A 63,474-nucleotide genomic window follows, 5' to 3' on the forward strand; every position below is an offset into this window, starting at 1 on the left:
GCGTTTGACTATAACTTGAGTAGGCCTAGAGTGGAAGAAAGACAGAGTAGGAGAAAGGGAAAGAAAACCTAACGTAAGAGATATAGATAGAAGAAAAAAGACACAGAGAGGGAAAATGAGAAAGAAGTAAAAAAAAATGATGTGAGCAAAAGTAAATTGAGATAGAAGGACTGAGAACGAAGGAAAATAAGAAAGAAAGAAATGAAAGAAAAGAAAGGTTTAATGACAAGGAGCCCTGGCGAGAAATAAATAAATAAATGGTGGGAAAGGGTAGGAATGAAAGAAAGTGAGGACGGAAGGATGTGTCGAAAAGAGATCAAAGAAAACAAAGAACGAACGAGCGAAAGAAAGAAAGAAAGGGGAAGTGACAATTGGAAAGAAAGAACTTTAAAAAAGGTATGGCCTACCAAAAATACGCAAAATGGATTTGTGTTTTGGTCAAATTCTAATAGGCAAACACGCGTTATTGGGCTGGTAAAAGCGATATACCACTTGCCATAATTACCAGTCGGCATTTCCCCACCCCACCACCTGAAGTTATACGCCTATGTAACTCAACCTTCGTGAAACCCAATGTTGCCATTATAGTATAGGCCTACATGATGAAACAGAAACAAATTTAAAAGAACGAACGAACGAACGAAAGAAAGAAACGGCCACATACATGCGTGCAAAAGTGGAACAAATTCGCACAAAGACCGCAAAAATGGGCACTTTTTAGTATGGCCAAATATGAGGTTAATCAGAAACCCACATGTACTTATGTATACAGGAAAGAAAGAAAGACAGACAGACAGACAGACAGAAAGAAAGAAAGAAATACAACGAAAGAAAGACAGACAGAAAGAAAGAAAGAAAGAAAGACAAAGAAAGAAAGACAGACAGAAAGAAAGAAAGAAAGATAAAGAAAGAAAGACAGAAAGGCAGACAGACAGAAAGAAAGAAAGAAAGACAGACAGAAAGAAAGAAAGAAAGACAACGACAGAAAGACAGACAGAAAGACAGACAGAAAGAAAGAAAGACAGACAGACAGACAGAAAGAAAGAAAGAAGAAAAAAAGAAAGAATGAAAGAAAGCAAGAAAGAGAAAGGGTGAGAGAAACGAAAAGAAAGAATGGGAAAGACAAAAAAAGACAGACAGACAGACAGAAAGAAAGAAAGAGCTAGAGAGAGAGAGAAAGAAAGAAAGGGAACAAGCAAGAAAATAAAAAGGAGAGAAATGGAACGAAATAACGGGGAAGTAGTGGTGTGCGCAAAGGGGGGGCGCAGGCAGGGCACATCCCTCCCCCCGCACTTTTGTTGGTCATTCGGGGGATTCGTGGGAAAAATTTGCCCCTTCACACTAATAATAGAAACTCCATGCGGGAGAACTGAACAACCTCCCCCCCTTTTCAATGTGCTGCGCACGCCACTACGGGAAGGCAAGAAATGGAAAGAGATAGAGAGAGAAACTGAAATAAAAAAAAAGAAAAAGACAAAGAAAAAATAAGTCAAAAGGGTGTTTGGTACACAAATTACGCAAAAGATTATGCTAAAGGAAATCGTTTGCAAAATGGAGGCAACAAATTGTACCACATCACTGACCGAGTATAGGCCTAGGCCCTAATAATTGAGCTGTTAAATCGATACCAATTGTCATGATTACCATTTTCCATCGTTTATGCTAACCGCTCCCGTTTACTAACCGCTCCCGTTTACTCATCTAGCGGGGGCCCGCGCGAAGCGCGGGTACCCGCTAGTAACTAATTAACAACAATTAAATTAAGCAAGTTTGCAAAGTATACGATTTGTAGAATGAACTTTTGCAAAACATCAAGGTGTTAATTTTCAATAATATATTGATCTAGATAATGAAAATCGATTTTAGGTTGCTTCGACCAACAGTACCTCGTCTACCCTTAAACTTCTGGTAATCTTCTGGGCTTTTGGCAATCAGTGTGAGGTCATCTGCGGAGGCTTTAGCAGAGGATTTGGTGGTTACCCTGCTCGTGATGGCTGTGTTTAGCTGTGTTTATCAAGGAAATCAAGACATAAGTTGAAAATAGAATGCAGGATAGTGGGCACCATTGGAACACACCAATACTACAGGGTATCCAGACAATTGGCCAATTCTCTGTCTTTTACACGAATGTAACAGTTCTCTCATCATAAAATTTAAAGATCATTCTTCGGATGTTATATCTGGGACATGGAATGCGAACTGGAACAAGTTGTGTGATACAGTACCATACGCATAGTTTTTATTATTATTTTGTAGATCAAGCCATGGATTTGCATTTCTTTAATAAGCATCTTGGAGCATTTCTTGTCTATTCAGCAGTTGGTCATGGTGTGATTTGTTGATGGGTATTCAAGATGGCGGAAATCAAATAAATTATTTGCTACCAAAAGCTCTAAATTGGCCTAGATTGACAACGGGTGGGGGGATGGGGGGATGGGGTGTTGAAAAAATTCATGAAATGTAGGAATCCGGTACGAACTCCCAAAGACTTGGCCAAAAAAAAAAAAAAAAAAAAGAGTTAGCTCACAATTTTAATATTTTGTGTTATTTTTGTTAATTGGATTTGAAAAAGTAGAAAATGTTTTTTCCAAAAATTAGAACCAGGCCCGTAGGCAGGGGGTGCGGTGGGGCGACGCGAAATTGTGCCAAAAATATCAAAATTTTCAGTGATAAATATTCCCCAAATCATGAACTTGTTTAAAAAATATATCTAAACATCAATTGGAGATGGGATAAAGGTTTACTTTGGGCCAGCTTATTTCTCTTGAAAAGGTCTGCATTTAAATCTGCACCCCGGCCCCATCATTAAACAAAATCTGGGGCAAAATATATGGGGGCGGGTCGTAAATTTTTGGAAAGAAAAATAGTGGGTCATAAAATTGTTGATCACCAAAATGTAGGGAGCCACAAGATGACTTCAAAAAGATTGATTTCAATACAATTTTAGCCCATAGGGGTAAAGTGTATCGGTGGTGGTGGTGGTGGTGGTGGGGGGTGGTCATAACATTTTTGTTGCCGAAATATAGAGGGGATCGCAATTTTATTGACGCCGACGTTTTGTAAATTTGGGTTCCCCAAATGATAGCCCCCTTAATTGAAATATAATACTAGTCTAGTCTGTTGGCTTGATTGTCACAGCATAGGGCCTAGGCCTATAGGAAAAACGAAACACGAATGTAGGGCCTATCAAAAATTTATAGGCCTATTAAAATCATTTGAATTTCATTAAAAACTTGCTACTAGGATTTAACTGTAGGCCTATTTCATTTGGCAAAATAGGATACAATCAAGTAGTAATTTTTGTTTGGCAAAACCATTAAGTTTTTACTTACTAATATTTCGTCCATCTCGTCGGAGGACTTCATCAGATGTGAGCATCTGATCCACTTTCCCGGGAAACTGGCAAGGGTATGGTAGTGCTCCCTTATGTCAATGGAATTTCCGAGCGTGTTCAAAGAATTTTCAAGAAGCATAAAGTCGACACCGCTATGAAACCTCATCAAACCCTCAAACAAAATCCTGGTCCACCCCAAAGACAAAAGAGACAAGCTAAAAACAGGCAATTGTAGGCCTATTTATGAGATTGGTTGCCAAAATTGCGATCTCACTTATGTTGGCGAAACCTCGCGTCTGTTTGGGATAAGACTTGCGGAGCACAAAGCGGAAGTAAAGAAAGCCAACGAGAAAAAGTTTACTCGGTCAGAACGTAGGGCATCCGAGCACGAACAAACAAAGTCAGCCATATCGGATCATGTCGCAAGGGCAAATCATGTAGTCAATTGGGATGACTCCAAGATACTGGGCAAGGAGCATGTCAGAAAGTCAAGAGAAGTACGAGTTGAAGCGATGGAGATCAGAAAGAGGGGGACCAAGACCCGGGACCAAGACCATGAATAGAGAGGAAGGCACTTATTTCCTAAGTCACGTATTTGACCCACTTTTGAAGACTGGAAGTAAGACTACTCAAAACCGGAAGCCAGTTTCCCGGGAAAGTGGATCAGATGCTCACATCTGATGAAGTCCTCCGACGAGATGGACGAAATATTAGTAAGTAAAAACTTACTGGTTTTGCCAAACAAAAATTACTACTTGATTTGATTTACAAACCTGATGAATCTATTCACACAAAATAGGATACTATTTTTTGATCCAAAAGAATTAGTGCTGTATTTTTCTGGAATAGGGAGTCACATAGCCTAACATCATTTTAGTAGTGCAAGAACTCGATAAGGGACTGTTCATAAAGTATAGGTCTACTCTGGTGTGTGTTGGTAAAAACAGTGGGATAAAAACAAATTAGTCCTATAACAGGGGGAAACATTTCGGTGAAAAGTCCGGTGTAATATTTATGACGAGGATGAATCATGTTAAGTAGGCCTATTCAATTTTCAACCCACCAAAGGAGCTCAAAGGAATATGAATATTCCCTATATAAATGTCGATTTCTTAATTTTGCCGTTGATCGCATCTCATAATAATCGTGGCTTTGCCGATAAGTAATGTTAGCCCGGTGTATATCTGCCCTGCGCGTTGAAAGGTCATAATAAGGTCATCTATTACACATAAAATGGCGGATAAGTACCCGTGGTCTTCTCGAAAAGATGGAATTTCACCGGGCTCGATGAAGGTATTGAATCATTGTATAGATAATATTAGAATCACAAGCAATAAACAACTATTTTGTTTATATTTTGCCCCTATATAAATGTATTTAGATGTGCTTAGCACCGTCTAATTCTGCCCTACAATACGCGGTTCTATATTTATCACACACAAGCATGACAAGCAATGCAATGCACTCGTCTCGACATGCATGCACACAGCTCTTCGATTTTTTTAGACCACCCGAGCTAATGGAGCTATTAAAATTAAAATTGCGAATTTATCAAATTAAAATTTCGCATCAAGTTTAAACATGTTTTTAGCTATACAAACTAGACTCGCTGAGTCTCATGGACGCCGTTCCTATGTCCATCAGACTCGTATTTCCCATTTTGGATGTCAATGGGAAATACACACTGAACGATTTGCGCTGGTTAGAAACTTGAAAAAAAATCTTTAAAATTTTATCAATGTGTATAAAAGTGGTACCAACCTTATTGTGCTTGCTAATTTAAGACTCGGTTGAAACAAAATTAAGGATCGAATTCATTTTAGTGTCCAAAAGGCAAAATTATCGTCAAAGTTCTGTCGAAATCGGCACCCTTGCGAAGGGTTCAGAATTCGAATCGAACGAAAATATCCGATCTTTAGATCAAAAACACAAAATTACAACTTTAAACATACTATTGGCAAAAGACATTATTACCAAACAATATAGAATAGAAAATTTGACATCATTTTCTCAAAATATTGAAGAAATTTGCTCACTAGACATTGAAAAAGTACGCAATCCAATTCCCGTTCAAACGCGTGAGAAACTGAAAGTGCATAATCCCGACTAATACAAACATACCTTTTATTTCATCAAACAAGTTTTTAATTTTGTTCCAAAATGAAAATCCATCAAATCATTCATGTCCATAAATTTTGTAATGTCTTTATTGCAATTTTTGACGAACATGAGTGACATGCATGCGTACGAGCTGATGCATGCAAACTCCAAAGCACAAGCGCTTGATTCCACTATTTGATCATCTTTTCATGTGATGGAAGTTATGTTGATTTTGTGCTGTATTTTGTAGGTACAAAAATGGGTATGCCAGGCAAACACATTTGCTAGTCAGCCAAATTCGCCGACAATGTCAATGCATTTTTACATAGAAATTTAAAACAACTGGCCAAAGAAAGAAACCTACATAAATATGTTTTCTATACTTCACTTGACCCAAATATATGATTTTTATGTTGATAAGTCACTCGCACGCGCGCACATGGAATTTTAGAGGGATTTTGATAGTAGTTCCATTAAAAAAGCTGCTATCATCATGAGAAGATCTAGAAACACCCCCGAAATGCCGTTTTGGGGAATTTTGCTAGCTGAATCTTTTTGACATTGTTTGATGAAAACCAATCTTTGACAAGATGTAACTTTGCTACGGAAAGTGCTATGAAAAAAAGGTTTTCAGTTTTGGCTTTGTTTACTCAAGGGCTTTAATTTGATATATAAAATGATGCAGTTTGATGGCAAATTTGAATTCACCTAGCATAGCTATATTTTGCTATGCCTGGTCGAGCACCCTCACAGACCCGAACGTAGTGAGGGTGCTTGGTATATCCGCCATGTTTCAAATACATGGATGGCCAGCATAATGGCCCGCAAATTTAAGCTTTATGAGAAGCCTGTTTTAGTTGCAAAATGAGAACACAGAGTGGCTTATCTTTAACCCACATTCTCAATCTCTCATGCCAGAGGTTTAAATAAAACGATCCTAAAACTAATTATCAAAAGATCGTAAATGTAATTTCTTGAAACGTGCCGGCGAAACGATTTTACAAGTAACAATCCTTGTTCCGACACCGATACCGTTCATTCGGCTTCATTCGGCAAACCACATGATCACTCAGGTGAACTAGGATTGGACGATCGATTGCGTGAAATTTTGTGTTACCGGGCCATGCTTAAGGCCAATGGAACTCGATTATTAGTTTCTGATTGGATGTTTGAAAAAAAAGGACGAGGTCGCTATTTCATTATTCATTATTCGGTTTCTTTTCATTATCCATTATGTCAACAAAATCAATGATTTCATGAACAGCTTTCTCCAAATTTAGGTACCCCACCAGTACCAAAGTATATTGTTGATGAAAGACTATCTCAAAACCAGTATTAATGCTTAGATCATCTTTACAGACATTTTGCAACAGATTGAGAAAAGATTTGAATTTGTTTTCATTAAAATGAAAAGAAATTTGCAATTTTGTAATCACTAGAAATATGATGAGGTAATCCTTAAATTTCCATTATTTGCTACGGTACATATATCCTCTACCCCTACAACTAAGAAAAACTGTTGATTATGATCAGCAGGGGATGTCAGACATTTTGAGAGTTTCAAATTTTGATTATTTGAATTTCAATTTTCAGATAATTGACTTTTTTATGAAAATAATGAAAGTTTTTGTCAAATTGAAAAAGTGATGCGGGCGGTCAATAGGAAACTAACAATCGAGTTCCATTAGCCTAATGGCGATACTCGCGTCTTGGAAATATTTTTCAACCACGTTGCAAAGTGATCGGAAATACACCATCAAGGCGACTCGATCGGTAAGCATCATTTAAACTAAGCAATATTTAGTATTTCTTCTTTTGATTTTTCCGATAAAATTGTAGTTTACAGTTTTGATTAGTTTGATGAGAGTGATTTAAACACCAGTCCACTAGTAGACGTTGTAATTGACAGTTTGACAGTTCCGCCGGAGGATAATGTGAATCCATAAGATGTGGCGATCAATTTCACGATTAAAATCTTTCCTTTGGGGCGATTTCCATTTCTTGCTATCATTTAAAGCCTGAAAGCATCAATACTAAAGTCACTTGTGCAGATATATGTTAACATTTGATTCCATTTCTTGTTTATTTTTCACTGATGGAAACGCCTGTTCTGTTGTATCTTGTATTGGTTGTATTTCCCACATATAGTATTTTGCTTTTCGAGTTTTGGATTATTTTAACTTGTTTTCGAGGCCAAAACCTCCAAGCAAACAGTTTTTTTAACCTTGGTTTTTACCCTATAATTTCCCTCATTTATTGAAACACTGTCGCCCTCCTTCAAATACTACATGTAGATATAGATGTCGTTAAACAAAGACAAGAAGTATAAACACACGCTTCTGCTTGATCATTAATCAACGTGATACATGTAGTAAAGAGTTTTGCCCACCGCTATACATGTACGATCTCACGACATCTACAGTAGTAGTACGGTACATTAAACCTTAACTTCACAAAGTGTTTGGCTTTGGCAACTCGCTGAACTGTTTAACCTTAAATGATGCAAAAGTAAACCTTTCTTGCTGTTGCAAAAGTAATTATTTAGTCCCTATTATAGTGGGTGGTCTTTTAAAAGGAAAAGATTGCCCACAGCTTGGCTCACAGAACAGTACCGGTACCAGGCACATTTCATTCTTAAGTTAATTTTTTTATTTCTTCCGTGGTCTAGCTTGGTACGTGCTGATGATTGGCAATCACATAAAATTAGTGAGGTCTCCTACAATGTATGCGCTGATGACCAATAAATGGGTCACCTGTCTTGTTGTCAAGACTGTCGCACAGTGACTGTTGATCAGCCAATCATCATCATCTGTTTACATTAGTACATGTTCATTGTTCACGCTCGTGTACGTGACTGATATGCACAGTCATCTTCCTTATTAGTGCTGGCCTGATATGTATTTCATGATTATGAGTATTAGCGCACTGCGTACAGACAAGCTGTACTTATTTTTACTCTTGAACCTAGAGTAGATGAGTGTTAGGTTCATTTGTGGAGAATTTCATCGAAAGACAAGTGTAACACCTCTTCTGGATCAGCTGAAATTAGACCAGTTAGCCACTAGAAGAGTGATGTCTCAATGTACAATGTTTTATAAAATCCATCATGGTCTAGTTAACATCAGCTTTCCACCAAACATCAGGCTTCACCCAACCTCTGGAAGATCACACAATTTACGCTACCTTCCAGTCTTGGCTACTCGCAACACCTACAAATACTCTTTCTTTGTGAAGACAATTCCAACTTGGAACAGGCTACCTCATGGAAGCAGTTGCAGCACCATCTGTCAACGCTTTCCAGGCCATAGCTCTGCCAGCAGTGAGGGGCTTGCAGCCTACTGCTACTCACCAAGTCATCTAAATCAGCTCTCCAGTTCTTTTTACTTGCACCGCTTGTTGTTCTGCACTCTGCACATTTCTGCACATTTATGAGCATCATCACCTTACTCCTTGGATAAGCTTCGCTTTGTTAGGAGAACAGCACTTGAAGACTTGAAGACTTGAAGTGTATTTTAGAAGTACAGTCAACAGTACCAGGATGATCCCCTGCTCTTTTCGAATAGCCTGTGACGTTCTTTAACGTGCACACTGCATTAATGTCAGAAATACATGTACATGTAACCAACAATTTGACGCACAATCGGCCAATCAGATTATCAGTCTGTTGCTATAATTGTCAGACGATTAATTCAGCCAATCAGAACACCACTTCTGTCTTTACGCTCTGCACGCTCTCAAAATGTAAACAAGTGCCGTTCTTCTCTGATAAAAACTGTAAATACCGGTATGTTATTTAAAATGACTTAGGTAATAACATGCTATTTTTCTTTGATGCATACTCTTTCAGTCAATATCACAAACAAAGTTGCAGGCCTTCAGCGTTGGCCAGATGAACGTTGGTAAGAAGTTGTCAAAGAGAGCAGAAGAAGAACAAAAGAAAAAGGTTTGTAATTGGTATACAATGAATACAATTATTTGGGATCAATGAAACCTTGTTGTAAATGGGTTAAACCCGTAAAATTATAAGATGATCATGTGTAAAATGAAACTGGCAACCCCCATTTATCTCAAATCAGATCAATTTAAGTAGGTCCCAACCATTTTGTTCTAATTTAAAAAGATACTGAAGGAAAGCAAATTTAGAACAATGTACACTGTAGATGACAAGTGTTTTGTAATTTTGATCAATTACAGCTACAAAAATGTACAATCAAAGAAAAAAATACTGGCAGGCCGATTGATCTCTGTTTACATTTCAGAGATTATTATTAGAGATCACATTTGTACAATGTTTGGCAACTGTAGCATGAGACCTAGACAAACATGTAAGACCTGGACATTTCATCAAATATTTATAAATATAGTTTCAAAAGAGGTTATATTGTAACTATGAGAAATTACAGGATCTGCCATGTGTATATGACGCTAGTGTACGTCAAAATAGTTAAACCTCAAGTACCTCTAGATTGCTTCAAATGCTGTGGTGATCACGCAGCAATGCCCAAACCTTTGTTGTCAGGCTTCCAGATAAGCGGGCGCAAACCAGGAGCTACTTTAAAAAAAAAGTAGCTCCTGGTCATTCAATTTTACCAAGGAACTAGGAGCTACTTTGACACAACCAGGAGCTACTCTTAAAATCCAATATTAAACAGTTTTATTACTTGTTAAGTGTTAACTACACTGTAATATGTTACATGTAGGCCTAAGTACTACTACAACCCCCCCCCTAAATCCCACCCAGAGTCCCTTACTGCTACTTCAGTACTAGACTACAAAAGTACAAACTTGATACAATGATACTGATATCATTTATGGTAATCACTCAGTGTTTTTCCATTCTTTTTTCTTTCTTTTCTTTTTTCTTTCTTTTCCTACTTTCTTTTCTTTTCTTTTTTATTTAATTTTTTTTTCAATCAAATTAGTATAATTACCTAATATTTACGGCCCACCCCTGCTGGCCAATAATAATTTTAAATACTGCCCTCTTTTGTATGGAAGTTGCCAACCATATAAACACAGGGTTGCCAAACCCGCGATTTCGGCGCCCAATTGGGCGATTTTCAACTTCCGTCCCGCGACAAAGAAAGTGCTCCCGCGATTTCGCGACATTTGGGCTACTTTGAAAATCTCACCCGCGAAATGTATTAAATGTTGGGCGATTTGTGACAAAGCCGACTTCAAAACTAATTTTTTGATCATAATTGCCAATTCTTTCAATGGTCATTCAACAAATGAGCACCAAACAACTAATTCAATAAGCAAAAGTTACAAAACACTCTGTGGTCAGTTGTGCTTCCCATGACAATGGCACGCACAGGGAGGGGGCTGGTTAATCGCATCACATGTTGTTGCTAAAGACCACTTGAGCTGGAGGATTATCCTAAGAATATCCCATCTAAATACTCACAAGTGGTTAAAGACGACTTAAGTAGCTTCTTAGTGTCAGCGGGGTGCCAAGTTTAAGTTTCTACTTCAACATAAGTTTTTTTTTCGTTGGCGGTTCTTTTGAAATAAAAATGTGTAAACACCTACCGCACATTTTCTTTTGAAACGGCATGATGATCAAAAGTACTGGCCGTTTTGAATTTGATTAAAAATATTAGCCCTACATGCACATGTTATTACTCAGCTGAAGGCAATTTTTTGTAGGCCTACCCCCCCCCCCACCCCCTATAGGCCTATTGCAATGAATGGCATGTCTATTAATAAATGTGATTGTTTTCCTGGCATTTTTTAAAAATAATTTTAATTTGTTTCAGCATTTCCCAAAATTAAAAAAGATAGTGCAGAACCCGTCAAAAGTCAACATTTTATTTTCCTTGCAGTTTATTTTTTTCTTAATTTTTTGAAAATGTTTGTTAGTTTTCCATTATTTCAATTTGCAGTTTAAACGTTTCTGTTTCAATTTTGTTAGTTATAATTTATTTCAATATTTCCACAAAAAAGGCCTATACAAAAAAAATCAGTTTTTGTTAGTTTTTTTATAATTTATTTCAGCATAAAAAAATAGAAAGAAAGGGGTGTAGAACCCAACGAGCCGTTTTTTAATTTGTCCTTTTGTTTTTAACTTTTTAAATTTTTTGTTAGTTTTTTATAATTTATTTCAGCTTTTCCCAAAAATTCCAAAATAAAGAGGGGTATAGAACCCCCTCAAATCGACTTTAAATTTTTCTTCCGCTTTTTTTTTAAATTTTATTTTATTTGTTCAGTTTTTGTTGTTTTTTTAGAATTTATTTCAGCATTTTCCAAAAATTTCAAAATAAAACGTGGGTGTAGAACCCCCCTAAGTGGACTTTAAAATTTTGGGCGATTTTTTGGCTATTTGGGCGACATTTCACGGCTAATACCCGCGACTTGGGCTAAAAAGTTTTGGCAACCCTGTATAAACAATATGGCAGCCAGAGAGATCTTGCCGAATTTTCTCGATATCACGGCTGTTTTGCTGTCAAAAATATCACTCTGAAAGCAATATTACTGTGCACTATATTAATTATTGAAGTGAATTAAGCCATAACTTGGTAATTCAGGGTTCAGATGGTTCGAAAATGATGTGCATAATGCAAGTTTTGAGCCTGATTTAGAAAACAACATCATGAACATGTAGGAATGTTTGTGGCGTTTTCCACTCACAGTCACACCAGGCGCTCAATACTGAATTTCTTCAGCGCCTGGGGGTTTGTTTTTATAGCTCAACCAGGCGCTATAACATCAGAACCATGGGGTAAAAAGCGCCCGAGCGCCCGCTTATCTGGATGCCTGTTTGTTGTACTCAAGCATTAAGATACCAACTACCAAGCCTTTGCCAATAAATGCCCAAGATACACACTATTTTGGTTCAAATGCTTTACATTCCAAAGAATGTGGCATTAATTCATGAGCAGTCACTAAACAAATTGTATTATTTAGTTCATTACGATTTAGACTGAATACTGTAGCTCATTATGTACCAATTATCATCTTATTATTCCTGATACAGAATCAAGAAAAAGAAACAGCCAAAGTCTTTGAAGAATTTGTAGCTTCATTTGAAGATGTCGGCGCCACACAGAAGACGTTTGTTAGAGGGTCAACTATTAACCCAGAAACAAGAGGTAAATGACATATTCTGGGAGTGATTTAAAATACTTCTAATGTATTGCAAATTGTGGACATATACTCTGATTATTTGATGAATTAATTACAGATGTAATCACCTCTTATCTGGTAAATATACTGATGCATGATTATCTGCTGACAAATTACTGTAAAGCATGATGTTTTCGCGACATAAAAATTTTGCATTTTGGAGACTAAGAGAACCGATGTTTATGCAACATGAAATATTCATGAATTTTTACATTTCCTTAAAATATATTTGTGTGCATGGAAATTCCAATACTCAATTGCACTTGTGAAAGTTCCGTGCACGCAAGCAGTTCATGCTTTACAGTTGCTAATATCAGCAAATTGAGAAATTTTTACCGATTCTGATTGGGATCAAAGTTGGGCAAATTTGCAAAAGAGATTCTTGTAGATTTTTGGAGTCTACCCACCAAGTAATAGGGAATCACACAAAATGTTGGGTTTTTTGCTACATTGGATCTAATTATAATAATTTTTTGATATTTTCCCCATCAGAGGAGAGAACAGACAGAAAATCAGGCTCCTTATATCGACCCTCTAGTAAAATATCCGAGTCTATACAGGCCAAGAGAGCTGAAAGAGAGAGAGCCGAGAGAGAAAGGGAAGCCAGAAGAGAGCGGGAACGCTATGAGAAGCCAGACAGACCGGTAGGTAGTCAGCCCTGAGGATAAATCAAGGTTTGCCAGATAGAGCCATATAAACCAGTTGATACTATAATGGTAGAGGGTTTGCTGTGAGGGCAAGCGCAAGATGGACTAAAATTAGGCTTGGAGAAAAAACGCAATTTTTTGACCAAAAATGCGAGATGGCAACTTCAAAATGCGAGAAAAAAGCGAGATTTATGCCCCAAAATTGGCGAAAATCAGAAAAAGGTAAAAAAATTGAGTGAGGGCAGTATTTCATTGACTCCATACCCCTGAGTGATACCAAAACAAAGCATGGAAATTGCCGACCGGACGAAATTTTGTCCTCATAAATCAGCTTAAAAGGTCAATATACTGCAAGGTTTGAGTAGTAAATAAAGAATATTACTTGTGTTGTTGCTTGAATGTGCCAGAAAATGGACCGCTTTTGTACATTCAGGCTGGAAAATCAGGTCAAACTTAAGCTTTTTTAGTTGCAATGGTTGTCGAATTCTGCAACCTTTCGCCACAGAAATAGATTTTCGTGGTAGAAATGAATATTTTAAAAGCGAGAAAAGCACTAAAAAGCGAGATTCACGGCGAGAAAAGCGAGATTGCATTTTCTCTCTAAGCCTAACTAAAATGCTGAAATCTGCTTTGCATCAATATATCAATGAGAAAGGGACAATCACTTGCAGTATTTAAGCAATGAGTTCTTGATAAACCCAGAAATCGGTGATAGGAAGTGAATTAAATGATACTTTCATATTTACATCGCTGCCCTCAGCATTTCCTGAGTTGGAAGTCTGAATGAATTCTGTTAGGCAATTGAAGGGTGTCGTCAACTTTTAATTTAAATTTTTGTCAGTCAAGGTCTGCGACCCCCTGCACAGGTCTGCACAGCTGATTTTGTGATATATGTGATACCAACTTGAAATGTCAATAAATGTATATCTTATTTCCTTGAATAGTTGCCCCCGGGGTGTTGCATTTTCCAAAAGGGGGGCTTTTATTAGAGATCATTTCTAGAACAATAATTCCCGTTAAAATCTGAAACGCTGAACTATGAACTTAAGGAATGATGATCACTTCCAGGTTAACGACCAGATTTTTTCCAATTACTGACCCCATTTCCTGGTAACATTATTGTCAACCGGTAACACACCAATGGAATTTAACGGTGAACTGATATAATTAATAGGTGATTAAAATACAGGGTAATGAAAACATGGTATTGGGCTATTCCATTTAAAATGCACACTACCCCTGTGCAAGATTTTGCTGAAGTCTTCCACAGAGGGAGTATGAGTTTCGATTAGAATAGACAAATTGGGTAACTTCCATTTGAAATACTCGCTCCAGTTGTGGAATATATAGGTAGCCATAATACACAGGGAGTATGGGTTTCAACTTGATTAACCTTGACCAATGACATTTGAAAAACATACTCCCTCTGTGGAAGATATTTCCAACATCTGTCACAGGGGTAGTGTGGATTTGAACCAGAATAACCCATTGTGCATGCCTGTTGCTCAGAGGAAACAGTGCACCTTGCACCTGTTTCGGCATCCCTTTCTTTGTATTGCAAGATGTTATTAGCCATTTGTATGTAAATCAATATTTTGCCATTTTATTTTGTTGTAGGATATTGCCAAGAAGAAGAAGGAACAAAGTAAAGCGAAAAGCAACCTAGAAATCTTCAAAGAAGAGCTTAAAGTGTAAGATAATTTCTGATATAATAAATTTTGGCTTAAAAATTTTGGCTTTTATATAGCGCCTTTTCCCAGATCTCGGAGGGTTTAAAGCGCTGTAATTTTGCTGCCATGGTGAATTACCACAATAAGATCACATCAACTAGGCATTGTGCAGCCGGACTGGTGCAAACCTATCCGCACTTAGATTGTAACATCCACCAATTATCTGTGCAGCTTCCCAAATTCTATTGGGTAAAGGGAGTTTTTGATAACCAAACAACTTATCACCGATTTTTGAAAGCAGGAGGAAACCTGTAGAAATCCTGGGAGAGCGACATGGAAATCGGGATAAACCAAATGCTTGTGAGTCCTTGGGCCACGCCGGGCTTGAACCCGGTGGTGCAAGGCCAGGGAACAACCACTGCGCCAACTTGCTCTCCCAGATACAGTAGTATTAACTTCAGAAAAGGGGTAACCAGAGAGTGGCGGTGGACAGACTGCTCATAACGAAAAAATATTTCAGGTGAAATGGGGACAAGAAGTAGGAAAATATTATGTTAAATAAGCCCTTTTGTTTAGAACTTTATATTTACGCTTTTAGGGAATCTGGTTCCAACAGCATTTTTTAGTGGTGAGGGATTTGATCCTTCAGAACGACTGTCATGGTTACATGCCTGACTTTTTAGATAATTAGTATGTTGCAAATTTGGAGAATTATTTCATTTGTCATTGATCAAAAGAGCAATTCATGACCTGTAGAGAGAGGGAGAGAACTCTAAATTTTGCATTAAGCATTTATATGTAAACAAAACAACGCTCAAATACTCTGGTTTGCTTCCAAAGTGGAAACCTGAACCTTAATTTTGCAACTTATTTTTCCCCCAGACTTCAAGCAGAAAGAGAAGAACGACACAGACTTAAACGTCAAATGCGCGGAGAACCATTTGAAGGGCCTAGTGAACCATTGGCACCTTCACCTACACCGGCAGATGTACGGGTACCACGTAAGTAACATTTTAGTATTATTTATTGTGCTTTCAGTAATTTAGTAAATCTTTTTCTTTAGTACCATAATTGGTCAAAGATTGCACTGATTTTGCTTCTTCATTGTAGAGGTGTTTTCAAAACTTTAGTTTTCCCGACCGGTTTTGGCTCCACGTTGGTAACGGTTGGCTGTGCTTTCTACAAGCACATACCAAAAAGTCAAACATGAGCATAGAGCTTATCATAGAAGTAGTAGTAGTTTTGTTAGGGGAAAATTAGAAGGTAATTAGCTACAATCAAAATTAAAACTGGAATTATACTGCATTGATATAGAGATACCCATTTTCAGGAAATTTTCATATTTCCATATATTTTGCTAGTTGTCTTTGACAAAAGTGATAGGAAAACATGCATTTTTATCAAATATATAGCCACTGCAGGATTTTATTGGCAATGTTAACTGGCATCTATTGGTATTTCATTTAGATAAGTATATAATTAGTCTGCATTAAGCAGAATTGGATGCTGAAATCATTGGGTTATTCCAGTTGAAATTCAAATATGGAAGACAGTAGAAGACATGTTTCAAGTAATCCAATTTGAAACTGGTACTCTGAAGATTAAGGTCATGTATTCCATAGGGGGTGTAATGATTTCAACTGGACTAGCCCATGAAATGAGTCAAAATATCTTTCAATATAATAATGACTGAATTGAGAAAAATTCTGAAGTAAATTACTTTTTTAATCTGGTAAATACATCAAAGTTCATGATGTGTTCAATATATTGACTCGTTCGTGTATTAACAGATGCCATGTCACGCTACAGACTAGGTGATTTCATACCCGGTAAATAAGCACATTACAGTGATATGTAGCTCCTACTCAGAATTTCATCACAACACTGCACCGTATTTGATCTAATTAATGCCTCTCCCCTGAGTAGCGCCCCCTGTCAAACTTTTCTAAGTTGTAATCACAGACTACTACAGACCATTCGCAACCAGTCAAAGTCTCAGCAACACCCGATAATGAGGGCCGATTGTTCCATGAAATGCCACAGGCAAAACTGCTACACAACTACCGCATATTTTTACAGCCTTTCGCGCGCAAAGCTTTATCGCATATATATGCGAAGGCACGCAACGGTGGCGTGATTGTCAAACACGGCATGATGGAACAATCGGCCCTCATGAATATACGTAAATTCACAGCATACGAAACATGGAATTTAACTGGTTGAGAATGTTCTGTAGTAGTCTGGTTGCAATTATGTTGAACCTGAAAAAAGGGTAAACAATGCTAGTTCAATCACATTAAACAGCAAAATCATTATGGTATTAGTGACATTTATTTTATTGATATTAATTACTCATATTTTCTTGAACTGCAAGATTGTTTTGCATGAAAAAAATGTCCATAGACCTTTTCAAATCAACATTGGATATTTTTGGAAAACAAGGCCATGTGCACGAGCGTCTTTACTTGAGTATATAATCACTTAGTTCTCGCCAGATACATGCCTTGGGCGAAGTGCAACTGTGTGTAAGTGCTACTCCCAGCAGCTGTGTGATGACCCAGAATATCATTATAAACTGGATCATCATAACAAGCAGCAGGTGTCTTTGTAAAACTTCAATTTGAAAATGTCCATTGGCCTAGGCCCATAATTCGGTCGAATCACGGTACACGTGTTTACATTTAAATTACACATAATGGTTGTGGCAGATCTACATGTAGGCAATTTTACTGCTTGACACAGCTCTTTTTGTCTAAGTTCTAACGTTTTAGTTTTAACACATACAGGCTGTATCAAAATGATTGGTACCCATCAGTTTTCAGTGATTAATTATGGACATGACTGCAATATCAAAATGCAACATAGGATCTGCATAATTTGTTGATAAATATCATAAACAGTTATATAACAATAAATTATGATCATTTCAAGAGGATCCAATGTTGCAGTTGGAAGAAGCAGACTTTTCAATAAGCATCAAAACTGATGGGTACCAATCATTTTGATACAGCCTGTATCTGCAAGCATACACAAACAGACTCAAGTTACCGTAACAGCGGTCAACAGCTATTACTTGCAGCATGCTCAAAGCACACCACTCTGTAAAATACACATGTTTGCACCACAGAATTAAAACCAGAGAACCAGGACTCGACCGCCATCTTGATACAGGCATGGAGTAAAAATTGGGGGTATTCGGTTTCCCTCGGAATACGCTTGAGGCATTCGTTTTCATGCAAGCGCGCCATGCATGATGGGCGCATTTGAGAGACGCACTTTATGCGACCTGTACACGAGTACCAAGGCGCTTCAGATGAGACGCAGAATTGTTTTCGTTAGTCTCCGCAGCACCATCGGCAAGGACCTGAATACCCCAATTTTCTCCCCATAGTTGACGTAGCGATTATGCGTGGCGGTGTAGGGAGTCCCGGTTCTCCTTCTCTAATTCTGTGGTTTGCACACACACACACCCCACATACGAACCAGGGCTCTCCTACTGAACTTTTAGACCAATCTTTGCCTGGTAACACATATTAGACTAGCTGGTGTAGATATTTTCAAAATATTTTTTCCAGGTGTGTATCAGAGCTCTAACTGAAACTTCTTGCATGTTGCAAATTTGTACACTGCCATCAGGGTGCTGGAGACCGTCGAGTTGACGGTCGTCAGCATGTGGCGTACAATATACATGCTCCTGGCTGTCAATCGCGACATATGTGATCCAGATTTGTGTTCCAAGTAAGCGACAGCAACGTGATGATATGGCTTTACCAACTGCCTACTCCCATATGTATTTAATATTCCCAGGGTGTATTAGCATTAACAAATCCCAACAGAAAAGTGCTAAATTCAAGCCCTGGTACAATGTACATACATGTTCACATATGTGTACATCCATATCAAAATGATGCACTTGTCGGCTGCTATATGTGTCTCATTTCACATAATAGCTAGGAATAAATACCAGACTCATCTCATTAATCGTCCCAAGTCACATGGTTTAGGAACACAGAGAACATTCCTTAACCCTATGACTTGGTGATGATTTGAAGTGACCTACACTTGAAATGAGTCTGTTATTTAATCCTAGCTATTACGTGAAATGAGACACATGTAGCAACCGACAGGTGCATCGTTTTGATATGGATGCACATATATAATACATCCATATCAAAGAATGCACTTGTCGGCTGCTACACGTGTCTCATTTCACATAATAACTGGGAATAAACACCAGACTCATTTCAAGTGGGGGGTCACTTCATACCATCCCCAAGTCACATGGCTTATTAATACAGAGAACATTCCATAACCATGTCACTTGGGGATGATTTGAAGTGCCCTCCACTTGAGATGAGTCTGGTATTTATCCCTAGCTAGCTATTATGTGAAATGAAGCACATGTAGCAGCCGACAAGTACATCGTTTTGATATGGATGTACACATATTTCCACACCAGCTTTTGTTCTCACTATCGGAAGTACAAATTGAATAGCATATTATATGCAGATCAGATATCAATTAAAGCATTTACTGTATCTTTAAAAAAAAGGATCTAATGCACTCTGGCCAAAAGATGACAATTATTAAAGTTATTATTATAATAAAAGTGCTCGTAATATTTTATTTTGTAATGTTAAGAACTATATTTGTAGTGCACACATTCGTAAGTTGCAACATTTCAGAATGCCCTTTACAAATTCACAATGTATCAACTGTTTTGAGCACAAAATGACAACTGCATTTTTATTTATTTATTTATTTTTTTTGATGGTAAAATGGCATGCAAACTAACTGCTTAACTGACATTGAACAAATTGTTTAGAGCACAAACATGTTAAAAGCTTCTAATACACACATTAATGTGAACAGAACTGTGTCGAAAGTTACAATATAATATAGCGTTTGGTGCACTAAAGTGCTAAGTACATTTTAAAGTGCATTTTAGGCAAAAATAATGTTTGTCAAATTATTGACGTAAGATTTTATCCAATTGAAACACCATCAAAATTCATAGTTACATGTGAAAAATCCAATACAATTGACGTAATCCTGATTTTTATACAATATAATCAAAACTTTTCATTGTGTTTTTTCAAAACCAAAAAAAATGCTGTAGACCTTTTTGTGCTCTAAGCAGTTGATATCTAGTTGTAAGAAGTAATATATAATGGAAGACAAAGATAAAAAGACTAGTTTGCGTCTGACGTCATCTGTCAATCAAACTCGAGCAGGCGTTTGTTTACAAGTGTCGTGATGATATGAGTTCCTGAACATGGCGGTAAAACCGGGCGCCTTATTGTTAATTTCGCACCTTCAAACATACAAACCAATTCAAAAGTTAGGTCTTAATAGTAGGAAACTTTCTTTCGCAAAGGCACCATGTAATCAATGCCTAGAAAAGTTACTTTTTGCCTTGTAAAAGTGCGTAATTTTTCATCATTTTCTGCTATTCCTTTTCTCCGATCGGCACCAGATAAATTTTACGCCTTTTAAACCAATCAAGGATCGTGGGAATTTGATTGACAGTGACGTTAGATGCAAACTAGTCTTTTTAATTATCTCTGTCTTCAATTATAGTTGATATTTTGCAAGCAACTTTGCTGTTGCAACAAATTCACCAGCCCCATGCCCCCCCTGGTGCTGCCACTGTCAGCAGCAAGTTTGCTGTAGTGTTTTCCCGTTGCAGCAGAACCTTGAGAAGAAGAACAAAGCTGATAATATTTAGTCATTTTGTTTTAACCAAAAATTATAATCCGCACAATCTTTTTTTGTTTTGTTTTTTGTTTTCTGTATCCTTGAGACCTGCTGATTCGGAATGCATTCATAGGCACACTTCAGCATTTTGAAATAAGTGATCCCAAAACTACTCCATGCTTTAAGGAGGCCACAGTGGCATCCCATAGATTCTGAAATAGTAGGTCTCAAGAGATATAGCATCACCAAAACATTGTGTTGATTGTACTTAAAGGTTTTCACTGAGCTTTTGAACCAGACTATTTTAGCAGAATATAGTAGGGGAGAAGAAAAACCTAGGCAAAGAATGGAAAATACGGTATTTGTTGCAATAATGTAAAATTGCATGTAAAAGTTACGATATGTGCGAGAAATTTCGTAAAATTTACATCATCTGTGTTATGATGTTGACTTTCTTTTCACATGCGATTTGTTTTGTAGTTGGGATGGAGGATTATGCAGTAGGATCTCATGATTTTGGTGATCCATCAACTACCAACATCTTTCTGGGTAGTATAAATCCAAAGGTATGTCAACATCTTGTAAATTTCAGTTCAGCGGAAGCAATTGCTTCGGCTCTCCTTTTCTTTCTTTTTTTGATTAGGCTAACAAAAAAAAAAAACAAGTTTGTTTCCTGTGGGTCACATGCATTTTGATTTAGGAAGCCATTTGACCATTTTTCACATTTTCTTATTTGAGAATTAAAAAATTACATTATCAAGGAAAAATTGAAAGAAATTTTGGTGAAAAACACAAGTCAGTCAGGAATGTGACACTACCTAGCTCAAAACTTTGGGTTACATGCATTTTGTTTTTAGGAAACCATTTTACTGCTTTTCATATTTTCTTATTTGGGAATTTAAAAAAATTACATTATCAAGGAAAAAATTGAATGAAATTTTGATGAAAAACACAAGTCAGTCAGGAATGTGACACTACCTAGCTCAAAACTTTGGGTTACATGCATTTTGTATTTAGGAAACCATTTTACCGCTTTTCATATTTTCTTATTTGAGAATTTAAAAAAATTACATTATCAAGGAAAAATTGAATGAAATTTTGGTGAAAAACATTAAGTCAATCAGGAATGTGACACTACCTAGCTCAAAACTTGATATTGAAACTCTGCCTTTGCGATTCATGGCTTTTTAAATGTTTCAAGTTGATCATCTTGAATTAAGCATGAAACAAAGCTGATCTCGCAACATAACATCTTGTTTCAGATGAACGAAGAAATGTTATCGAGGAATTTGGTAAATCGGGCCCCTGGCGAGTGTTAAAATCATGTGGCCAAGAACGGACGAGGAGAGGGCGCGAAACAGAAATTGTGGCTTTGTGGCATTCATGAACAGAAAGGATGCAGAAAGGGCACTGAAAGCCCTCAATGGTAAGTTCATATAGCTTGTAATTTTAAGACTCAAACATAGAGGGATTGGTTTAATGAGATGATCGTCACACATGGAAACTGCCAGAAAAGCAATGTGTTTGTTAATGAGTATATTCTCAAGCATATGGCATGTTTCGTGCTGATCAAAAACATTTGATTAATGACATGAGGTTGAAGCACAACTATAGTTATTAGAACGGATCCCTAATTAGAAGCAGAATAGAACAAGCAAGCCGTACAAAAAGACAAAAATACATATGAATGTGTTTATGCCAATGCCATACTATGTAGTGATTTGATAAACCATGTAACAAGCATATATTATTCATTATTTATTAAGTTATTGTATACAAACATTTTGTGAACCGAGTAAGCAGTATTTTGCAAAGGCTTACCACTATGGTATTAAGTTCACAATTTGTGCTATATGGCAGATATATTCAAATTAGAATAATTTCTGGATACAAAACTCATAAAAGAAAGTTAGTGTCAGTGGCATTTTATAGCAACACAAATTACACAATTATGAAGCTTTGCATGTTTTGCTAGTAATTAGTCCATGGATAGCGTGTATGTAGTGACCGAGGGATGAATGCGTATGTAATTATAAGGTTTCCAAACAGGCCATATCAATGTCAATATGTTTGTTCAAGTGATGCAAATGATCAGCCAGGTTCAAGTAGGAGTCAAACAGAGAAAAAGGGGGTAATTTTGTGAGATTGGTACAACAAAACAGTCAGTGAGAATCTCACTTATTGTAAAAAAAGGGTAATTTTGTTTCTCGGAAATTGGGCATTCGGTGATTTTATTCAGTGACAATTTATTAAAAATTGGGGTCATTAGGTGAGAGTAAAATAAACAAGGGGGTCATGCAGTGACTGCGCATGCAAAAAAAAAGGGTCATTTGGGGGGGTATGTTGTGTAAATTCTTTATGTATGTGTATGTGATTGTAACCTTGATGTTCATTTCAGATTGCTAATCCTGTTTGTTTTCTTATTTCATCTTGATATATTGTTGTGGATAATTCCCCCCACTTGTCTACCACTAGGCAGGGAAATAATGAACTTTGAAATGAAATTAGGGTGGGGGAAAGCTGTTCCTCTGCCCCCTCACCCAGTCTACATTCCACCTGCCATGCTGGAGCTAACCATGCCCCCTCCGCCGTCGGGTCTGCCGTTTAACGCACAGCCGAGAGACAAGAACAGCATCCCAAGAGGCCGCCGCCGGAATGTTCTTGGACGAGCTGGATGACGAGACTAAGAAGGTACTACGATTTTTCACACTGGTTTGTTAATTCAGAATTAATAAAAGCTTATGAGTGAAGATAAAAACCTAGAAGCACTTTGTGTTATGCCATTCAAAATATTATTGAAATTACTGTGAGAATTAAACGTCTATATCAAAGATTTTGTATAACAAATTTCTCAATCGGCATCCTGTCGCAATTGACAGTTCAGGATCTGGATATAATGCACATTGCATCTAGGTTTCAATGTAGTGCACAAATTATATAAAAAATAGACACTTTGTAGCGCCAGGGTGTTGACCTGAATATTGAGCATATGCATAATCAAAGTTGTTGTCAAGCAGGCCAGAGTGATGCCGCGGTATGCAGCAATGGGCTATTCAAGTTGCAATCCATACAACCCCTATCATTGGAAGTAGGAAGACCTTATTCCTCCACAGGTTGTGGGAATTCAAATGGGGATACCTGAATGGGTGACTCCATTTGAAATTTTACACCGCCTGTGTGGGAGATTAGGCTCATGTCTTCTACAGGGGGTGTATGGATTTCAACCGGAGTAGTCCAATAAGTTCCAACTTTGAGAAACATTGATCAGGTGCTTACTCGAATGTAAGGTGCTTGCTTTAATGCGTTTAAAAGAATATGAGAGCAAAATGACTTTTCTCACGACTTACAAACTATCTATTTTTTCCTTTATGGTGAGTAAAAAGCACTACACCCAAATATTAGTTGTATGATATTATAAGTTTATTAATTTTAATACCCTAGATGCGTTTTTTAAGTTGATATGGAAAATATTATCTTTCCTACCATTTCCTGTAAATGCTGTCAAGGTTTGGTCAAGGTCACTGAAGAAGAAAAGTACACTTAATGCATGCTTGTTTGCCTTGTTCTGTAATTGTTTGAGCTTTTGAAACTTTCTGTCATCTGGCTTATGAAAGCTTTCGTGACTTTCTGTCATCTGGCTTATGAAAGCTTTTGTGACTTTCTGTCATCTGGCTTTTGAAAGCTTTTTAATTGAAAAACAAATATTCTAATTTAACGATTAATTCTGTTACAAAAAGGTTCATAATTTTAAGAAGTTGCCAGTGAAAAGGCAATAAATCAGTGACTCTAAAATTGTGCACATTTGTGCCAAAGTGACTCCAATGTCTGCCGTTTCATTACTATGAGTACCACAATGTAGGTTGTCACATAATGAAAAAATTCCTACTTCCAAACTTGCACAAGTATTTGAAAAGGCATTATATAGGCCTGTATTTATTCTTTTGTTTGCTTTATTCATTATATTGAAACAATGCATAGGTAACCTTATAGTAAGTTGAATGTCTGAACGTTGTATGCAATTGATAACAAAAACATTTTAAATGTTTTTAAAATTTCACCTCTGCTAACTTGATATTTTTAAGATGTTTGTGAACTCGTATTCATTTTCGCTAAATTAATATCAACAAATTTGATCTTGTGTAAATAACTACACTCGTAAAAATTAGATTTGTTAAGATTTCATTTTGCATATTACATACACTTCCTCATCCTTTTCTAAATAATATTTATGATAATCATGATGCTGCCGTTGAATTGCGTACGATACTGACACTTTTTGTGTTCTATTTCTGGCTTATTCGTCACCCCTTCTCCATCTCTCCATCAACCAGACCCTAAAAGATGCAGTTGTTAAAGTGGTTATCCCGACAGAAAGGTATCCGCTTGTCGTTGTCGCTCGTCTCGTTGTAGCGAGGCCAACGCTAGTCTTATTGCAAGTCATGCCCAGACACTTGCCAGATAATGCCGATTTGTATATTTTTAGAAACTGTGCAGAGGTCTTGATTGTGTGTTTAAGTGGCATACAACGCAAGTCATCATTATTGTTTGTAGCTTCTTTTGTTTATCATAACATTATAATTATAATAACATTTTCTCAGTTGTTTTTTGTTGAACTTTTAATTCACACTTCAAAAGATGAACCAAATTATCAAGTAGTGAAAACAATATCAATGCACTTGCTGATTTTAAGTGCATTAAAAAAAAGTGAGCCAAGTTTTTATTTCAAATTGGCCATAGAAAAACAGCCAATTGTTTCATGTATCCTTTTCAGGAAAATATTTTTTGCAACCGGTTCAATTTGTATCACTTTTACAAACACAGTTATGTTTGAAATTAAATTGTATGCTACATTATAGCAACTCTAACAAAAGCACAGATTTTAGGACAACATACAACTAAATTACTGGCATTATCACTTTGAGCTGGCCATGGCTTGCAAACAAACTACTAAAACCTAAGGTTCTACCAATGCTATGACCTACTCTGATCTATCTACTAAGGATATCAACAGGTATGTATTGAACACAATGTATAGGCAAGTTATCAAGTCAGTCAGTCAGTCAGTTAGTCATTCAGTCAATCAATCAATCATCGCTACTCAAATACAACTATTGAATTGTTAATATTTGATTGCAGATAGCTTCAAACTGTCTTCATGCTGATTGTTGTTATTATTATTATTATTATTTTGGGTCTTATTTTATTGTTATTTGACTATTTTTATTATTACTTTTTAAACATTGGGCAAATGCAGAGATATTGGCTGTAGCTCATATCGTTTTGGATTCAGCATAGAGACAACTTGTTTTGATTTTAACATTTGGTCCTTTTTGTAGAATTTAAATGAGTCTGTTTTGGGCCTTTTGACAAAATTTTATTAATTTTTCCTTACCCCCCCCCAAACAAATTTGGCATCAGAATTCAATTTTAGTGGGATTGAGAGACATGAATCGCTTGTTCAAACCCTTGCAACTATGTAAAACTTTCGAGAAGGATGTAGACCCGGTTTCTGTCCCTAACATGACGCTCAAATGGCTAAGTGGTTAGCGGGTACAGGTCTTGCAAACCCAAGGTCCTGGTTTCTCACTTTTCATGTTCCTCTTTTAGTAAATGTTACAATGGCAAAACTGTTGTAACATTATGAAATTTGGACTGAGAGATGGGAACTGGCAATTCAAGTAAATCAGTTATTAGGCACAATTCTTCCCCAACCAAAAAACATCTTTAGTTTTTCACATACTCATATTTAGCATTCTAGTCTCCCTTTAGATCAATGATTCATTGCCAATTTATCTTATTTCAAATGTTTCCAGACAAGTCAATTGTCTCTATGCATAATCCATGCCAATATTATTTATGATAATGTCTAATTATGAGAAAGAAAACTAAATACTTAAAAAGTATGTGAAGTGGTTTTGTATGTTGGCAAATATGCTGAATGTCAAACTCGAATTTTTGTTTTTCACTTTCAGAAATTAACATTTTTTTTCATGCCAAAGATTTAAAATACATGATATTATAGTTTTCACCCAGATTTTAATTGATAATTCACACTGCATAATTCATGTTTTTGTAATTTAAATTGGGAGTGAATTATTAAAGTCACTAGAAAACTTACCTTTTTTTATTAGATTGAATCACTGATGTTGCGACCAAAACAAACGGCAACAAATCCTGTGGCTACACTAATCGTCGAAATCAGAAATTTGCATTTTTGTACTAAAGAGATTGGGATTTGCTAATATACCCTCTGTAGGGAGAGCGAGTTAGCACAGCGGTTGTTCGCACGTGGTTGTATAACTGATGTCCAGGGTTCAAACCGAAGGACTGTATCTGCACTTGGTTTTATCATTTCAGAAATACCTAATGACAATTTTAATGACTTATCCTTCACTTTTTAAGGATTTGTTCACATTGCACAATTTTTTAATACTTGGGATCATGCACTGAATGGGACTTTTTGACATTGAACACATTGTCATTTTGACTGCGAATGCTGTTAGTTTGAGCTTGGGTCAAAGAAACTTTTTGGTTGAGAGCAGAACAACCATCTTTTATTGGGAGAGGGGTATCGGATTTAAACCGTCACATGGTTGAGACCAGGTCAACAACAGCATCCTTGCTGGCTGACCATAGTGGACGACCGTAGGTCTTCCACTCAGCTGAAAATGTAGAATGTTTTGGCGGTAACACTAACATCTGTGATTCCATCTAATAAGAATGCAAGTTTTCTGGTCTACTAGAATGATTTAACCGCAATTTGAAAATCCTCAGATGAATGAGAGTAGACACTGTAGTTTTTGTAATTTTATTTTTTATTATTTTATTCTCCCCCAGTAGTTTTTGTTGTATTATTATAAGTAGTTATTAAGGTGGTATTGGATGCATTTTCTAGAAATAAGGAAATGCTTTGAGCATGTTTTAAACAGATTAATTGAGTAGGGTAAAGTACACTGATCAATATGCCTTTTGTTTGAAGCAAATCGGACATACGGTTTCTATACTACATCAAATTATATTTTCTTTGTATCTTATTGTTTTTATCAATAATCAATATAGTTAATGAGCTAAAAGGACTGTAAAGGCTCATTAATATGTAATTTTGCCAATATTTAAGCTAAAATCAATGCATAAATGTTCATGGTACTTTTATTTTGCATACTTTTGCCCTGAAACTTGGTCAAAGTGTTTCTAATATGTTCTAATGTATTATATAGTGAAGCCGCCCCTCATTTGCATATTTGCATAATTAATGAGCTAATTTGCATAAATGCTAATTAATTATGCAAATTAGGGCGGCTAGCTCATTAATTATGCATAAATTATCTGGAAGTCATTAGGAACACTTTGACCAAGTTTGAAACCAATATTCTGTTAAATAAAAATGTTATGAACATTTATGCATTGGATTTTAGCAAAATATTGGCAAAAATTACATATTAATGAGCACTTTCAAGTCATATTAGCTCATTAATATTAGCCCATTCCGGACTCGTCACAAGATCTTCAATGGACATAACTCAAATTACTCCTCATGTTGGCAGAATTCAAATTGGCGACAGAGCATTCCAAGCTGCTGCACCGGCACTGTGGAACTGCCTCCCACGTAACATCAGGGAGGCACGCTCAATCACAAGTTTCAAGAAACTTTTAAAATCTCATTATTATGTTTATTAATTTTATGCTTTGTTTACTATTTTGTATGTTCTTGTTATTCACTGTTATGCGCCTTGATCTATTTGTAAAAGGCGCTATATAAATCATGTATGTATGTATGTATGTATTAACTGTATTGATTATTGATAAAAACAATACAATACAAAGACATTTAAAATGTATGTATTATGAAAACGGTATGTCCGATTAGCTTCAAACAAAAGGCATATGGATCAGTGTTCTCTGCCCTTCTCAATTAATATGTTTAAAACATAAATAGAGCACTTCCAAAATGGGTCCAGAACCACCTTAAGGTCCCATACAGATATTACATCATAATATGATGAAAGACTTAGAAAAGTACAATTTGGATAAAAAGTAGTAATTTATATATCCACAATGAAATTTTGTTTTCATGGTAATGACTTTCTTTAAGCCAGTGAATATTTGTTTTATATGATCATTAATACATAAATTCAATAACATTTCAATATTTCCTATGTTACGAAACAACACCAAATTCTGTTGTGGCTTAATTCATTTATCCAACTTGATCAGCGAGTCCATGGGTAACGCATGCGGAAATCATCGTTGGTATAATCAAAACAGTCAAACGACAGTGGTTAATGGTAAAAATATCAAACTGTAATCAACCAATGAACTGTCTAGAATTTATGTATGAGTGATATAAGCTGTTATTAGTTTTCCAGCTATACCAGAATTGCCCCTTATTCATATCTTGGTTGTAAAAGGTCATATGTCATCAAAAACTATTCAAATCATTGTCTTTCATCTTTTGATGTATACTTTTATGGGTTCTAAACCTTATTTATTTAGCTGTGGAAAATTATTTTTGGAACTGTAATCTTGGAAGTGTGAAATGGGGTTGGGAAAAATCGTAAGACAACTGTTTATGCTAAAGAAAAATGGCAATTCTATTTCAACCCTGTTTGTAATTGTGACAGAGCATTACCATGGAGACTACCAGTAATTTGAAGTTGCTTTTATGAAAATCCAACTAAGTCTACTTTTGTTTAGATTATGCATTATCTGTCCAAATTGAAATGCAATTTTTGCCTTTTGCAAGTGGAGTGTATAAATCTCAATGGACTAGGCACATCAGGCTCTGAGTAATTCTTATCGGCATAGTTAACAATATCACAGAAAAACAAGTGGACAAGATCTGCATGTATGTATGTAGTGCAGAAGATGAGCTTTGCACTGTATTAGCAGGCATGTTTTTACTTGCAAACATTCCAAAATCGTGGTTTTGTTGTACTGTTACCAGTATCCAGGCTGTTTCAACTGACTTTACCATCACTTTCAGTACGCTGTACATATGCTTTAATTGACCCTTTCTACGGCCATCTCAAAACAAGGTTCTTCCCGCAAATGTGTGTTATGTTTGCGTTCGAATTTCACATCGTTATTAACTTGAATGACAAATAGGCAAAATCGCTGTTTTACGCGTTTAAAAATGTTGGTACCACTACATCAGTCCATAGAAAAATTTGAGAAGATTCATAAGGATTAATTTGAAATATATTATAGAAATGAATTTGCACCAACTATTTGCATTACTTGTATGTTCTGAAACAATCTAGGGGTTATTAATTCAGATTATTCAGATCCAAAAAGTCTCAACTGCTGTGAAAGACTTCATTGTGAATACGCGTTAAACTACATAATTTGTAAACGATAGCACTCATCATTGATTTGGGACTCTTGGTGTAGAAATTACTGTTTATCCTAAGGATATGGACTCTAAACTTGGTAAATAAGTTGTAAATGGCAACTTCATGTCATATTTAGCAACAAAATACGATAGAAATCGCACGTAAGTAAAAAAAACCAAATTTTGGCCTATAGTTTGTCTAATTTTCTGGAATTTCACGATGGGGGCACACACATAAGTACGTCATAGTGAAATCATGTGGGGCATGTTTACTTATTTTGGTATCACTGGATAGTGGAGATCTATAGCTATACACTGGTATCAAGCATATCAATACATAGGACATATAAATGTAATATAGAAAACCCTGGGGTTCCAGATGTACTGTACAGTAGATCAACCTGCTTTGTATAGGATTCATATTATTACATAGGCATTTATTAATCACAGCGATCACAGCGCATATACAATGTACATGAATTTTAAAAGACAAAAATATATACAACAAAGTATTTAAAAACCAAGTCCAATTAAAAAAAAACAGATTTAAAAGAGGCATACATAAAATACACATCATTATATTAAAAACATGTGGTTCATCTCTGTCAAGTTTATTATTGCAGAAATCAAAATTATGAAGATATTCCATTGATTTTTGGTGGAAATGAAAGATCACCGTAATCAGATGCATACATATCTTTAAAGATGGGTGATCTTATTGATAGCCTCATCCCCCCACTTTTCCTATCAAAATTGAGATTTTGGCATCAGAAAGAAGCTCATATTTTCTCATAATCCCGGTGCAAATTTTAGGCCTAAAATATATTCCGTTTAGATGTTATGAATGAAAAAGTGATAGCCTCATATCCCCATTTGTGGTATACCACCTTCTATGGACAGTTGTGAAATATATTTTTACCTAATATCAAAACGGCTAGTGCAATTCACCTCAAAACTTTGGAATTGGATTATTTTGGTACAGGCCTCAATATGAAGCACAAAACACAATATGAAAAAACCTGACCACCTACTTTTAACTTGGCTCAAAATTGTGTAAAAAACTAAAATGCATTTGTGTGCGCGTGTTTGCAGGAAGAACCTTGTTTTAGTAGCAAGATGGTGGATCCATGAAAAGGGTTAATAGCAGTATGCAATATGTTAAAAACATGTTTGCCAAAAAGTCAAAATGCATGCCCAAAAAGAAATGAATTAGCCAAACTAAGTTATGCTATCTTCTTGTAAACAATTGGATCCAAGTAGTGTATTTATAAACTAGTAAGTTTCTTTAAGTCAGTAATTTGATCCAGTGATAGATTAAGGTCATATGTATGGATTTCAACTGGAATAGCCGACTATAGATAATAGTTGCCAATAGACCCTATCGAATACTACGTCACTCATCCTCATTTAAATAAAATTTTGTCCACCATAAGGCACCACTGGGCAATTTGCACGATAATACAATAAAACATGTGATAGGTATGAATGGTTTTGGAATCGAACTAGACACCTGTCCCTCTCTGTCACTTAAAGCTGAGAACCAACGTGGCTGCAATTTCAATTGTTATACCGTTCCGCTTGAGTTTATTCGATACGGTCTATCCTCAATGATAGTGCAGATATGTTAAACCCTGGCCTCTTAGTCCCACAGTATTATACTATTACCATGTCTCTGCTCATTTTCATTTGTCTACTATCCACTCGTAATGTCTTTCTGTGTGTTGAATGTAATCTCTCAATCTCTTGTCACTTCCTCCCATCGTTTCTATATACTTCCTCCTTTACGCTTTTTCCTCTGCTTCTTTCACCTCATTTCTTCCCTTACTGTGTCCTTGGTCTCTTTCTTACAGCCTATTGTGGTATGACCTTTCTTGTCATTTCATCCCATTGTTTTCATATACTTTGTCCTTTCTGGGTTTTTTTCCTGCTTTCCTCTAATTTCTTCTCTTGCTGTCTCATTGTCCCTGGTCTCTTTTTTATATTGTTCTAGCTCTCTTTTTAGTCTCATAGTTTTCTCTTCAGTTCTGCAGTTTCATTTTTAGAAATGTAAATTAAATGAGGGGTAGAATGCTTAGCATGTGGCGTGGGTGTAGGGGGGTGGGTGTGTGTGGGGGTGTGTGTGTGGGGGGGTGTAAGTAGTGAAATAGTTATACATTTTCCAGGATATGTCTTGAGGTTTCATGAAGCCAAAGAGTATGGAATTTTTTTTTTTCTTTTTCATAACAGTATTTTTCAAGTTTTAATGAGCACTGTCGGCATTGACAAACATCCTATAATGCGGTGCGGGAAGCCATTCTTCTTCCGCATCGTAGCTATTTTTCGTGGAAGGGTCACAAAGCAGAAACAAAATGCATATTTAAAAGGTTTCAAAACAAATGCAGATTGAAAGGTTTCTTTTTAATTAGTTTCCATACATAGTGCCAATTTATTTCAAATTATACTGCAGAATGCATGAGGGCGTTATTGCAATTATGCAGTGAAAATTAAGTTCATCAGAACGGCAAACTTAAACCTAAAATTTGTATTATATTGCGAATTTAAAAATATCAAAATTATTTGATATCATCAGGACATTCCTCATATTCAGAATGCAATTTGATATGTCTGATGTGCTCTCATGTCCCACAAAAATACTGTGCAAACATTGCTATAATGAATTTATATACAAATTTAATTTTTTTTACACTTTTGCTGGATCACTGAATGGGTCTTTTAAGCCTGATTTTCATGTGATGGTGGATGATGTTTTTCCCCTTTTCATAAGTTGCAATTTTGTTCTATAGCAATAAAAGTATGCATAGTGCAGCTTTGTCTGGGCAGCTGTATATTGGGTTAATAGCTGTGGTCATACTTTCTTAAAGAGCCCTTTATTGGCCTGGACGACCAGTCCAGCCAGCCACAGGCATATGGATATGGTCTACTCCCCATTCCAGAAATATACAGAACTAATTTTTTTGGATTTAAAAAATATTATCCTGTTTTGCCAAATGATACATAGCTAAATCCTAATCCTTTAGTTAGTCCTAACTGGCAATAAAAGTCAAATTTTAATATTTTTGCAATTTGAGGGAAATGGTCCAAAAACATGCAATGTTTTTTTACAATTGTAGTCACAAAATTGTAAGACTTGGCACAAGTCTAAGCATACAAAATCTTGATTACAGGCTAAGAATTAGCTCATAATTTTAATATTTTATGTTATTTTTGCTTATTGGTTATGAAAAAAATTGGAAAATGTGTTTTTCAAAAATTAGAATGCATAACTTGATATTAGTCTTTGGTCAAGTCTTTGTTCTTGATTATCACAGAATACAAAAAAGGTTGAAAAACACCCTAAAAATGCATGTTTTTGGTCCTTATTTCCAAAAATTGACCAAATATTAAAATTTTACTTTCATTGCCAGTTAGGACTAACTAAAGGATTAGGATTTAGCTATGTTTCATTTGGCAAAACAGGATAATATTTTTAAAACAAAAAAATTAGTTCTGTATTTTTCTGGAATGGGGAGTAGTACATGTAATCTGTTGCCTTGTAGTTGTACTGGATTGTAAAAAATGTCATGACCCAAAACAGATTGTTTTTTGTGCTGCAAATGTATCTTTTTGCAACCTTTGCATTTCAATCAATTGGTACAACAACTGTAGGTTGCTCTTTCAGGGTGACATTTGCTCTTTTACTTGTAGAGAGTTAACAGTATTATATTGAAAGACATTTGACACAAGGGTACATATGTTTTTCCACTTTAAGGCTTATTCACACTCTTAGTATTCTAAATTTAAATGTCCTCTTCAACTCATTCCATCATGAGGTACCGTATTTGTTCCATTAACTGCCTAGAGCACTTATGAAAGTCATTTTGAGTGGGCGCTTTTTAATAAATGTTGTTTGCACATGTATACATAAAAAAGTGACCTAAAATATGGATTTTACATGCAGGTGGATCCTGGTTATAATGATGGAGGATCATTGGGTAGTTGGATCATTGTGTAGTTCAGGGTCGTAGCAAGGTCATCACAAATATGGGGCGGCCAAATTACAAATCTATGCCCATATTGAAATAAAGATACAAAGAAAAACATAACAAATTTCTCAAAAAGTGGGGCGGCCATGGCATCCCCGGCCGCCCCGCTTGGTACGGCCCTGATGGTGTAGTTCGACTTAATGATATGCAGTAGAGTTGCTGGGTGGGCGTTTATAGGTGCATGGGCAGTAAATGGAACGAATATGGTACTTTAAGTCGGCTTAGTGTGGAATGTGTTGATTTGGTTTGGTGGTAAAGGTTGATGTTGCTCATACTAAGTATACATGAGATAATAGACGTGACGGAAGTTATAAGTATATTGTATAATGCAACTTTTGAGAATTGGATCTGAGACTTGATTGCACTGAAAAAGATCAAATTCAATTTTGATTAAGAATATTCAGGACAGTACTTGTAAGTAACTAATACCCATATCTTACTGACTTTGACTGTAACTTGTTAAATAATGACATTGTACTCACCATAATGTATTATTGCATACATGTTTTGTTTTACTAAACCTATGCTTCTAAATGTAATTAGAATACTAAGGGGTATTTCAAAATACTGGGTTGCGTACATCTGATCAAAAATAGGGTGTGGTAATGTACTCACCGTGGTTAAGGGTACATGTAACAAACCTCAAAACATGTTATCTTTTATAGATAAAGTTTGCTGTTTGTTCCTAGAGTTAGTTGACTTTCATGAAAATATAAGAAATGTTTTGGGTTTTGTTGAAACTCAAAATAATTTTTGAAATTGGGGGAAAAAAGAACACAATTGGATAAAAGATCCAACTTTTGGTGGTAGGAATTATTAATGGAAAGTTACATGTGGAAGCTGGGTGTTAACATTGTTTTGTATATAGTAGGCTGGGGGGTATAGTAAAATAGGGCCGGGGAGAACAAATAGGCAAGAAAGATGTTGCTTTTTTGCAGACCTTTGCTGCAAGTCATCCATCGTATGATAGAATTTGTGGTGCGTGAAGGTCCCATGTTCGAAGCCATGGTGATGAATCGTGAGCTGAGTAATCCTATGTACAGGTAGGTCACTTTGTAATAAGTTTAACCCCTGCCCCTTAACTTTGTCCCATGGTCACTGTCCCCTCCCCTTTTCACACGCACACACCAAATTGTGACCTCGATAGCATGCTGGTTCAACGAGTAGTAACAATTTGTTTAATCAAGAGCCATAGTTATTAACCATATAATAGCCCTATCAAAAAACCCATGTTCTCTTCCGCTACTGTTCACGCTGTACAACATTGCAAACATTATATTATTATGAGATACTCCATACAATGTTTGCAATGGTTTTTAATGTACAGAGCGTAATGTTTTTAAACTATAGAGCAACAAAAACAAATATGAAAGAATCTGATTTCAAATGTGTAAATTTGATATACCAAAAGAAACATACTTGATTTTGGTCTTCTCCTCATCCTTCCAAACTCATATCAAATTCCTGTTTCTATTAAACAAGGTATGCACTGTGCATTATTTATTCAGAAGTCTTTACTCTGGCAGGCGGTGATCACGAGTTATATGTATACAGTAGGGAGCACAAATAGAACTAAACTCTTTTCCATTTATGGAAAATTTCAAGCACATAGGTTATCATGCACACCGCCATGTCTAGTTCAAAAATTGTAATGCACTTGGCATTATCTGTACAGTGTGAAACAATTCTAGATGTTTGTGTCTGCAAGCTACACCTACTATCGGGAACACAGGTGTTGGTGCCTAACGGTTTTCTACAGAGAAACTGCGATCAAAGCTCTTTGAGCACTGATTATACAAAAATATACCTTGGGCTCCACAGCAAATTTTATGCTTCTGGTTAGCCACCACCACTTCAATTCCTCTAAATATGCAAGTCTCTGGGGAGCACAGAGCGATTTTTGAAAAATAGTAGTTCCACATAAATAGTAAATTTGCAAGTGTTCAAGCTATTACAGCTCACACTGTCAATTAATTATTATGAAGCATGAATCCACACCTGCGCTTTGCACTATTATTTATGGTTGAGCCGATTTCGGGGAATTTTTTAGCTAGCCGGCTGGTGATTATGTCATGAAATTAATATAATAATTTATGTTTTCTCTAGATTTCTGTTTGAGAATCATAGTCCCGCACATGTATACTACAGATGGAAACTCTTTAGTGTGCTTCAGGTAAGAAATCTTTCACTCGTCATTCCTACAAGTACATTCACAGTATTTTGGTGGACAGTGTCCATATCATGATTTGGGGTAAGCTGTACATTTTTACAGATGTTATCAAGTGAGGGTCTCATTTAATTCCATGCTATGCAGTAGGCTTAGGTCTGTTGTGCTGTAAGCAAGAGGTCTTTTTTATGTTGTCATTTTTACCTTTTTCTAAGCCTCCCAAGAGCTTTTGGAATCTGTTATAGCTGTTGCAGTATATTTTGTATTAATAAATTTTGATATTTGCCAAGAGATAATAGATTAATGTCCTTGTCTGACCGATCGTTCAAAACATTTCGCTAGAAAACCTTTTAGAAAAACCTTTTTTAAGACATTTTCATTAAAATTGCAAATTATTGCATCTAACAAGAAAAAGCTAAACATAATGTATTTTCTGTGTCTCAAAATCACCCAGCAAAACTGGGGTTTCAATTGTCTTTCACCGTTGTTCATCACCGTTTAACAACTTGCGCCTGCATGGTTTACTTCGATTACTGCCCCCGCGAAGTAAACCATGTAGACGACGCAGACGCATTGTTGTCAAATGGTGATGAACAACGGTGAAACATGATAAAATCCCTAAGAATATCAGCAAGCTTGGCATAGACATTATGTGGTTTTAAAGTAAAACAAGAATTTTTTGACAGATGGAGCATTCAAAATAATCTATGGAGAAGCAAACAATTTTTCGGGCCTTTTAGGGTTAGGTATAGGATTAGGAGACTGATTATGGTGTGAAGTTCCAACTAAGTTGCTACATAATTTGACACAGTTTTATCATTCACTGATATATAACATAACATAACAACGGCGCTTGGCGCTTGATATAGCGCAATACCAAAAATATGAACATTGCGCTTTACAAATAAACAAAAATAACAACAGCAAAATACATTAGAAAATATATGTTTTAAGACCCTTTTTAAAAGATTCAACTGTGAGAGTAGTGCGAAGGGTAGCCGGTAACTGGTTCCAGAGGGTTGGACCAGACACACTAAATGAACCATCACCAATTTTTCTATGACTCCTGGGGATGACAAGGCGAGTAATATCAAGCTCAGAGTGAAGGCCTTTCCTGGGTGGAATGTAGGAAGCGATGTAGTCAGTGAGATAGATTGGTGATAGTCCATTTAGCACTTTGAATATGAAGAATAATTTTAATTTTTTATATGAGGAACTAACTATGTTTACACTAACTCCTGCTTTCATTTTCAAATTTCAGGGCGAGTCTCCCAACAGGTGGAGGACACAAGAATTCCGTATGTTCAAATTTGGTTCCATCTGGAGACCACCTCCCATTAATCCATATCTACACGGAATGCCAGATGAACTCGCACCTAAAGGAGAGGAACCAAGGAAAGGACAACTGTCAAATAAGTAAGGACATTGTACATCAAATATTTGTACAACAGAAAACGGGATTCAGAATTTAGTATGTTAGGCAAGGTTCCCCATTAGATACAAGTGCAATTGCATCATCAGGATCAGAATCAGATTTGCACTTATACCACTGTATGTAATGCCAAGGAATTACCATGGTGCATGCTCACAATGATCCCACCTGGGACAATACGGTATCAGTCTATTTTGACAAAATTATTACTCGCCATGTGTCACCACACAGGAGAGGAACCAAGGAAAGGGCAACTTTCAAATAAGTAAAGACATTGTACAGCAAATGTGATTCAGAATTTAGTATGTTAGGCAAGGTTCCCCATTAGATATAAGTGCAGTTGCATCAGAAGGATCAGATCCAGTATCCCACACTTGAAAGATTATTAAATTCTGACCACAAAACTACCTTTCTGCACTAAAACCACTGGATGCAATGCCAAGGAATTACCATGTTTGAGTGCTCACGATAATCCCATTTGAGTATTGAATGATCGATATCACTCTATTTTAACAAAATAATTACTCACCATGTGTGACCACTATCAATATTCACCCAAGTACAAAGGTCTGTGAATGTACCTCTTGTTGACTAAATCCCCTTAACTCGGACAATAGTATTTCAACTGCAGTTCAGTGATTATGTTTTGCTCAGCATATGTGGCATGATCTGATCCAGTCAGACCAAAGTCGGAAATTTTGAAAATTGAGTTATAATATTATCATAATTTTTTTCACAAATTCACAAATAGCGCATACATACGAGTTCACACACTTTGCATCCCCTTGAAAAAGTCCAAAGTGCAACGCATACAAAATCTAAAAAACGTACACGTTCAAATATTCCATGATTTAATTTTGCCTTTTATTTTTTTGACAGTCAAAGGGATAAGCTAGAAGACATGCTGCGGGGATTAAACCTGGAACGAGACAAGATTGGTGAAGCCATGGTATACTGCCTGGACCATGCTGAGGCTGCGGAGGAGATTGTTGACTGTATAGCGGAGTCATTGTCCATATTACAAACACCCATTCCAAAAAAGGTAAAGAATGAAAGTTTATTTCAAGTATTTACTAATTTGCCTATTAATCCAATTTTGCCGCCCCTTCCTCAACAGCCCGAAAAGGTTGCCCCAATTTTTTTTACAAGGATTTATAGGCGCTACCGCCCCAAAAGCAACACATTTTGATGTATAGTACAATTTTTTCACATTTTTCGCCCTTTTTTCTTTACTAATTCTTTTTGCCGTCCCTTCTTCTTCCGCCGCCCTCTTTTTGCCGCCCTTCTTCTTTCCGCCACCCCTTGATTTGGCCGCCCCTACTTTGACCCGAGGGCTGGCGCCCAAAGCCCCAAAAAATACGCGCATGCCCTTTATGTGCTTGCTTTAATTACTGCATACACTTTGCAAAAGCCTTCTGATGTGTTACTAAAAAATCACAAAAAACAAAATTTGCTCCTGCCTTTGCAGCAAGAACCTCATTGTGACAGCATGATGTTGGATCCGTGCAAATGGTGAATAACATCTTATAAATTTTATTTTTGTATTTTCTTATTGTATAGATTGGTAGATTATTCCTGGTGTCAGATATTTTATTCAACTCCAGTGCCAAGGTTGTGAATGCATCGTACTATCGTAAATTCTTTGAGAATAAGCTTCCAGAGATATGCCTTGACTTACTGGAAGCACACAAGAACATTCAACAGAGATTAAAAGCAGAACAATTCAAGGTAAGATCAGTTGAACTAAAAAAAAGCACTATGGGCTATTCCATTTAAAATCCATACTACCCCTGTGGAAGATTTTGGAAATATACAGACCGCAAAAGAATTAAGGTAGCAGTTGTGTTCACCCCTGTATATCCTAAATAAAGATAAATGTGTCAAAATTAAAACAAGCAGCCAATGCCTGTACTCTTTAGCTCTGATTTAAGACCTTATTTGTTGAAATTGGTTGAGAATTAAAGAAACGGTGATCCAAAACCTAATGAAGATACGAAATAAAAAGTTGCACTTTTGTGTTCTAATCAATGAAAGCATGATGCATGTGTTTCGTGCTAATCAATGAAAGCACGGCGCTAGTTCTCTTGTTCGCGAACGCTTTGTGTACAAATCAATAGGACATGCAATGTGGCAAACTGCAACTTTTATATTTGCATCTTTCTTGGGTTTTGGATCGTCGTGTCTTTATTTCTTGAACAATTTCAACGAATGAGGTCTTAAATTCGAGCTAAAAGATGCAGCTATTCACTGTTGGTTCCAATTATGTCATATCTGCCTTTGTTTAGGATACACAGGGGGTTAACGTAACTGGTACCTTAATTATTTGGCTTACTGTATTCAGCAGGGGGAGTATTAATTTCAAATGGAATGAACACATTAGCAGCTCCATTTAAAACTCACCCTCCCTTTGTGGAAGATTCAGGTTGAATCTCTCTCAGAGGGTTTATGAAATTCAAATGGAGCTGCCTAATGTGTTCATTCCATTTAAAATTCATACTCCCCTGTGGAAGATATTTCCAAAATCTTCCACAAGGGTAGTGTGGATTCTGCACAGCGTACCTTCTTTTCAGCGCTTCCCTAACAGAGGGTTGGGATTCATGAGCCGACCTTGAATGAAAATTAAAAAAAAAAGAAAACAAAACAAAAGGAGGACAATGTGTCATTAAAAAGAAGAGAGTTCATTTGTATAGGTTCACCGCATCTTGTGTGTCTCATCACCTTGCATTTAAGTAAGGGTACCATTGTAGTATTGTACTGACCACTTTATCTTATTCCGTCGACTCTTGCTGTCGGGCATCAATAATGGCTCGCATAACTGCCTATCCTGGTCTCAAGTTCTGTAACTGTATATCCTGTGTCTTGTTGAAGCAGGGCCACAAAGGTCTTGGGGCGTCCTTTGTTTCTTTTTTCCTTGTGTGGGTTTCCAAGTAACCAGATCAGATGTAATCCTCCTTTGGCTCCCTAAAATTTTGCGGCGCATTTGTCATTGATTTCTTTCAGTATAGTATAGTAACAGCATGTGTATTATGGTGTGTGTCACGCCAAATGTTTCTCATGAAATTTGGGGCACAGGTAAAAAGTTCAGGAAGCCCTGGTTTATAGTGTATAGTATCATCAACTGCAATAGGTCTGGTCATATTTTTAGTTACACCATCACATTGTCAGCTCTCCATGACTGTGTATATGTAGATTAACATTGACTGATTACTTCTTTGTTTTGTAATGCCACATTGCAGCAAAAGGTTATAGCTTGCTTCCGATCCTGGGGCGAGTGGACGATATACCCTAGTGAGTTCCTGGTTCGTCTCAGAATGTGTTCCTGGGATTGCAGTCTGTTGAAGATGCCTTACGGAAGGAAGACCCACCATTAAGCCCTGAGGTATGTTACTGCTGATGATACATCTATTTGTTATGCAACAGTAAAAATATTTGAAAAACTGTAAATAGATCAACCCTTTTCTTTTATTATTACAATTAAGTGTACATCAAGCAAGCAGTATATTTGACTAGCAAATGCAGCTCTGTGTCATCAGCTTTTGAATCAGATTTAAAGAAGACATCACATATGTGCCAAAGTGAGCATAGAAGGCCGATATCGGAAATTTGAAAATCTATAGCACCTACGGTTGCAATGTTTAAGGAGGCCAAAGATCACAGTACTATTATACCAAAATTAAAAATTTAATGATAAATAAACAAACAAAATCGTAATTGAATGTAAACCAACATAGCTTTAAGGTGGTACTATACGTACGCCTTGATAAATTTGTGGCTATTTTTGCATCTTTCTCAAAAAATAATAACACACTGGTAACAAAAGTTATGTATATTATAGGGGCAAGGAATCCAGTTACTACACTGGAATTTCAGTGACTCAAGACAAGCAGTATCTTATTTATGATAAGAAAAGAGGTACCATTAGAATGTACCTCATTTCTTAAGATATATAATGAACCACTTGTCTTGAATCACTGAAATTTCAGTGAAGTAATTATTCCTTGCTTATAATATACATAACTTTGTTACCAATAGTTACTTTTTGAGAAAAATGCAAAATAAGTCTAAAATTTATCATCTATTATACTGAATACACCAAATGTGGAGCACATGAAGAAGAAAGCGTTACTCTCTTTTTCAAATACAAATAAGTTTTACGCAAACAAAAAGGTAAAAAGCTACATTTTGGTTAGAAAAATAAAATAAACAAAATTCACAAAAACACAATTTATCCCCAGTTTCATCAAGAAAGAAGTATGCAACTTGAAAGAGGAGATATGAAGGTATGTATTATTTTGAAAAAATAAAACAAATGCAACTTCTATTAGGCAGCTATCACACATTTGTGGCTGCCAGCATGTCATTCTTTCATGTTGCCTGACTTATGATACAGTAAGGCAGGGGTGGCTACCGTTTTTGGATCTCAGGGCCCATGGCAAGTGTGTGGAATCACTTAAAAAGCCTTTTGTGTGAACTGGCTTGAGACTCAGTAATAGGGATTATAGTCAAATGCAGCAAACCTTTGACGAGCGCGACTACCGTGATGTTGCAAATTCAGCACTAACAATGCGTACGGCGCAGAGTTCATTCATAAATTTCCACTCGGCAACAGCAGATCGTCTCAGCAGCCAATCAGAGACAGAGTCGTCCAACGCAGTAAATCGCGATGTATACTTTAAATCTGGCGCTTTCGTCAAAGGTATACTGCATTTGATTATAAGTTTCACAGTGTTGCAAGTTTTCTGTTTTTTGCCGGATTTCCGGTTTTAACATTTTTTTTTAAACATTTCCAGAAGTAGATGATGATATTTCATCATAAAAAGAGCAAAAAAAATTAAGTGGGGGTGATACCCTCATAGCCTATTCCCCAATCCCTAGCTTTCGCTCTAAAGATAGTTCTCTGATCAAGTGTTTGACTTGCTTGCTTCGCTCGCACCGTTTCTGTTTTTTTCAACAGTCACTTGCAACCCTGGTTTTAGTTGTGTGTGTAATTGGAGGAGATATTTCCTTTCACCTTGCAGTGTTAGATGATCAACAGGAAAGCATTAAGCAAAGTTTCTTTTGAACATAAAAACCCACAAAAAATGTTTATGTGTGGAATTAGCTGTACAAATTTAGAAATATCCCCTCCACATGTCATGCGTGTATTTTGGGGCAGGGGGCTTTGGGGTGCGAGCCCCGGGCACACCGTCGGCGTCCTATCGATAAATATAAATTTAATACTCCGTTGGTGAGCGGCAGGCGAGTGGTAGTGAGCGACAGGCGAGTGGTATTTCACTGAACGCATAAGAAAAGGAGTTCTATCTGACTGGCTAGCAATCGATCGCTTAGGTCGCTCAGTAGTCAACTACAAACTCATGCATGCAATTCGATTGAAATCGATTATTCTATTATTGACGCAGATAAAGAGAGTGATAGTGTGTCAATAATGTACATTGTATTGCACCTGGTTTTACCAGCATTCCTTTATAAAATAATTTTCTCAAAGAGTTGACTATTATCAAAATTTTTACCCAGGATTTCAAATTTTTACCCATAAATTGCAGTTAAACATATCCACAGCAAAATACCGGTCCTCACTAATTAGTACATTTAATTTCCAGTTAGTACATTTAAACGAAACCTGTGATTTACGTGACAACAAATAAAATTTTCTTACAATAGAAATATCATATGGGATACTGATATGGTAGGCCGCAACCGCCACAACGTGGAGCTGCTACGCGTAGCTGACTTTTTGCGCCGTGGAGCCAAATTGACCAATCATGTTAGAGTTTTTCATTACTCGGAGGTAAAACTGACCAATGAAGTACGACTTACGCATTACGTGAAGCGAATTTAGTCATTAAGAATTTGCCAGACGAGCTTCACGTAGTTGCAAGATATCCTCGGTCACGATAGTTATGATTCAAAAAGTAATTTATGAAAAGTACGAACCGACTTATTATTAAGATGGACATGCACTCACAAGAAACTCATATAGTATTGTACACAACTATATAGCTAGGGAGAGTGGTGGTAAACCATGCACACAATTCTGCGATCTGCAGTGTATCGCTGGGAGCTGATTTGTACATGTTGCGCGGCGTGGCCGGCGGAATTCGACCGGCAGCAAACCAGTTCGGATTTACTTTATATACTAGTAGGCCATACATACTGTAGTTACGGTACTGCCCGTTTTCCTATACACAATACTCAGTCGCTCACCATTGTGCGTGACCTAGTGTATGTTAGAAGTATTATGCCATTGCCTATATAGCGTCACTGTGTAAAAAATTACCAGTCAATATTTAAAGTATTCTCTGAAATTCTAGAAAATATAGTTTTGTAACATTTCCTAAATTTTTAGCTAATTTAGGTGTTTGGAAATATTGGTACTTTTGTGTTTTAGGAAGGATATGTAAACGACAGATAACACCAAAAAATATGAACAAATTATTTCTAAACCGTGTTAAGTCTGCAAACCATTATGCTTCTCATTTTCAAGAACGCTGGTTAACAATAAGCAGACTATTGTCTCATTTAAATAAACAAAAGCCCAGACAGTATTGTTACCTTCGTTCGCTTTATAATCATTCACCCAACTGAAACTATAATACCAGCTCATTGTTCATTGCACAGGTAAAACAGACACAAGTGCAGTGTGTATTTAACCAGAGAAGATCTGATGTAACATAGTTGAGCTGTTTTCATTGAGTGTTATCTTGGTTTAATAGCTTTTAATGGGGTTTAAGTCCTTCAAAGGTCGTGGTGAATTCTACTGTAGACATGACTGCATCATGATTATTTTAAAGTCAACAACATTCAACAATATGATCACCGTGATAGTATGACAGTATCAGTACCGTGGGTGTCAGTGATCCTGGCCTGACACAGTAGACAAACAAACAAACAAACACGCCACACACATGGCACATGCATGCAAGGTAACATTGACTATACACTAATCAAACAATGGTATTGATCCTGTACAACTGTTTGTGGTTTATTTACATTCGATTCATTTAAAATCCACATAGTAAACATTAATTTTGGCAAGAGTTTTCTCTCTCTGGAGCGAGGATGCATCAACTGGCTCCGCGTAATGAAAAGATCTAACATGATTGGTCAATTTAGCTCCATGAAGCGAAAAAGTAAGCTTCTGGCGTAGCAGCTCCACGTTAGGCGATTACGACCAGCCATATACTGATCATCGCGAAAATCGTAAAACATAGAATAGAAACAGTGTGGCGGCTCTCAAAATCTCAAATTGTATGCATAGCCTGAGTCGCACGGCCTATCTCGAACAAAATAGCTCAAAATCACCATGCGTAGTTGTTGAAACGCGTGAGCATTTATCGTACTACCACGGCAATTTTTAACACGAAGATATAGGGATGACGACGGTGTGCGGGGTAAAACCAGGGTCCGGCAAAAATGAAAAAGCGGCTGAAGATGAAGGGGCATCAAGAAGAATTATTAATTAAAAGGGTGGTAAATTATTGAAAACTAATGTAACAATACCTTTTTTGTGGCCAACAAGGCCACAGCTCGAGGTGGTGGTGGTAATGGGGGTGTAACTTGTTAGATTTTCATGAGCCATCCTGGGTGGAAAACAATTGGGTCAACCTTTTTGGGATGTTGCTGCAAGGGGTGGCAAAATTTACATTTTCTTCAGTCCTCCTGGGTAGGAGCAGCCATGATACTCCACTGCATGTGATGTTGGTTTAGTATCTTCTGGCTCGCATAAATCAAGTTTTGGGAAAATTGTCTCCAAAATTGGTAAAAATGTAATTTAAGAGTACAAAAATTAGGGATAAATAGCATTCATTAGGATATTGTTTGAGGGCCTCGCCTCATGGGGAAGTCGCCAAGTGGGCCTGATGCTGTCTGTATGTTAGCCACCCCTGTTTTAACCCCTTGAGAACTACCTGCCGATTTGCCAAAAGAAGTTTTCATTATCAATTCGACCAATCAGCATCATTGTTAGAATAATTTTAAAAAAAAAAAAAATTGGGGTACATTATTTGCAAAGCATTATTCTGATTGGTGATTAAAGTTAAGATATCATGTAATTGACCAATCAGAGGCAATGTTAGATCGGCAGGTAGTGCCCAGGGGGTTAAGGGATAGTCTGGGAACCAGCCTCTTATTTGTTTTGTTTTCCCAGCCATTGCCAACCAAGCCTCACCCAGATGACTTGGATGGAGCCCCGATTGAGTTTGACAAATTGAACTCTGAGAATGACAAGCTTGATGGTGACCCCTTGGATGGGCAACCTCTTGTTGGTGGGGATCTAGATGGGATGCCTTTGAAGGGTGGCGATTTGGACGGACTACCGTTGGAAGAGAACAGTGATATTGATGGTGCTCCAAGTAAGTTGAATGTCCTTATAAATGATTTATAAATATTCATCATCTTTATTTAATAATAATAATAATATGAATTTCTAATGCGCACATCTCCACCAAATCAATGGCGCTCAAGGCGCGATACAGAGATTATCTTACACTACATAATAAAAATTAATTTACATAACAACTTAAACTGCACATGATCAACAATCAATAGGTGAACAAAAATATGGTGATGCACATCAGTAAAATGCTTCTTTCATTAAATGAGTTTTTAAAGAACTTTTAAACTGTGCTAAAGATGTACTTAATTTAATGTGGGTTGGCAGAGTATTCCAGATATGTGGTGAAGCAATTGAAAAAGCCCTGTCCCCCATGCATGTTTTGAAGGAGGTTCGCAGAGAAGTACTGATTTATACTGTTTGCGGTATTAAAATAGATGTATTGGTAATCGTATCCTCCGCCGCAAATTTGATTCAGCTTACTCCACACAATACGTCTGCCAATGAAAACATTTGACATTTGAAACCCTTTGAGATTGGCTAACATCTTTCCTACAACATACTCCAGCATGACTTGCAACAAGGCTTTTAATTGAGGTTAATAACTGCACACTAGTTATTTGGAGGGGGTTGTGAAAGATCTAAATGAATTGTGCATAGGTTTTTTTGTAGTCCACTAGCCTGAATGTTATATTTTTTTACACGTGATGTATTGCTCTAAATCTTGGAATTTCAGTGTATACATTCCTTGAATTAGATTGTATATGATTAATTGTGCTTTAGAATTTAGTATTATTATTACAAATTCCTACTTGAGTCAAGCATGTGGGAAAGTGTTGTCTTTACGTCTTTACTTGGAAATGGAGGGACTGTTTCAGTTGATGTCGGTTTTGTTTTGTTTGCAGTCAAAGATGAAAAGGATGATCTTGATGGAATTCCTCTCACAGATGAAAGGCGCAAACCTGGCTTCAAAATGGCACCTTCAAAGTGGGAAAGTGTAGATACATCTCTGCTAGAGGAACAGGCCATGACTACATCCAAATGGGAGTTACTGGAAAGGGAGGAGGAGGACAAAAAGGAAAAGGAAAGGTAGGTCTTCAAAATTCACAATGTAAGAAACTTTCTTTATGTATCTTATATTGAATAATTTTTTAAATTTTGATTGTGTTGAATCATTATAACAGTCAGTGGCGTCCCTGGGATTTTTGCGGGGGGAGTGAGAAGCCTGTATGGGGCGGGCCAAACCCACCAAAAAGTGGAGTGGCGGGAGGTGCGAGTAAAAATATCAAAGGTTTAAAGTAAAAAGACAAATTAACAAAGAGACCAAGTGCTGAATTGTGTAGTCCACAAGAAAAATTTGCACTTTTCTTGCTAAGTTTGGTCTTGATTGAAATGAATTATGGTCTTGATCAAAACTTGAATTCCAGTCATAAAGTGGCTCTCATAATTTTATTATAAATGGGCTAAAAGATTTTCGAGCTCCCAAAATAATTTATCATGAAAATGCAAACATATAATATTTTAAGTAAAGAAAGTGAATAGGTCTACTTTGGTTTGTAATGCCACATCACTTTGATAGGAGTAGAACTAATAAATATACCAAAACAGATTTGACACCACACATTTGAAACAGCTCGCTAAATGACTCGCAATAAAAGAAACACTTTCTTGACCCCATGTTTTTACTTTTCTTTTTGGGTTGGCCCTATTTTATGGTTGTTTTATTTTTACTTGTCCAATTTACTTCTCCTATAGGCACCTTTTGCAGGGGTTTTCAAACTTGCATTTCAGCACCTTTCTATTTGTTTGCATTCGAGAGGTCAACAACAGGCATCCTTGGATTACGGGTATACTGATATGCCGGAATTGCTCCTATTGAGGGATTCCCTCTCTCTCCGTCTCTCCTTCCCTCTCACTTTCCCTCCTTTCTCTCTTTTCCCCCTGCACTGGGATGGGTCAAATCTTTGAATTTTCCCAGGGGGGGGGGTGGCAATTTCCACCTGGGCGTTTGTAACAATGGCAAATCATGACACACCTGGATACACCCTGATAACTGTGGACACCCACTAACAGTGGACTTCCTCAGTTCCATTCTCCCATTTGGTGTATTGCAAGCAACGTAAAAATGCAAATAAGATCATATTTCTTGTGTCGGTGTAAGGTTAGGTCCCGGTTGGATTGTAAAACTTCAAATTGGTTTGGCACAGAGCTTCAGGTGTACAAAGTCCTTATTTAGATAGATTTTAGATGTTTAAGTCCTCGATGGCCGGGTTTTAGAAGTATGTTTGTGTTTGTTTGGTTGCTGTAAACAATGTCATCAAATTTTCAGATATGTTGAAAAGTTGCAGGGGACTAACTTCAATAAGCATGTTACAATTGCATCCTTTATCATAAAATATGAGTTGGTTAAACTTGATTGACATGAAGTGAGTTGGTAAAAGTTACATTTGACCTGAATGCATGAAGATTCCTGCAGTGACTTAGTTTCTATTCACTATACATAGATAACCACCCACTTACACATAGTTAACCATTAACTATCATCTTCACATCGGTCAATATACTGTGTTTGACTTTGGTGATAAGCGGTAGACCGCAAAACTGAAACCAATCTATTTACATGTCAAGTAACTTTTGTGGTGTATTAGCTTAAGACCTGTTCTGATTTGATTTTGTACTTTCTATATAACCGAATAGACCTATTGTAAAAAGCAATGCCAATGTCAACATCATCATATTCTCATTTGTCAAAAGCATTGAAAGTTTTAAAAGGTCTTGAAAAGGACTTTGATCCGGGATGTAATGGGATTTATACTCATCAAGCGTTGTTTAATTAGCTGTAAAGAAATTAAAACCATCAATTTATGTTGAATTAATTTTGAAAATGAATAGTTTGATGCATAGATTAAATGATAGATACACTGGACAACAAAGGTTTTGCTACTGGGGGTAAAAGTATGTGTTCTAGACCAAATCAAGGGTGCTGATTCCGAATCCGAAGTCAGAATTTGTCCATCACATCAGGATTTTAAGATAGATGCAAGACCTATCAGCAAACTGGCTGAAAAATGAGTCTAAAAATGTGCTACTTATATTCTCACCTTGATTTCTTTACATGGAAACTAGCCTAGGTATCAAGGACGGTTTAATCCAAACATCATGGCGGATATAATTTATAATGTTTAATATAGCATTATCAGTGTAAACTAATTTGAAAGTGTGACGTGCTGGGTGAATTTTGACTTCATATTTGAAATCAGTGGCCCTGATTTAGCCAAGAATACATGGATTTTCCTCAGTAACAGATACAAAGTTTTCAGTTGTTGTCCAGTGTAATGAATAGTTTCTGAATCTCTTTGTGTAGATGAACAATTTGCTAGTTTTCACAATAATCTTTAATTTTTGATCCCTGTACAACTTGGAGATTGACCTGTGACCTGTTACTGTATTAACTTCTGGACTTACAGGTTGCATTGAGAAAAAATTCATTTTGATTTGGCCTAGACAAATAATTTGATATAATTGATGAAATTGGAACATGTTTCATTTTTGACTCTGCATGTATAACCCTATGGAGTCATTTATTTTGAAATGCCCAAGGGTGCCACGGTGGCATCACACAGATTATGAATCAGTAGGGAGTAGAAGAGATACAGAAACACCAAAAACATTGTGTACAGTGTACTTTTAGGTTTCAGCTTCAGAACCAGACTAGGTATTGTGAATGAATAATTCATTGTTACCCGTTTAGACTGCAAGAAATTCCTGGATTACAGTCTGTATGCCTTCAATGAGGCAGTAATTTAAATATTGTTTTTTGTTATATCTCTAAATATATTTTCTGTACCCAATGCATTTTGGGTGAATGGTGTCCTAAATACCTTTTATGTATACATGTATATGTTTGTACAGACCAGTGTGTTTAGGTCATAATATTATGCACTCTTGAGAAATTAATTTTGATATCATCTAATTGCAATTCATATCAATTTTCTTGCAGCAAAGTGGATGAAGAAGACGATGAAGAACTTAGTACTAAAGATGAAGAGGATGTGTCCATGATGTTTTCAGAATCAGCCTCATCAATGAAATCAACAGAGATGACAGAAGAAAGAAGAGCAAAATTAAGAGAGATAGAGGTGAGGACCAGTGTTTATTTAGATTTGGCACTGAGAATAAGTGCAAAAGATATTCTAATTGTAAAAGATTAGGACTGGAAAAAGTTTGCATTGAAGTCAGGGTCCAGTTGGTTTACTTATAGCAGTACACGCTGCAGACAGGCTCTATTTTTTCATATATTTGGGTCGTTCAGAAAAGGGCAATACATAGTGGGTTTTGTTTTGTTTTTGTTTTATTAGGTCTTGTGTAAAGAAAGTTGGAAGAAAGATGCATACCTGATGTAGCTGTTCTATCAAAATACCTTGTGAAAACCTCATCTTATTCTAAGGATTAAAAGGTCACATAATGAGGTTTTGATTATGTAGCAACATCTATGATACAATCAAAGCCATGTGTGTGAACAGATGCTGATGCTCTTATACCTTGAGGAAAGTGAAGGATTCAAATAATTATATATATTAAACAGGGAAAGCATAAATTGAAGAAAATAATACACACAACACTGATGTGTTACATTTGGCACAATGTTTTGGGTCTCGTCTACATAAGCAGTATTTGTTTAATTTTTCCTTCCATTATCTCTAATACCTCACAGTTGAAAGTCATGAAATTCCAGGATGACGTGGAAGCTGGCAGAAGAAGCCGAAAGCATGGGATGTCCATCACAGAACAAGTTGCCAAATATAGAGCCAAACTATTACAAAAGGTAAGAGGCATGGTGAGAAACGAAGAAAAAAAAGACACAAGTTTGAATCCCAGGGACTGTCTTTTGAAATTTGCAGAAGAGCATTAAATAGATCTTCTGGAGCCTTCAAGGAGAGCTGTTTAAAGCAATTACAATAGAATGTAAGGAGAGAATGGTCAAATCAGGAGAGCTAAAAATCACTCTCCTATATCAGATTTAGGAGAGCGAGGCGCTCTTGCAACTAAAAACAAAGGTGATTTACTCGCATTTTAGTGACGTATCACTAGTGGTTTCATCAGACTGGCAACTCAACACATCAGACTGTTTCCTTTTACAACAGGACAGTGGCGTAGAGTGGGTCATCATATTGGGGGCACCGACCATGATTGGGGGCACAGGGTCTAAGGGGGGTACACAACATGTTTTGGCAATTTTCCTATGGGATTTTCTAAATATTGCAATCGATGAATATGACACTCTAAACAAGGATGGGGGCCTACGCACTCAAAGTGGGTCTACTTTTTGGCGTAGTGGGAAAAGCCTAACATTTCCTTGATTACGAGCTGATCAAACTATAGGGTTATGATTAATGAAGAGCTTAGCAATATGGTTACTATTATGGTTTCGGCATCTGCCGCTATTTTAAAGAGCAACAACACAAGGGGAACTCAGTGTGATCCCCACATCAGTCAAGTCAATATTCGGTGTCGAGTTCAGATGAAAAACTCATCCATCTCATCACATGTATCATTATAATATCCTAAACTCTTCTAAATTAGTAGAAAAGAATAATTTCACCATATAAAGTTTCACAATTATCTTTTATCTCTCAAGATATTTTTAATCATTACCCAAGTATTAGCCTAAACAATCCTATGAACGTGTTGCTCAGAATATCAGTCACCCTTATTTAGTGACATCTTTTGTTTGTGATCTCAACCACATTGGGTTCTTGGAATTAATGGATTCTCTGAATACTTGAATACTTTACAGTGTAACCTAGCGGTGGGTATATTTTATCAATGTTCTTGTCTATATCTAACAAAAGGCTTGCATGTAAAATTAAGCGAGAAAACTATTCATATGGCAGATAATATGGTTATCATTATATGTGCTCTTGATTTCCAGGCTTTTCAGAAGTGAAAGCTCAAATGGAGTCTTAAATACCTTGCGTTGCGAAGATATATTTAGTCCATATCAGTTGCATTGTTAAGATTAGATGAACTAATGACATTAACATGAATTAGTAAAACATTTAGAAAAAGGCTCCAACGTTTAGATATATAGATAATGTCTGTGATACAGTTAATCAATGTTCATTTTGCTTTTGATGTCGTGATGAATGAGTATATGGGCTGTTCAGTTAGTGTAGATTTCATTGCCAACTTGCGCGAACTTCCCATCACCTTTAAAGAACAAATAGACCTGATCAATCAGTCTCTACTGATTTCAGTGTTATATTGACTTAAACTGGTAGTGCCGGTTTGTCCTGTGTGTGCTGTAGGATTAAGGCTAGACCCACATCCATCAGAATTTGACAAGTCACGTAAGATGCGCAAGCTGCTCAAGAGTTTTCCTTTCACTAGTAGAGCAGGCAAAGTAAGACTTCAATTTGTCTACTTTCAACACATCAAATGCCTTTTTGTCTCGTCTGATCTTAGATCAGAAAGAGACTATGCAGTCACTATGACTGTCCACCTGTGTATGTATATATGGTATCATTCTGATTCAAGTTTTGTAAAACAGATGCTATTCCAAAAGTATCAATACTAGGAAATGCAAACTTGGTAACAATGATCATTGGGTAGGGGAGGGGGGCTGAGTTATAATACCCCAAAGGGTATTGAGGTCAAAGTTTATTTTGAGGTCAAATTTCAAACAGTTGTGATTGAGCTCAAAGTTGGGGATAAAAGCCCAATGAGGAGGGGAGCATGTTACAAGCAGAGCAGGTCACTTGAGGTCAAAGTTCATGTAAGGGTCAAATTTCAAAATTGTTCCGATTAGACTCGATATTAATTAAATTGTGAATGATAAATTCAGACGAGCTGCTCTTGTTAGGTCATATGCAGTCCATCACGCATAAAGGTCGATCCTTCATGTAATTATTTCACTTGGGACCCAGGTATGGTCTCTGTTTTTTTAAAACAAATGTTAAGTTTCATAAAAATATCCATGTTTGAATATGTATTACAATTTATATACACTCCCCCATGAGCGCTGACTGGGCTAGAGATAAACCAGTTTCATTGTTTATCATTTTTGGCTCTTAGCGTAGCTAGGTGAGCCTGAGTCATTGCAGTCAGTGAGGACTGTATTTTTTCTACATATTTTGGCCACTTGCGTTCTTGCTTTTTATGCTAAGGTTTCTTTTGTTTATGATATTTGGCTTTAAAATTACGTTCCAAGGTTTGCTTAGTTATTTAGCAATCGATTGCACTCCTTTAGAAGTGAATTTGGGGTGGGGAAAGTACTTATTTTGAAGTAAGAAAAGTCAAAAGTCGTCATGAGAAACAAGTCATTTCTATCGTTTTGCTTGGTTCCCTGTATGCGCTAGAGATTATTTTGGTCTGAGTAATTTAAGTTGTGAGATCATGGCGGGAATTGACGGATTGCACTATTTTTCTTTGGGAAAGTGACCTTTTATCATGAATTTTTTATGGTGATCTCACATGGATAGAAACGTTGATTGGATGATTCCTTTGTCCAGATTGTTTATTGAGTTCTCGGGAGTTTTGTTACCATGGGACAACACTTCAAAATATTTAGAGACCAGCGGCGTAGTAATTTAGCTAAATTAACGCTAAATAACCAGGGTTGCCAAAAAAATTCAGCCCGAATCGCAGCGCAAATAATCGAAAAATCGCCCAATTTTGTTCTTTACCCTTTGCATTCTATGGGGCAGGAAATTGTCCCGGGGGAAATCTTCAAAAGTCGCCTAATTGGGTTACCAAATCGCTGGTTTGACAACCCTGAAAACAACGTCTCGACAGCGAAGGTCACATCTGGCTATTCATTATCATTGTTTGTCTGGCACGCTTTCTACAGCGTGGGTTGGGAATTCTGAAAATCTGTAAAAATTACAATTTTGCGGAATAAAGGGTGGGTTTCTAAAAAGCGTGGGAGCAATATATAATTATAAAGCGTGTGGGTAACGCTACCAATTGCAAAAAAATATAATAAAGTAATTTGATGATCTGTTGAAAAACATTCATATTTTCTTCATAAATCTGGAAAAAAAATGTCAAAAATTAATTTGCTGATGTTTTCAATTCATACGACGTCACCCCACAGTAGAATCGACGCGCCGTGAGTTTTATGAATGAATATAATTTTCAGTCTCTACATCAGCCGCTTTGGCCCGCTCGCTCACACTAGAAGGGGAGCGATCCGAACCACAGCGGCCGTGTAGAGAGTATAGACTGACGTTTTCATGTATTCAGGATCTCACAGGTATCTCAGCCCTTTACAATTTGCCCATGTGTTTATGATAAACAATCTAAAGTCGTATCTTTTCGATGCAGTTGCAGTGATGCAGTTTTGCCAACATTTAATAGGCCTATGTCGCAAATGTTTCAGATGAATAAGAAAATCACGAGTGTTTGATAGATGAGGATAAATTCTGCATCAATTGGATTCTGAAATGGATTGATGGCGCGATAATGATAAAATGGACCCGGAAGTGACTGTATGAAACGGCGCGCGCCGATGTTCAGTCTTCGAATTTGATAAAGTAATGCTGTAAACAATCTAAAGTCGTATCTTTTTGAAAGATGTTTCAGATGAATAAGAAAATCATGAGTGTTTGATATAATAGATGAGGATAAATTCTGCATCAATTCGGTTCTGAAATGGATTGATGGCGCAGATAGTGCTAAAATGGACCGGAAGTGACTGTATGAAACAGCGATAAGCGCCGATGTTCAGTCTTCGAATTTGATAAGTAATGCTGTAACTGTAAGCTTTGGTCCGGAAGTGACTGTATGAAACAGCGATAGCGCCGATGTTCAGTCTTCCGAATTTGATAAGTAATGCTGTAAGCTTTGGTCACAAACACTGCATAAGGGTGGGGGTTCAATTTTTTTTTTTTTTTTTTGTCTGTCTAAAAAGTGTGGGGGAAATATAAATGGTGGGGATTTGACCCCCTGACAAACGTTCGAAATTTGTAGTTGCTACAACTCAACTGATCATCACTATTTAATTCACTATCTGTTTCTTTGTCTGTGTCTGCCTCTTTACTCAGAGACTATTGTAGTAGTAGCTCGTTCACGTAGTGATTCCGTTGTCCCACTGGCCTACAAAACTTAGATTGCATGGCGATCGGAGTGTTATCGTCAGAGCACCTCAGACTAGCATAGTAGGGGAAGCATGTTCCTCAAACTTGGTGGGTGGATGCATAGTACACCATGTCACATACAATATTTTCTCAATTCGAATTTTATCCTTTCTGGGTATGACTGATTTTGTTACCGTAAAATTTGTGTCAATTCCCGATATCACATGTTAGTACCGTACACTATAAATGCACCAGATTTTGTAGGCTCCAATTGCTGATTACATAAATGAGAACAGCTGGTAACCAGCGGCACTGTGCAGTACCGGTCTGTTATTCAATTGCGTTGTGTGTGGGTTACGTGTATTTTATGTGTAAAATGCGGTGATCCACCCAAAAAACTAAATCATCGTATAGATCCCTGGTACTAGGTGCATCTTGACCCCAGCATAAGTTTGTATTGGTTAGCGGGTCAAGGTCACCTGAGGTCATCCAGGGTCATCTGAGAATCAAATTTGCAAAAACTGTAGGGTCATGAAACTGGTTACAGTCAACATTTGGAGTCAAATTTTGGGAAGGTCATCCGGGGTCACCCAGGGTCATCTGAGGTCAAATTACTAAAAACTTCGTATGGGCATGAAACTTGGTGGGTACAGTCAACATTTAAAGTCAAATTTTGGGAAGAATTGTATGGGCATGAAACTAGGTGGGTACAGTCAACCTTTGAGTCAAATTTTGGGAAGGTCATCCGGGGTCACCTAGGGGTCATCTGAGGTCAAATTACTAAAAACTGTCGCATGGGCATGAAACTTGGTTGGTACTGTCAACATTTGGAGTCAAATTTTGGGAAGGTCATTTTGGGGTCATCAGGGGTCATCTGAGGTCAAATTACTAAAACTGTCGTATGGTCATGAAACTTGGTGGGTTCAGTCAACATTTGTAATCAAAATTTTGGGAAGGTCATTTTGGGGTCACCCAGGGGTCATCTGAGGTCATATTACTAAAAAACTGTTGTATGAACATGAAACTGGATACAGTCAACATTTGGAGCCAAATTTTGTGGGGTCGCATGTTCCTCGAACTTGGTGGGTGCATCTTGACCCCAGGCAGAACAAGTTTGTAATTGGTTAGTGGGTCAAGGACACCTGAGGTCATCCAGGGTCATCTGAGGTAAAATTAGCAAAAACTGCCATATGGGCATGAAACTTGGTGGGTACAGTCAACATTTAGAACCGAATTTTTGGAAGGGTATTTTGGGGTCATCCAGGGGTCATCTGAGGTCAAATTACTAAAAACTGTCGTATGTGCATGAAACTTGGTGCGTACAGTCAACATTTAGAGTCAAATTTTGGAAGCTCATTTCGAGTCAGCCAGGGGTCACCTGAGGTCAAATTACTAAAAACTGTCGTATGGGCATGAAACTTGGTGGGTACAGTCAACATTTGAAGTCAAATTTTGGAAGGTCATTTCGGGGTCATCTGAGGTCACCATTTAGAGCCAAATTTTGGGAGGTCATTTTGGGGTCGTCTGAGGTCAATTTAGATGAATTCTAATAGTTGCCAAGGCTTTCTATAGTTGTTGAAAACTAAAAATACTAAAAAAGGGATTTTAAAATTTTGCAGAACAAATTATTCTTGCTGGTTCAGTAGTAATTTGCACAATAATGAATTATTTTCAGATTTTGCAACTAATAGTAATGCTGACTAAAAATAATAATGCGTGGCGGAGGAAGATTGACCCCGCGATCGAGTTTCAAGGACCGTATTGAATATTTGTGGGGAATTTTTTTAAACCTTCAGGCCGACCTACCCAACCTTTCCATACAGCTACCAACCTGTTGCGCATTCGACTCCAAGAACAATAGCTTTCCCACAAAAAAAGCGTAGAGCCACAGCGCCATTGGTGCTCTTGTTGTCATCAGTGATTAGAGTTTACTCTTTGAATGTTAAGTAAATATTGCGCACAGGTGATGCCAGACATGACCTTTGAATTCTGTGGCATATTTAATTGTCATCCAAACAGACAGGGTGTTGTTCTATTGATTACAAGTGGCACATTTGTTGAAGGCCTTGTTATTATGTAAACCTTGATATATTTGGATATTTTGTTTTCCTTTTGTACAGGAAAAGGATAAAGAAATGGAGAAGAAGAGGGAAAAGGAGAAGGATAGGAATCGAGAGAAAGAAAGAGATAGACTCCGCGACTATGAGCGAGCAAGAGAAAGAGAACGAGACCGCTTAGGTCGTGAATCCGACGATTCAAACGACGACTCACCATTACCCAAACGGAGGAGGAGGAGAAGTCGAAGCCGGTCATTAAGCCCACCTATGGGGAAACGTAATCGATCAGGATCCAGTTCACCAGCGTCGGAAAGACGAACCAGTAGGCGTAGTTCTATAGAACGAGAACGTTCACCATTATCAGCTATCAGGGAATATTCCGACTCGCCCGCACATAGGTCGCACAGGTCACGGTCGGGATCGCCTAAAAAATCAGGTCGCGTATCTCGATTGCACAGGTCGCGATCGAGATCCCCACGTAGGTCTCGTAGGTCAAGATCAAAGTCTCCCCACAGAAGTCGCTCACATAAAAAGAAACGTAAATTGTAAGTCTTATAATGATATAGTTTGAAATATATTACATTCTCTCAGCTGTATTCGGTATTCTCTCTCTGACAGATGATAAGCCAGAAATGTTCTCAGAAAAAAAATACCATGGTGATTACCAGGCCTCGCAATTTTAATTTGTTGGGGCACCCATTTTCAAAGCCGCTGGGCAAAGACAAAGAAGGGCACCAAGGCCAACAAGTGATGGTGAATGTCTTTATCAGTTGGCAAAGATCTGGGACACCAAGGTCACCAAGGGCAGGCAATGGTCTCGGCGGCCTCCCTGAAATTCGAGCCCTGGTGATGATCCATATGGTTATTGCATCTTTGGCCAGCAGAGGGATGATGTAGAACATTTGCCACATATTTCTGTGCCAAATTTTGTGCTTTGTTATTTTGATATAAGATGATAAAATAGGCAATGCATGTCACTTGCTGATTGATTTAGAAATGCCACCAAAATTACTCATTAATATGATACTGCATACTCATCATAAACCAAAATTTTGTGGACCTAAAAATAACTTGTAAATGTAAATTTTACAAATGGGAGACTCATCGGTGCGTTATCAAATAGTATTATAAATAAAACAAATCTATGTCTTGCATTAAGAAAAAAACCCAAAAGCACATAGTGATTAATTGTGGTAATTGCTGATAATGTGTCGAACCACGCATATAGTTATACGGTCTTTTGAACATGCATAATAGAAAAATAAACAAAACTATATCCTTTTCATCTTCACTTACAATAATATATCTATATACATGTTAGTCATCAGTATGGACTTTTTCTGTCTGAAATTGCGAGGGTACTTCCACAAAATATCTGCATGAATGGTGTTTGCCATATTTAGTCAATCTGTTGGAGCTCAAAGGAAACCTCACATTTTGAACATTTATGGGTTTTTTCTCAATGATTGAACTTTTTGTTGCATTAGTCATAATACCGTAACCACTCGGGTATAAGCCCACCTTTGGCTATAAGCCCACCCCCTATTTTTCAAACCGTTCGGGGAACAAGGGTGCACTCGGGTATAAGCCCAGTAGTCATTTTGGCTTAGTTCTTAAATCATATCAATGCTTTTCTTTCACATTTAAGAACAAATATTTTAAAAATATCAGTTAAAAATTAACATTCCGTACTTAAAATTTAAAAAAAATTGACAAAGATAATAGAAATTACTGATACATTTGGCATATACAAATGGGGAAGATTTTTCTTATTTTTAAATTCAACTACTAGCCCTCTCCGGTTATAAGCCCACCCCATTTTTGAAGTGAAATTGCCCATCTGGGGGGTGGGCTTATACCCGAGTGGTTACGGTACTTTTGGATTTAAACTAAACAAGTGTAATTTTGATTTCATTTTAATGTTTTGACAGCTGTTAATTGATAATTTTTATAATAATTTCGAAGTATTTTTCCACGTTTTATCATTATCATGATTTACAATTTTTTTCTACTATAATTTACAATTTGTCAATGTGTGGGGCAAGTTGTAAAACAACTGTTACTTTCCCCCCAGGTCTAGTTGTAAGTCTATTTTTATCTCAATGGTCTAATCTCACCTCAAGGCACTCAGTAAAGGCACATTCACATAATTAATTTTGTGAGGTTTTTCAACTGAAATCTTTACAATGTTCTTTGACTTCATGATGTGGTACAATGTACATCTTAATTAAACATGATGATCAAATGATACTGTAAAAGTCAATATTTTCGCGAGAAGATATTTTCGCGATTTTGAAGATTTTGTCAATTGCGCGAGAATTAAATTTCGCGGTTTTGATATTGATACAATAGAAACCTAATGCAAAAGGTTATTTTTGCCAGTTTTTATTTTCGTGATTTTATGTCCACTCGCGTAATTTGCGAAAATAAAAACTTCGCGAAAATCTCTACTTTTACAGTATTGTGTTGTGTGAATGTTTTGTTATTGCCAACTGATGCTATAAAATAAAATTCTACTACAAGCCAATTAATAGGTATTTATGTTATCCCAATAGTGGCATAGCTAGGACTTTTTCTGAGGGGTGGGGGTCTTCAGTGCAATAAATGACAATATGTGATGACACCATCAGATGTCACTAATATTGTGTTTGAGATTTGGAAAAACAGTGTTCACATTCTTTGTTTTATATTGTTTTCAGCCAATTGCTCACAGCTCGGTAACCAGATGCCTGATTTTGATGGGGTTTGCATCAAAATGTAGCATTCGTAAACTGCCAGAAAATGATGAAGGCCAAGTAAAAAAATGATTAGTTTCTCGTCCTAACTTTTTTCAAAAAGGAGGATGAGGGCACTTTTTTTTTTGCCTTTTCCAAAACAAGTTTTTTCCCCAAAGATGATAGAGCTTGTGTCTTTTCGGCAAGATTTCTATATGTGCCCCGCCATATGTTTATACATGCTTATTATTTCATAGGTAGGGAACAAACTAGCTGCAAACGAGACTAGAAAAGGTACTGACAGTAAAATCAATCGAAATTTCATCTTTTTTTATTGGTTTTTTTTATAAATTTTGATGCGGCAACAAAAACAATGCGGGCAGTGACGAAAAACTTTTTTTTTTTTACTTGGCTTAAAAACGTCTAATTGAAAATGGCTCATTCCCCTTGATCATGTCACATGTGTACTGCCAAAATTATTTTTAAACTTTTTGAAATAAAAGAAAATTTGGTGAAAATATACAAACCTCAAAATCTGTTGTGAATGTGCCTTTAAAAACATAGTTTGCATGATCCTACACATAGGAAATACACCCAGGCAAGTTGGAATGCTGGAGTCAAGCAAAATGTGAACCATAGCAGGTGGTCCAAGCCAGCTTCATGAGCTGTCCATCAATAAAGTAGATGTATGAGTTCCGTTCTTAATGATGCAGTAAATAGGTTTGGTTTTCAGAGAAAATTAAGTGAAATGGGTGTGCAGGGAGTCATTAATGATTCTTCTGAAACCCTGCTAACATTTTCCTTAGAGTAACATAAACATAAATTGCACAATTCTTTGTTGACTCTTGCCAGACAAGTTTTGTGAGAATTCATTTTGATTACACTCCAGAGAAGATATTCTTACACTTCCCAGAATACATTTCTTCCATTTCAACTTTCTGTACTGATTTATAATATAGTGCAACATGGGTCAATAGTGACAAAATGTACCTCAATCAACAGAGTACATCCAGATCTCGCAAAATGTGTTCATTTCTTGACTTATCAACCCATATGTTCAGCCAGTTTATTCTCAAAATGAAAACAAAGGGAACCTTTACAAAGTAATACGAGTAATTTGATGGGATGTATGATTGTATCATTTTCCAAAGGATTCTGGGAAGGGTAAGATTTCTTCTCTCACCTTGTACTGAATAAGTAGTTTTTTCGTGTTTGGTAGTGTGTGAAATTCATGCCTTCACAATGTCAGTACATGCCCAAGGTTCAGAAGCATAATCATGTGGTGTTAAATTTCTGACCTTAACTCAATGGGCAAAATTCAAACACTCATGAAAATTAGATTAACACCAATAGAAGAAACAAAAGCTTTGTTTACTCTAAACCCATCTTTGTCAAAAGAATACATTTTCTATGGTATTTACACCCACAATAATTGAATAATTAGAATTTTTTTGACAATTTGTATATTTTTGTATGAATTTCAGTTAAAAATTAATGGTATAACGTTGATCATTTTCCCATGTTCTGATTTCCCCATTGAGCTGCTCTTTTAAGGCGAACATACCCCCCTTAAATTGAAGGCGCCATTGACCATTTCAGTAATTCTTTGAAGTAGATCATATTTTGTAAACATTTCACTGAACAACTGCTGAGAAGTACAATATATTATGTTGGAAATCGGTTTAAATACATGTAAAACAATCAATTTCCACATACGGCATGATAATTGTAATTGAAGCATCTAAACGTGGCCTTCATTTGACAAAATGAAAATACGTATACCATGTTAAATTTTAAGTTCTCGTCAGCGTCGAAACCACCTGTATTTGTACTTGGCCTTACCATTTATCAAGACAGGTAAAAGCCATATTGTAACATGTCCATAAAAATAGATCAGTATTTCTATTCCGTAAAATGTTAGCTTTTACTGCCGGATATGTCCACTTTTAATTTTGAGCCAAACAACTGATGTAAAGCAAAGAAAATTGGAATTTACTACCAACGCTGATGTCACCAATGTGTGTCACTCTATCGGTCATGCTACGGTACCGTCCTTTGATGTGTGTATGACCATCCCACACACCATGTACGTACTGTGTTATGAACATCACCAACGTGTTTGACTAATATTTCCATTGTAATAATGAACTGTCTTGTTCAGATATATTGAAAATCTTGGCTTTTGAAAAAAATTACAGCACTTAAAGTACATTACAATCGTGTAAAAAACAGATTTTTGAAAAATATTAAGGGTGTCCTCCTCAGCAAAAGTTACAATATGGCTTTAAGTACATAAACCAACTGTTTTCATGCATGTATCAAAGTTGTCAGTTTTGTTTTATTGATTTCTGGGTTTACCAATTCTTTATGGTGCTCTGTAAGTTTTAAGTTGGTATTCTACCGTAAGTTGTTTAGTATACGAAAACTATACTCCACCTTCGTGTTTGACCTACTGAAAAGGATATTTTCTCAAAAGGTAATGTGTATAATTTGTACAACTGCTATTAACGATATTGGCAGATCCTCAAAAACTTGCAAAGTTAAAAATAATCCACTCTGCAACCACTGATTTCCAAGTTTGGTTTTAGCACCAAAGAAAGCTGTGTTCATTCAATTGAAATTCCTACTATAGTGTATGAATTAATTTTACATTTGAATGTCTCTAATGAATTTTGTCAGAGCTTGAATTTTGAAATCTTGATCTTATTTCAAAAAACTAGTTGTAAGCTTACCTACCATGTTTGTATGTCACATGCGGAGTGTACTTGATGACAGTTTTCCATAAACTCTAGTCACATAAAAAACATTCTAGTGAATCTGCTTTATTTTTTTTTTGTCTTTTGCCAGAGTTCACTATTTGGTCCCCAGAGCCAGGGGTGACAGTGTAATTTGGGGGATTTATGTGGGGCACAAATATATAGAGAGCTATTTTAAATCATCTCTTTTAATTCATCACAAATATTCGGATTAATTTATTTATAATAATTTCTTAGACATTAAAACAATATGTCAATGTTTACAATATAAGATTATGTATGTTCTGGATCTGTGGCATAACTAGGCCATAATTCTATATTGTTTTAACATAACAGTAAATAAAGACATAATTCAAAAACATTGGCCATAAGCATCCACGCTATTATGGATTTATGTCCAAAAAACTACCTCCATGAGCGAACAAATTAACACTTGATTGGAAAGAGGTTACAAGAGTTTTAAGCCAAACAGGACACTGGATTGTGCTTCAAGATCCAAAACAAGGGTCAGTTGGTAGATTTAAAATTTTAAAAAATTGCCACAGACAGTATTAAAAAATTTTCCACAAAAGAAGAACTATTTTAGATTTTGCGGTCGGCAATTGGGCAATGCAACTTTTCATTTGGCCTTTCTTTGAACTTTTGTTGTACTCAACCAGGAAATAATTAAAGCAATTTAGGATCTTCTAATATTAAATTGGTTAATTGTTTTCAAACCTGATTTTTTTTTGTCATATTTGTAATATTTACACAAGTCCCAACTTTCACCTAAATGGAATCGGCTAAATTAGTTGACAACTGAGCAATTTTGCCATAATGTTGTATTCAGATATCAAGACCTCTGTAGATCTCTACTTTAAGTGGCCAAAATACCCAATGGAGTTTCTTTCATTGTTCCTTATTATTTTAGCTTAAAATGGACAGAAACCCCTCCTTCAGTTTTTACTAATATTTCAGAATTTTGAGTAAAGAATAACAAAATTAAAATTTGATGGAAATCATACATTGTGGCT

The 63,474-nt window shown here is 36.6% G+C and overlaps 1 protein-coding gene across 1 annotated transcript; it reads left to right on the forward strand.

Moving 5' to 3' along the window:
- The first annotated feature begins 4,519 nt into the window (after window positions 1–4,519).
- LOC140155368 (U2 snRNP-associated SURP motif-containing protein-like) lies at window positions 4,520–58,802 on the forward strand. Its single transcript, XM_072178186.1, is given in 27 exon segments — window positions 4,520–4,627; window positions 9,282–9,377; window positions 12,411–12,525; window positions 13,052–13,203; window positions 14,824–14,897; window positions 15,759–15,877; window positions 16,667–16,705; window positions 21,054–21,139; window positions 21,836–21,851; window positions 21,854–21,868; window positions 21,871–21,999; window positions 23,049–23,203; window positions 23,205–23,264; window positions 24,905–24,948; window positions 34,865–34,969; window positions 36,033–36,099; window positions 37,355–37,509; window positions 38,405–38,567; window positions 39,086–39,253; window positions 40,762–40,828; window positions 40,831–40,904; window positions 41,761–41,805; window positions 45,672–45,876; window positions 46,763–46,946; window positions 49,858–49,996; window positions 50,572–50,682; window positions 57,055–58,802. Coding segments are annotated over 27 exon segments (3,129 nt in total). The 5' UTR covers window positions 4,520–4,567; the 3' UTR covers window positions 57,541–58,802.
- The last annotated feature ends 4,672 nt before the right edge of the window (window positions 58,803–63,474 follow it).

Source organism: Amphiura filiformis, chromosome 6 (assembly GCF_039555335.1).
Source record: "Amphiura filiformis chromosome 6, Afil_fr2py, whole genome shotgun sequence".
Classification (NCBI taxonomy): domain Eukaryota; kingdom Metazoa; phylum Echinodermata; class Ophiuroidea; order Amphilepidida; family Amphiuridae; genus Amphiura; species Amphiura filiformis.